General features: G+C 40.3%; 1 protein-coding gene across 2 annotated transcripts; it reads right to left on the reverse strand.

Annotated features, from left to right (window-relative positions):
- Positions 1–28,911: 28,911 nt before the first annotated feature.
- LOC139396942 (eukaryotic translation initiation factor 3 subunit C-like) lies at positions 28,912–60,732 on the reverse strand. 2 transcript variants are annotated; one of them, XM_071143873.1, is made up of 26 exons: positions 60,594–60,732; positions 60,439–60,504; positions 56,290–56,479; positions 54,533–54,658; positions 51,837–51,897; positions 50,935–51,053; positions 50,566–50,696; positions 50,056–50,218; positions 49,563–49,654; positions 49,078–49,219; positions 46,904–47,032; positions 46,484–46,577; positions 46,019–46,206; positions 43,229–43,453; positions 41,387–41,578; positions 40,702–40,873; positions 38,205–38,364; positions 37,845–37,910; positions 36,927–37,014; positions 36,630–36,795; positions 33,803–33,847; positions 31,258–31,302; positions 31,015–31,062; positions 30,375–30,413; positions 29,791–29,829; positions 28,912–29,454 (listed from the first exon to the last, which is right to left on the reverse strand). In XM_071143873.1, the coding sequence occupies exons 1-26, from the start codon at positions 60,692–60,694 to the stop codon at positions 29,267–29,269; spliced, it is 3,075 nt and encodes a 1,024-aa protein (XP_070999974.1). In that variant the 5' UTR covers positions 60,695–60,732; the 3' UTR covers positions 28,912–29,266. The 2 variants fall into 2 exon arrangements, with proteins under 2 accessions (XP_070999974.1, XP_070999975.1); XM_071143874.1 differs by lacking the exon at positions 31,258–31,302.
- Between the last annotated feature and the right edge of the window lie 676 nt (positions 60,733–61,408).

The raw sequence follows: 61,408 nt of genomic DNA on the forward strand, positions 1-61,408 counted from the left end.
ATACATACACTAGATGCTGTAGTAGTTACCATTACTTGACAGTGTGTGTATACATACACTAGATGCTGTAGTAGTTACCATTACTTGACAATGTTTGTGTGTGTACATACACTAGATGCTGTAGTAGTTACCATTACTTGACAATGTGTTGTGTGTGTGTACATACACTAGATGCTGTAGTAGTTACCATTACTTGACAATGTGTGTGTGTGTGTGTACATACACTAGATGCTGTAGTAGTTACCATTACTTGACATGTGTGTGTGTGTGTGTGTGTGTGTGTACATACACTAGATGCTGTAGTAGTTACCATTACTTGACAATGTGTTGTGTGTGTACATACACTAGATGCTGTAGTAGTTACCATTACTTGACAATGTGTGTGTGTGTGTACATACACTAGATGCTGTAGTAGTTACCATTACTTGACAATGTGTGTGTGTGTGTACATACACTAGATGCTGTAGTAGTTACCATTACTTGACAAAGTGTGTGTGTGTATACATACACTAGATGCTGTAGTAGTTACCATTACTTGACAATGTGTGTGTGTGTACATACACTAGATGCTGTAGTAGTTACCATTACTTGACAATGTGTGTGTGTGTGTGTGTACATACACTAGATGCTGTAGTAGTTACCATTACTTGACAATGTGTGTGTGTACATACACTAGATGCTGTAGTAGTTACCATTACTTGACAGTGTGTGTGTGTACATACACTAGATGCTGTAGTAGTTACCATTACTTGACAAGTGTGTGTGTGTGTGTGTACATACACTAGATGCTGTAGTAGTTACCATTACTTGACAGTGTGTGTGTGTGTGCACATACACTAGATGCTGTAGTAGTTACCATTACTTGACAAAGTGTGTGTGTGTATACATACACTAGATGCTGTAGTAGTTACCATTACTTGACAATGTGTGTGTGTGTACATACACTAGATGCTGTAGTAGTTACCATTACTTGACAATGTGTGTGTGTGTGTGTGTACATACACTAGATGCTGTAGTAGTTACCATTACTTGACAATGTGTGTGTGTACATACACTAGATGCTGTAGTAGTTGCCATTACTTGACAGTGTGTGTGTGTACATACACTAGATGCTGTAGTAGTTACCATTACTTGACAATGTGTGTGTGTGTGTGTGTACATACACTAGATGCTGTAGTAGTTACCATTACTTGACAAGTGTGTGTGTGTGTGTGTGTGTACATACACTAGATGCTGTAGTAGTTGCCATTACTTGACAGTGTGTGTGTGTACATACACTAGATGCTGTAGTAGTTACCATTACTTGACAGTGTGTGTGTGTACATACACTAGATGCTGTAGTAGTTACCATTACTTGACAAGTGTGTGTGTGTATACATACACTAGATGCTGTAGTAGTTACCATTACTTGACAATGTGTGTGTGTACATACATTAGATGCTGTAGTAGTTACCATTACTTGACATGTGTGTGTGTGTGTGTGTACATACACTAGATGCTGTAGTAGTTACCATTACTTGACAATGTGTTTGTGTGTGTGTACATACACTAGATGCTGTAGTAGTTACCATTACTTGACAATGTGTTTGTGTGTGTGTACATACACTAGATGCTGTAGTAGTTACCATTACTTGACAGTGTGTTTGTGTGTGTATACATACACTAGATGCTGTAGTAGTTACATTACTTGACAGTGTGTGTGTGTACATACACTAGATGCTGTAGTAGTTACCATTACTTGACAGTGTGTGTGTATACATACACTAGATGCTGTAGTAGTTACCATTACTTGACAGTGTGTGTGTATACATACACTAGATGCTGTAGTAGTTACCATTACTTGACAGTGTGTGTGTATACATACACTAGATGCTGTAGTAGTTACCATTACTTGACAGTGTGTGTGTGTATACATACACTAGATGCTGTAGTAGTTACCATTACTTGACAATGTGTTTGTGTGTGTACATACACTAGATGCTGTAGTAGTTACCATTACTTGACATGTGTGTGTGTGTGTGTACATACACTAGATGCTGTAGTAGTTACCATTACTTGACAATGTGTGTGTGTGTGTGTACATACACTAGATGCTGTAGTAGTTACCATTACTTGACATGTGTGTGTGTGTGTACATACACTAGATGCTGTAGTAGTTACCATTACTTGACAATGTGTTTGTGTGTACATACACTAGATGCTGTAGTAGTTACCATTACTTGACAGTGTGTGTGTGTACATACACTAGATGCTGTAGTAGTTACCATTACTTAACAATGTGTGTGTGTGTGTACATACACTAGATGCTGTAGTAGTTACCATTACTTGACAATGTGTGTGTGTGTGTACATACACTAGATGCTGTAGTAGTTACCATTACTTGACAATGTGTGTGTGTGTGTACATACACTAGATGCTGTAGTAGTTACCATTACTTGACAATGTGTGTGTGTGTGTGTACATACACTAGATGCTGTAGTAGTTACCATTACTTGACAGTGTGTTTGTGTGTGTATACATACACTAGATGCTGTAGTAGTTACCATTACTTGACAGTGTGTGTGTACATACACTAGATGCTGTAGTAGTTACCATTACTTGACAGTGTGTGTGTATACATACACTAGATGCTGTAGTAGTTACCATTACTTGACAGTGTGTGTGTATACATACACTAGATGCTGTAGTAGTTACCATTACTTGACAGTGTGTGTGTGTATACATACACTAGATGCTGTAGTAGTTACCATTACTTGACAATGTGTATACATACACTAGATGCTGTAGTAGTTACCATTACTTGACAGTGTGTGTGTATACATACACTAGATGCTGTAGTAGTTACCATTACTTGACAGTGTGTGTATACATACACTAGATGCTGTAGTAGTTACCATTACTTGACAATGTTTGTGTGTGTACATACACTAGATGCTGTAGTAGTTACCATTACTTGACAATGTGTGTGTGTGTGTACATACACTAGATGCTGTAGTAGTTACCATTACTTGACAATGTGTGTGTGTGTGTGTACATACACTAGATGCTGTAGTAGTTACCATTACTTGACAAAGTGTGTGTGTGTATACATACACTAGATGCTGTAGTAGTTATCATTACTTGACAATGTGTGTGTGTGTACATACACTAGATGCTGTAGTAGTTACCATTACTTGACAATGTGTGTGTGTGTGTGTACATACACTAGATGCTGTAGTAGTTACCATTACTTGACAATGTGTGTGTGTACATACATTAGATGCTGTAGTAGTTACCATTACTTGACAGTGTGTGTGTGTACATACACTAGATGCTGTAGTAGTTACCATTACTTGACAATGTGTTTGTGTGTGTACATACACTAGATGCTGTAGTAGTTACCATTACTTGACAATGTGTGTGTGTACATACACTAGATGCTGTAGTAGTTACCATTACTTGACAAAGTGTGTGTGTGTATACATACACTAGATGCTGTAGTAGTTACCATTACTTGACAATGTGTGTGTGTGTGTACATACACTAGATGCTGTAGTAGTTACCATTACTTGACAAAGTGTGTGTGTGTATACATACACTAGATGCTGTAGTAGTTATCATTACTTGACAATGTGTGTGTGTGTACATACACTAGATGCTGTAGTAGTTACCATTACTTGACAATGTGTGTGTGTGTGTGTGTACATACACTAGATGCTGTAGTAGTTACCATTACTTGACAATGTGTGTGTGTACATACATTAGATGCTGTAGTAGTTACCATTACTTGACAGTGTGTGTGTGTACATACACTAGATGCTGTAGTAGTTACCATTACTTGACAGTGTGTTTGTGTGTACATACACTAGATGCTGTAGTAGTTACCATTACTTGGCAAAGTGTGTGTGTGTATACATACACTAGATGCTGTAGTAGTTACCATTACTTGACAATGTGTGTGTGTACATACATTAGATGCTGTAGTAGTTACCATTACTTGACAGTGTGTGTGTGTACATACACTAGATGCTGTAGTAGTTACCATTACTTGACAATGTGTTTGTGTGTGTGTACATACACTAGATGCTGTAGCAGTTACCATTACTTGACAATGTGTTTGTGTGTGTGTACATACACTAGATGCTGTAGTAGTTACCATTACTTGACAGTGTGTTTGTGTGTGTACATACACTAGATGCTGTAGTAGTTACAATTACTTGAACGTGTGTGTGTACATACACTAGATGCTGTAGTAGTTACCATTACTTGACAGTGTGTGTGTATACATACACTAGATGCTGTAGTAGTTACCATTACTTGACAGTGTGTGTGTATACATACACTAGATGCTGTAGTAGTTACCATTACTTGACAGTGTGTGTGTGTATACATACACTAGATGCTGTAGTAGTTACCATTACTTGACAATGTGTATACATACACTAGATGCTGTAGTAGTTACCATTACTTGACAGTGTGTGTGTATACATACACTAGATGCTGTAGTAGTTACCATTACTTGACAGTGTGTGTATACATACACTAGATGCTGTAGTAGTTACCATTACTTGACAATGTTTGTGTGTGTACATACACTAGATGCTGTAGTAGTTACCATTACTTGACAGTGTGTGTACATACACTAGATGCTGTAGTAGTTACCATTACTTGACAATGTGTGTGTGTGTGTGTACATACACTAGATGCTGTAGTAGTTACCATTACTTGACAGTGTGTGTACATACACTAGATGCTGTAGTAGTTACCATTACTTGACAATGTGTTTGTGTGTACATACACTAGATGCTGTAGTAGTTACCATTACTTGACAATGTGTGTGTGTGTGTACATACACTAGATGCTGTAGTAGTTACCATTACTTGACAATGTGTGTGTGTGTGTGTACATACACTAGATGCTGTAGTAGTTACCATTACTTGACAATGTGTGTGTGTGTGTGTATACATACACTAGATGCTGTAGTAGTTACCATTACTTGACAATGTGTGTGTGTGTGTACATACACTAGATGCTGTAGTAGTTACCATTACTTGACAGTGTGTGTGTGTACATACACTAGATGCTGTAGTAGTTACCATTACTTGACAATGTGTTTGTGTGTGTACATACACTAGATGCTGTAGTAGTTACCATTACTTGACAATGTGTGTGTGTACATACACTAGATGCTGTAGTAGTTACCATTACTTGACAAAGTGTGTGTGTGTGTATACATACACTAGATGCTGTAGTAGTTACCATTACTTGACAATGTGTGTGTGTGTGTACATACACTAGATGCTGTAGTAGTTACCATTACTTGACAAAGTGTGTGTGTGTATACATACACTAGATGCTGTAGTAGTTATCATTACTTGACAATGTGTGTGTGTGTACATACACTAGATGCTGTAGTAGTTACCATTACTTGACAATGTGTGTGTGTGTGTGTGTACATACACTAGATGCTGTAGTAGTTACCATTACTTGACAATGTGTGTGTGTACATACATTAGATGCTGTAGTAGTTACCATTACTTGACAGTGTGTGTGTGTACATACACTAGATGCTGTAGTAGTTACCATTACTTGACAATGTGTGTGTGTGTGTGTGTACATACACTAGATGCTGTAGTAGTTACCATTACTTGACAATGTGTGTGTGTACATACATTAGATGCTGTAGTAGTTACCATTACTTGACAGTGTGTGTGTGTACATACACTAGATGCTGTAGTAGTTACCATTACTTGACAGTGTGTTTGTGTGTACATACACTAGATGCTGTAGTAGTTACCATTACTTGACAAAGTGTGTGTGTGTATACATACACTAGATGCTGTAGTAGTTACCATTACTTGACAATGTGTGTGTGTACATACATTAGATGCTGTAGTAGTTACCATTACTTGACAGTGTGTGTGTGTACATACACTAGATGCTGTAGTAGTTACCATTACTTGACAATGTGTTTGTGTGTGTGTACATACACTAGATGCTGTAGCAGTTACCATTACTTGGCAATGTGTTTGTGTGTGTGTACATACACTAGATGCTGTAGTAGTTACCATTACTTGACAGTGTGTGTGTATACATACACTAGATGCTGTAGTAGTTACCATTACTTGACAGTGTGTGTGTATACATACACTAGATGCTGTAGTAGTTACCATTACTTGACAGTGTGTGTGTATACATACACTAGATGCTGTAGTAGTTACCATTACTTGACAGTGTGTGTGTGTATACATACACTAGATGCTGTAGTAGTTACCATTACTTGACAATGTTTGTGTGTGTACATACACTAGATGCTCTAGTAGTTACCATTACTTGACAGTGTGTGTACATACACTAGATGCTGTAGTAGTTACCATTACTTGACAATGTGTGTGTGTGTGTGTGTACATACACTAGATGCTGTAGTAGTTACCATTACTTGACATGTGTGTGTGTGTACATACACTAGATGCTGTAGTAGTTACCATTACTTGACAATGTGTTTGTGTGTACATACACTAGATGCTGTAGTAGTTGCCATTACTTGACAGTGTGTGTGTGTACATACACTAGATGCTGTAGTAGTTACCATTACTTGACAGTGTGTGTGTGTACATACACTAGATGCTGTAGTAGTTACCATTACTTGACAATGTGTGTGTGTGTGTACATACACTAGATGCTGTAGTAGTTACCATTACTTGACAATGTGTGTGTGTGTGTGTACATACACTAGATGCTGTAGTAGTTACCATTACTTGACAATGTGTGTGTGTGTGTGTACATACACTAGATGCTGTAGTAGTTACCATTACTTGGCAGTGTGTGTGTGTGTATACATACACTAGATGCTGTAGTAGTTATCATTACTTGACAATGTGTGTGTGTGTACATACACTAGATGCTGTAGTAGTTACCATTACTTGACAATGTGTGTGTGTGTGTGTACATACACTAGATGCTGTAGTAGTTACCATTACTTGACAATGTGTGTGTGTACATACATTAGATGCTGTAGTAGTTACCATTACTTGACAGTGTGTGTGTGTACATACACTAGATGCTGTAGTAGTTACCATTACTTGACAATGTGTTTGTGTGTGTACATACACTAGATGCTGTAGTAGTTACCATTACTTGACAATGTGTGTGTGTACATACACTAGATGCTGTAGTAGTTACCATTACTTGACAAAGTGTGTGTGTGTATACATACACTAGATGCTGTAGTAGTTACCATTACTTGACAATGTGTGCGTGTGTGTACATACACTAGATGCTGTAGTAGTTACCATTACTTGACAAAGTGTGTGTGTGTATACATACACTAGATGCTGTAGTAGTTATCATTACTTGACAATGTGTGTGTGTGTGTGTACATACACTAGATGCTGTAGTAGTTACCATTACTTGACAAAGTGTGTGTGTGTGTATACATACACTAGATGCTGTAGTAGTTATCATTACTTGACAATGTGTGTGTGTGTACATACACTAGATGCTGTAGTAGTTACCATTACTTGACAATGTGTGTGTGTGTGTGTACATACACTAGATGCTGTAGTAGTTACCATTACTTGACAAAGTGTGTGTGTGTGTATACATACACTAGATGCTGTAGTAGTTATCATTACTTGACAATGTGTGTGTGTGTACATACACTAGATGCTGTAGTAGTTACCATTACTTGACAATGTGTGTGTGTGTGTGTGTACATACACTAGATGCTGTAGTAGTTACCATTACTTGACAATGTGTGTGTGTACATACACTAGATGCTGTAGTAGTTACCATTACTTGACAATGTGTGTGTGTACATACATTAGATGCTGTAGTAGTTACCATTACTTGACAGTGTGTGTGTGTACATACACTAGATGCTGTAGTAGTTACCATTACTTGACATAGTGTGTGTGTGTATACATACACTAGATGCTGTAGTAGTTACCATTACTTGACAATGTGTGTGTGTACATACACTAGATGCTGTAGTAGTTACCATTACTTGACAATGTGTTTGTGTGTGTGTACATACACTAGATGCTGTAGTAGTTACCATTACTTGACAATGTGTTTGTGTGTGTGTACATACACTAGATGCTGTAGTAGTTACCATTACTTGACAGTGTGTTTGTGTGTGTATACATACACTAGATGCTGTAGTAGTTACAATTACTTGACAGTGTGTGTGTACATACACTAGATGCTGTAGTAGTTACCATTACTTGACAGTGTGTGTGTATACATACACTAGATGCTGTAGTAGTTACCATTACTTGACAGTGTGTGTGTATACATACACTAGATGCTGTAGTAGTTACCATTACTTGACAGTGTGTGTGTGTATACATACACTAGATGCTGTAGTAGTTACCATTACTTGACAATGTGTATACATACACTAGATGCTGTAGTAGTTACCATTACTTGACAGTGTGTGTGTATACATACACTAGATGCTGTAGTAGTTACCATTACTTGACAATGTTTGTGTGTGTACATACACTAGATGCTGTAGTAGTTACCATTACTTGACAGTGTGTGTACATACACTAGATGCTGTAGTAGTTACCATTACTTGACAATGTGTGTGTGTGTGTGTGTACATACACTAGATGCTGTAGTAGTTACCATTACTTGACAATGTGTTTGTGTGTGTGTACATACACTAGATGCTGTAGCAGTTACCATTACTTGACAATGTGTTTGTGTGTGTGTACATACACTAGATGCTGTAGTAGTTACCATTACTTGACAGTGTGTTTGTGTGTGTATACATACACTAGATGCTGTAGTAGTTACCATTACTTGACAGTGTGTGTGTACATACACTAGATGCTGTAGTAGTTACCATTACTTGACAGTGTGTGTGTATACATACACTAGATGCTGTAGTAGTTACCATTACTTGACAGTGTGTGTGTATACATACACTAGATGCTGTAGTAGTTACCATTACTTGACAGTGTGTGTGTGTATACATACACTAGATGCTGTAGTAGTTACCATTACTTGACAATGTGTATACATACACTAGATGCTGTAGTAGTTACCATTACTTGACAGTGTGTGTGTATACATACACTAGATGCTGTAGTAGTTACCATTACTTGACATTGTTTGTGTGTGTACATACACTAGATGCTGTAGTAGTTACCATTACTTGACAGTGTGTGTACATACACTAGATGCTGTAGTAGTTACCATTACTTGACAATGTGTGTGTGTGTGTGTACATACACTAGATGCTGTAGTAGTTACCATTACTTGACAATGTGTGTGTGTACATACATTAGATGCTGTAGTAGTTACCATTACTTGACAGTGTGTGTGTGTACATACACTAGATGCTGTAGTAGTTACCATTACTTGACAGTGTGTTTGTGTGTACATACACTAGATGCTGTAGTAGTTACCATTACTTGACAAAGTGTGTGTGTGTATACATACACTAGATGCTGTAGTAGTTACCATTACTTGACAATGTGTGTGTGTACATACATTAGATGCTGTAGTAGTTACCATTACTTGACAATGTGTGTGTGTACATACACTAGATGCTGAAGTAGTTACCATTACTTGACAGTGTGTGTGTGTACATACACTAGATGCTGTAGTAGTTACCATTACTTGACAATGTGTGTGTGTGTGTACATACACTAGATGCTGTAGTAGTTACCATTACTTGACAATGTGTGTGTGTGTGTGTACATACACTAGATGCTGTAGTAGTTACCATTACTTGACAATGTGTGTGTGTGTGTGTACATACACTAGATGCTGTAGTAGTTACCATTACTTGGCAAAGTGTGTGTGTGTATACATACACTAGATGCTGTAGTAGTTATCATTACTTGACAATGTGTGTGTGTGTACATACACTAGATGCTGTAGTAGTTACCATTACTTGACAATGTGTGTGTGTGTGTGTACATACACTAGATGCTGTAGTAGTTACCATTACTTGACAATGTGTGTGTGTACATACATTAGATGCTGTAGTAGTTACCATTACTTGACAGTGTGTGTGTGTACATACACTAGATGCTGTAGTAGTTACCATTACTTGACAATGTGTTTGTGTGTGTACATACACTAGATGCTGTAGTAGTTACCATTACTTGACAATGTGTGTGTGTACATACACTAGATGCTGTAGTAGTTACCATTACTTGACAAAGTGTGTGTGTGTATACATACACTAGATGCTGTAGTAGTTACCATTACTTGACAATGTGTGCGTGTGTGTACATACACTAGATGCTGTAGTAGTTACCATTACTTGACAAAGTGTGTGTGTGTATACATACACTAGATGCTGTAGTAGTTATCATTACTTGACAATGTGTGTGTGTGTGTGTACATACACTAGATGCTGTAGTAGTTACCATTACTTGACAAAGTGTGTGTGTGTGTATACATACACTAGATGCTGTAGTAGTTATCATTACTTGACAATGTGTGTGTGTGTACATACACTAGATGCTGTAGTAGTTACCATTACTTGACAATGTGTGTGTGTGTGTGTACATACACTAGATGCTGTAGTAGTTACCATTACTTGACAAAGTGTGTGTGTGTGTATACATACACTAGATGCTGTAGTAGTTATCATTACTTGACAATGTGTGTGTGTGTACATACACTAGATGCTGTAGTAGTTACCATTACTTGACAATGTGTGTGTGTGTGTGTGTACATACACTAGATGCTGTAGTAGTTACCATTACTTGACAATGTGTGTGTGTACATACACTAGATGCTGTAGTAGTTACCATTACTTGACAATGTGTGTGTGTACATACATTAGATGCTGTAGTAGTTACCATTACTTGACAGTGTGTGTGTGTACATACACTAGATGCTGTAGTAGTTACCATTACTTGACAAAGTGTGTGTGTGTATACATACACTAGATGCTGAAGTAGTTACCATTACTTGACAATGTGTGTGTGTACATACACTAGATGCTGTAGTAGTTACCATTACTTGACAATGTGTTTGTGTGTGTGTACATACACTAGATGCTGTAGCAGTTACCATTACTTGACAATGTGTTTGTGTGTGTGTACATACACTAGATGCTGTAGTAGTTACCATTACTTGACAGTGTGTTTGTGTGTGTATACATACACTAGATGCTGTAGTAGTTACAATTACTTGACAGTGTGTGTGTACATACACTAGATGCTGTAGTAGTTACCATTACTTGACAGTGTGTGTGTATACATACACTAGATGCTGTAGTAGTTACCATTACTTGACAGTGTGTGTGTATACATACACTAGATGCTGTAGTAGTTACCATTACTTGACAGTGTGTGTGTGTATACATACACTAGATGCTGTAGTAGTTACCATTACTTGACAATGTGTATACATACACTAGATGCTGTAGTAGTTACCATTACTTGACAGTGTGTGTGTATACATACACTAGATGCTGTAGTAGTTACCATTACTTGACAATGTTTGTGTGTGTACATACACTAGATGCTGTAGTAGTTACCATTACTTGACAGTGTGTGTACATACACTAGATGCTGTAGTAGTTACCATTACTTGACAATGTGTGTGTGTGTGTGTGTACATACACTAGATGCTGTAGTAGTTACCATTACTTGACAATGTGTTTGTGTGTGTGTACATACACTAGATGCTGTAGCAGTTACCATTACTTGACAATGTGTTTGTGTGTGTGTACATACACTAGATGCTGTAGTAGTTACCATTACTTGACAGTGTGTTTGTGTGTGTATACATACACTAGATGCTGTAGTAGTTACCATTACTTGACAGTGTGTGTGTACATACACTAGATGCTGTAGTAGTTACCATTACTTGACAGTGTGTGTGTATACATACACTAGATGCTGTAGTAGTTACCATTACTTGACAGTGTGTGTGTATACATACACTAGATGCTGTAGTAGTTACCATTACTTGACAGTGTGTGTGTGTATACATACACTAGATGCTGTAGTAGTTACCATTACTTGACAATGTGTATACATACACTAGATGCTGTAGTAGTTACCATTACTTGACAGTGTGTGTGTATACATACACTAGATGCTGTAGTAGTTACCATTACTTGACATGTGTTTGTGTGTGTACATACACTAGATGCTGTAGTAGTTACCATTACTTGACAGTGTGTGTACATACACTAGATGCTGTAGTAGTTACCATTACTTGACAATGTGTGTGTGTGTGTGTACATACACTAGATGCTGTAGTAGTTACCATTACTTGACAATGTGTGTGTGTACATACATTAGATGCTGTAGTAGTTACCATTACTTGACAGTGTGTGTGTGTACATACACTAGATGCTGTAGTAGTTACCATTACTTGACAGTGTGTTTGTGTGTACATACACTAGATGCTGTAGTAGTTACCATTACTTGACAAAGTGTGTGTGTGTATACATACACTAGATGCTGTAGTAGTTACCATTACTTGACAATGTGTGTGTGTACATACATTAGATGCTGTAGTAGTTACCATTACTTGACAGTGTGTGTGTGTACATACACTAGATGCTGTAGTAGTTACCATTACTTGACAGTGTGTGTGTATACATACACTAGATGCTGTAGCAGTTACCATTACTTGGCAATGTGTTTGTGTGTGTGTACATACACTAGATGCTGTAGTAGTTACCATTACTTGACAGTGTGTTTGTGTGTGTATACATACACTAGATGCTGTAGTAGTTACCATTACTTGACAGTGTGTGTGTACATACACTAGATGCTGTAGTAGTTACCATTACTTGACAGTGTGTGTGTATACATACACTAGATGCTGTAGTAGTTACCATTACTTGACAATGTGTGTGTGTATACATACACTAGATGCTGTAGTAGTTACCATTACTTGACAGTGTGTGTGTATACATACACTAGATGCTGTAGCAGTTACCATTACTTGGCAATGTGTTTGTGTGTGTGTACATACACTAGATGCTGTAGTAGTTACCATTACTTGACAGTGTGTTTGTGTGTGTATACATACACTAGATGCTGTAGTAGTTACAATTACTTGACAGTGTGTGTGTACATACACTAGATGCTGTAGTAGTTACCATTACTTGACAGTGTGTGTGTATACATACACTAGATGCTGTAGTAGTTACCATTACTTGACAATGTGTGTGTGTGTATACATACACTAGATGCTGTAGTAGTTACCATTACTTGACAGTGTGTGTGTATACATACACTAGATGCTGTAGTAGTTACCATTACTTGACAGTGTGTGTGTGTATACATACACTAGATGCTGTAGTAGTTACCATTACTTGACAGTGTGTGTACATACACTAGATGCTGTAGTAGTTACCATTACTTGACAATGTGTGTGTGTGTGTGTACATACACTAGATGCTGTAGTAGTTACCATTACTTGACAATGTGTATACATACACTAGATGCTGTAGTAGTTACCATTACTTGACAGTGTGTGTGTATACATACACTAGATGCTGTAGTAGTTACCATTACTTGACAGTGTGTGTGTGTATACATACACTAGATGCTGTAGTAGTTACCATTACTTGACAGTGTGTGTGTGTACATACACTAGATGCTGTAGTAGTTACCATTACTTGACAATGTGTGTGTGTGTGTACATACACTAGATGCTGTAGTAGTTACCATTACTTGACAATGTGTGTGTGTGTGTACATACACTAGATGCTGTAGTAGTTACCATTACTTGACAATGTGTTTGTGTGTGTGTACATACACTAGATGCTGTAGTAGTTACCATTACTTGACAGTGTGTTTGTGTGTGTATACATACACTAGATGCTGTAGTAGTTACAATTACTTGACAGTGTGTGTGTACATACACTAGATTCTGTAGTAGTTACCATTACTTGACAGTGTGTGTGTATACATACACTAGATGCTGTAGTAGTTACCATTACATGACAATGTGTATACATACACTAGATGCTGTAGTAGTTACCATTACTTGACAGTGTGTGTGTATACATACACTAGATGCTGTAGTAGTTACCATTACTTGACAGTGTGTGTGTGTATACATACACTAGATGCTGTAGTAGTTACCATTACTTGACAATGTTTGTGTGTGTACATACACTAGATGCTGTAGTAGTTACCATTACTTGACAGTGTGTGTACATACACTAGATGCTGTAGTAGTTACCATTACTTGACAATGTGTGTGTGTGTGTGTACATACACTAGATGCTGTAGTAGTTACCATTACTTGACAAGTGTGTGTGTGTGTGTACATACACTAGATGCTGTAGTAGTTACCATTACTTGACAATGTGTTTGTGTGTACATACACTAGATGCTGTAGTAGTTACCATTACTTGACAGTGTGTGTGTGTACATACACTAGATGCTGTAGTAGTTACCATTACTTGACAGTGTGTGTGTGTACATACACTAGATGCTGTAGTAGTTACCATTACTTGACAATGTGTGTGTGTGTGTACATACACTAGATGCTGTAGTAGTTACCATTACTTGACAATGTGTGTGTGTGTGTGTACATACACTAGATGCTGTAGTAGTTACCATTACTTGACAATGTGTGTGTGTGTGTGTACATACACTAGATGCTGTAGTAGTTACCATTACTTGCAAAGTGTGTGTGTGTGTATACATACACTAGATGCTGTAGTAGTTATCATTACTTGACAATGTGTGTGTGTGTACATACACTAGATGCTGTAGTAGTTACCATTACTTGACAATGTGTGTGTGTGTGTGTGTACATACACTAGATGCTGTAGTAGTTACCATTACTTGACAATGTGTGTGTGTACATACATTAGATGCTGTAGTAGTTACCATTACTTGACAGTGTGTGTGTGTACATACACTAGATGCTGTAGTAGTTACCATTACTTGACAATGTGTTTGTGTGTGTACATACACTAGATGCTATAGTAGTTACCATTACTTGACAATGTGTGTGTGTACATACACTAGATGCTGTAGTAGTTACCATTACTTGACAAAGTGTGTGTGTGTATACATACACTAGATGCTGTAGTAGTTACCATTACTTGACAATGTGTGCGTGTGTGTACATACACTAGATGCTGTAGTAGTTACCATTACTTGACAAAGTGTGTGTGTGTATACATACACTAGATGCTGTAGTAGTTATCATTACTTGACAATGTGTGTGTGTGTGTGTACATACACTAGATGCTGTAGTAGTTACCATTACTTGACAAAGTGTGTGTGTGTGTATACATACACTAGATGCTGTAGTAGTTATCATTACTTGACAATGTGTGTGTGTGTACATACACTAGATGCTGTAGTAGTTACCATTACTTGACAATGTGTGTGTGTGTGTGTACATACACTAGATGCTGTAGTAGTTACCATTACTTGACAAAGTGTGTGTGTGTGTATACATACACTAGATGCTGTAGTAGTTATCATTACTTGACAATGTGTGTGTGTGTACATACACTAGATGCTGTAGTAGTTACCATTACTTGACAATGTGTGTGTGTGTGTGTGTACATACACTAGATGCTGTAGTAGTTACCATTACTTGACAATGTGTGTGTGTACATACACTAGATGCTGTAGTAGTTACCATTACTTGACAATGTGTGTGTGTACATACATTAGATGCTGTAGTAGTTACCATTACTTGACAGTGTGTGTGTGTACATACACTAGATGCTGTAGTAGTTACCATTACTTGACAGTGTGTGTGTGTACATACACTAGATGCTGTAGTAGTTACCATTACTTGACAAAGTGTGTGTGTGTATACATACACTAGATGCTGAAGTAGTTACCATTACTTGACAATGTGTGTGTGTACATACACTAGATGCTGTAGTAGTTACCATTACTTGACAATGTGTTTGTGTGTGTGTACATACACTAGATGCTGTAGCAGTTACCATTACTTGACAATGTGTTTGTGTGTGTGTACATACACTAGATGCTGTAGTAGTTACAATTACTTGACAGTGTGTGTGTACATACACTAGATGCTGTAGTAGTTACCATTACTTGACAGTGTGTGTGTATACATACACTAGATGCTGTAGTAGTTACCATTACTTGACAGTGTGTGTGTATACATACACTAGATGCTGTAGTAGTTACCATTACTTGACAGTGTGTGTGTGTATACATACACTAGATGCTGTAGTAGTTACCATTACTTGACAGTGTGTGTGTATACATACACTAGATGCTGTAGTAGTTACCATTACTTGACAATGTTTGTGTGTGTACATACACTAGATGCTGTAGTAGTTACCATTACTTGACAGTGTGTGTACATACACTAGATGCTGTAGTAGTTACCATTACTTGACAATGTGTGTGTGTGTGTGTGTACATACACTAGATGCTGTAGTAGTTACCATTACTTGACAGTGTGTGTACATACACTAGATGCTGTAGTAGTTACCATTACTTGACAATGTGTTTGTGTGTACATACACTAGATGCTGTAGTAGTTGCCATTACTTGACAGTGTGTGTGTGTACATACACTAGATGCTGTAGTAGTTACCATTACTTGACAGTGTGTGTGTGTACATACACTAGATGCTGTAGTAGTTACCATTACTTGACAATGTGTGTGTGTGTGTACATACACTAGATGCTGTAGTAGTTACCATTACTTGACAATGTGTGTGTGTGTGTGTACATACACTAGATGCTGTAGTAGTTACCATTACTTGACAATGTGTGTGTGTGTGTGTACATACACTAGATGCTGTAGTAGTTACCATTACTTGGCAAAGTGTGTGTGTGTGTATACATACACTAGATGCTGTAGTAGTTATCATTACTTGACAATGTGTGTGTGTGTACATACACTAGATGCTGTAGTAGTTACCATTACTTGACAATGTGTGTGTGTGTGTGTGTACATACACTAGATGCTGTAGTAGTTACCATTACTTGACAATGTGTGTGTGTACATACATTAGATGCTGTAGTAGTTACCATTACTTGACAGTGTGTGTGTGTACATACACTAGATGCTGTAGTAGTTACCATTACTTGACAATGTGTTTGTGTGTGTACATACACTAGATGCTATAGTAGTTACCATTACTTGACAATGTGTGTGTGTACATACACTAGATGCTGTAGTAGTTACCATTACTTGACAAAGTGTGTGTGTGTATACATACACTAGATGCTGTAGTAGTTACCATTACTTGACAATGTGTGCGTGTGTGTACATACACTAGATGCTGTAGTAGTTACCATTACTTGACAAAGTGTGTGTGTGTATACATACACTAGATGCTGTAGTAGTTATCATTACTTGACAATGTGTGTGTGTACATACACTAGATGCTGTAGTAGTTACCATTACTTGACAAAGTGTGTGTGTGTGTATACATACACTAGATGCTGTAGTAGTTATCATTACTTGACAATGTGTGTGTGTGTACATACACTAGATGCTGTAGTAGTTACCATTACTTGACAATGTGTGTGTGTGTGTGTACATACACTAGATGCTGTAGTAGTTACCATTACTTGACAAAGTGTGTGTGTGTGTATACATACACTAGATGCTGTAGTAGTTATCATTACTTGACAATGTGTGTGTGTGTACATACACTAGATGCTGTAGTAGTTACCATTACTTGACAATGTGTGTGTGTGTGTACATACACTAGATGCTGTAGTAGTTACCATTACTTGACAATGTGTGTGTGTACATACACTAGATGCTGTAGTAGTTACCATTACTTGACAATGTGTGTGTGTACATACATTAGATGCTGTAGTAGTTACCATTACTTGACAGTGTGTGTGTGTACATACACTAGATGCTGTAGTAGTTACCATTACTTGACAGTGTGTTTGTGTGTACATACACTAGATGCTGTAGTAGTTACCATTACTTGACAAAGTGTGTGTGTGTATACATACACTAGATGCTGAAGTAGTTACCATTACTTGACAATGTGTGTGTGTACATACACTAGATGCTGTAGTAGTTACCATTACTTGACAGTGTGTTTGTGTGTGTATACATACACTAGATGCTGTAGTAGTTACAATTACTTGACAGTGTGTGTGTACATACACTAGATGCTGTAGTAGTTACCATTACTTGACAGTGTGTGTGTATACATACACTAGATGCTGTAGTAGTTACCATTACTTGACAGTGTGTGTGTATACATACACTAGATGCTGTAGTAGTTACCATTACTTGACAGTGTGTGTGTGTATACATACACTAGATGCTGTAGTAGTTACCATTACTTGACAATGTGTATACATACACTAGATGCTGTAGTAGTTACCATTACTTGACAGTGTGTGTGTATACATACACTAGATGCTGTAGTAGTTACCATTACTTGACAATATTTGTGTGTGTACATACACTAGATGCTGTAGTAGTTACCATTACTTGACAGTGTGTGTACATACACTAGATGCTGTAGTAGTTACCATTACTTGACAATGTGTGTGTGTGTGTGTGTACATACACTAGATGCTGTAGTAGTTACCATTACTTGACAATGTGTTTGTGTGTGTGTACATACACTAGATGCTGTAGTAGTTACCATTACTTGACAATGTGTTTGTGTGTGTGTACATACACTAGATGCTGTAGTAGTTACCATTACTTGACAGTGTGTTTGTGTGTGTATACATACACTAGATGCTGTAGTAGTTACAATTACTTGACAGTGTGTGTGTACATACACTAGATGCTGTAGTAGTTACCATTACTTGACAGTGTGTGTGTATACATACACTAGATGCTGTAGTAGTTACCATTACTTGACAGTGTGTGTGTATACATACACTAGATGCTGTAGTAGTTACCATTACTTGACAGTGTGTGTGTGTATACATACACTAGATGCTGTAGTAGTTACCATTACTTGACAATGTGTATACATACACTAGATGCTGTAGTAGTTACCATTACTTGACAGTGTGTGTGTATACATACACTAGATGCTGTAGTAGTTACCATTACTTGACATTGTTTGTGTGTGTACATACACTAGATGCTGTAGTAGTTACCATTACTTGACAGTGTGTGTACATACACTAGATGCTGTAGTAGTTACCATTACTTGACAATGTGTGTGTGTGTGTGTACATACACTAGATGCTGTAGTAGTTACCATTACTTGACAATGTGTGTGTGTACATACATTAGATGCTGTAGTAGTTACCATTACTTGACAGTGTGTGTGTGTACATACACTAGATGCTGTAGTAGTTACCATTACTTGACAGTGTGTTTGTGTGTACATACACTAGATGCTGTAGTAGTTACCATTACTTGACAAAGTGTGTGTGTGTATACATACACTAGATGCTGTAGTAGTTACCATTACTTGACAGTGTGTGTGTGTGTGTGTACATACATTAGATGCTGTAGTAGTTACCATTACTTGACAGTGTGTGTGTGTACATACACTAGATGCTGTAGTAGTTACCATTACTTGACAATGTGTGTGTGTGTGTGTGTACATACACTAGATGCTGTAGTAGTTACCATTACTTGACAATGTGTGTGTGTACATACATTAGATGCTGTAGTAGTTACCATTACTTGACAGTGTGTGTGTGTACATACACTAGATGCTGTAGTAGTTACCATTACTTGACAATGTGTTTGTGTGTGTACATACACTAGATGCTGTAGTAGTTACCATTACTTGACAATGTGTGTGTGTACATACACTAGATGCTGTAGTAGTTACCATTACTTGACAAAGTGTGTGTGTGTATACATACACTAGATGCTGTAGTAGTTACCATTACTTGACAATGTGTGCGTGTGTGTACATACACTAGATGCTGTAGTAGTTACCATTACTTGACAAAGTGTGTGTGTGTATACATACACTAGATGCTGTAGTAGTTATCATTACTTGACAATGTGTGTGTGTGTGTGTACATACACTAGATGCTGTAGTAGTTACCATTACTTGACAAAGTGTGTGTGTGTGTATACATACACTAGATGCTGTAGTAGTTATCATTACTTGACAATGTGTGTGTGTGTACATACACTAGATGCTGTAGTAGTTACCATTACTTGACAATGTGTGTGTGTGTGTGTACATACACTAGATGCTGTAGTAGTTACCATTACTTGACAAAGTGTGTGTGTGTGTATACATACACTAGATGCTGTAGTAGTTATCATTACTTGACAATGTGTGTGTGTGTACATACACTAGATGCTGTAGTAGTTACCATTACTTGACAATGTGTGTGTGTGTGTGTGTACATACACTAGATGCTGTAGTAGTTACCATTACTTGACATGTGTGTGTGTGTGTGTGTGTGTGTGTGTGTGTGTGTGTGTGTACATACACTAGATGCTGTAGTAGTTACCATTACTTGACAATGTGTGTGTGTACATACACTAGATGCTGTAGTAGTTACCATTACTTGACAGTGTGTGTGTGTACATACACTAGATGCTGTAGTAGTTACCATTACTTGACAGTGTGTTTGTGTGTACATACACTAGATGCTGTAGTAGTTACCATTACTTGACAAAGTGTGTGTGTGTATACATACACTAGATGCTGAAGTAGTTACCATTACTTGACAATGTGTGTGTGTACATACACTAGATGCTGTAGTAGTTACCATTACTTGACAATGTGTTTGTGTGTGTGTACATACACTAGATGCTGTAGCAGTTACCATTACTTGACAATGTGTTTGTGTGTGTGTACATACACTAGATGCTGTAGTAGTTACCATTACTTGACAGTGTGTTTGTGTGTGTATACATACACTAGATGCTGTAGTAGTTACAATTACTTGACAGTGTGTGTGTACATACACTAGATGCTGTAGTAGTTACCATTACTTGACAGTGTGTGTGTATACATACACTAGATGCTGTAGTAGTTACCATTACTTGACAGTGTGTGTGTATACATACACTAGATGCTGTAGTAGTTACCATTACTTGACAGTGTGTGTGTGTATACATACACTAGATGCTGTAGTAGTTACCATTACTTGACAATGTGTATACATACACTAGATGCTGTAGTAGTTACCATTACTTGACAGTGTGTGTGTATACATACACTAGATGCTGTAGTAGTTACCATTACTTGACAATGTTTGTGTGTGTACATACACTAGATGCTGTAGTAGTTACCATTACTTGACATGTGTGTGTGTGTACATACACTAGATGCTGTAGTAGTTACCATTACTTGACAATGTGTGTGTGTGTGTGTGTACATACACTAGATGCTGTAGTAGTTACCATTACTTGACAATGTGTTTGTGTGTGTGTACATACACTAGATGCTGTAGCAGTTACCATTACTTGACAATGTGTTTGTGTGTGTGTACATACACTAGATGCTGTAGTAGTTACCATTACTTGACAGTGTGTTTGTGTGTGTATACATACACTAGATGCTGTAGTAGTTACAATTACTTGACAGTGTGTGTGTACATACACTAGATGCTGTAGTAGTTACCATTACTTGACAGTGTGTGTGTATACATACACTAGATGCTGTAGTAGTTACCATTACTTGACAGTGTGTTTGTATACATACACTAGATGCTGTAGTAGTTACCATAACTTGACAGTGTGTGTGTGTATACATACACTAGATGCTGTAGTAGTTACCATTACTTGACAATGTGTATACATACACTAGATGCTGTAGTAGTTACCATTACTTGACAGTGTGTGTGTATACATACACTAGATGCTGTAGTAGTTACCATTACTTGACATTGTTTGTGTGTGTACATACACTAGATGCTGTAGTAGTTACCATTACTTGACATGTGTGTGTGTGTACATACACTAGATGCTGTAGTAGTTACCATTACTTGACAATGTGTGTGTGTGTGTGTACATACACTAGATGCTGTAGTAGTTACCATTACTTGACAATGTGTGTGTGTACATACATTAGATGCTGTAGTAGTTACCATTACTTGACAGTGTGTGTGTGTACATACACTAGATGCTGTAGTAGTTACCATTACTTGACAGTGTGTTTGTGTGTACATACACTAGATGCTGTAGTAGTTACCATTACTTGACAAAGTGTGTGTGTGTATACATACACTAGATGCTGTAGTAGTTACCATTACTTGACAATGTGTGTGTGTACATACATTAGATGCTGTAGTAGTTACCATTACTTGACAGTGTGTGTGTGTACATACACTAGATGCTGTAGTAGTTACCATTACTTGACAATGTGTTTGTGTGTGTGTACATACACTAGATGCTGTAGTAGTTACCATTACTTGACAATGTGTTTGTGTGTGTGTACATACACTAGATGCTGTAGTAGTTACCATTACTTGACAGTGTGTTTGTGTGTGTATACATACACTAGATGCTGTAGTAGTTACAATTACTTGACAGTGTGTGTGTACATACACTAGATGCTGTAGTAGTTACCATTACTTGACAGTGTGTGTGTATACATACACTAGATGCTGTAGTAGTTACCATTACTTGACAATGTGTATACATACACTAGATGCTGTAGTAGTTACCATTACTTGACAGTGTGTGTGTATACATACACTAGATGCTGTAGTAGTTACCATTACTTGACAGTGTGTGTGTGTATACATACACTAGATGCTGTAGTAGTTACCATTACTTGACAATGTTTGTGTGTGTACATACACTAGATGCTGTAGTAGTTACCATTACTTGACAGTGTGTGTACATACACTAGATGCTGTAGTAGTTACCATTACTTGACAATGTGTGTGTGTGTGTGTACATACACTAGATGCTGTAGTAGTTACCATTACTTGACAGTGTGTGTACATACACTAGATGCTGTAGTAGTTACCATTACTTGACAATGTGTTTGTGTGTATACATACACTAGATGCTGTAGTAGTTGCCATTACTTGACAGTGTGTGTGTGTACATACACTAGATGCTGTAGTAGTTACCATTACTTGACAGTGTGTGTGTGTACATACACTAGATGCTGTAGTAGTTACCATTACTTGACAATGTGTGTGTGTGTGTACATACACTAGATGCTGTAGTAGTTACCATTACTTGACAATGTGTGTGTGTGTGTACATACACTAGATGCTGTAGTAGTTACCATTACTTGACAATGTGTGTGTGTGTGTGTACATACACTAGATGCTGTAGTAGTTACCATTACTTGACAAAGTGTGTGTGTGTGTATACATACACTAGATGCTGTAGTAGTTATCATTACTTGACAATGTGTGTGTGTGTACATACACTAGATGCTGTAGTAGTTACCATTACTTGACAATGTGTGTGTGTGTGTGTGTACATACACTAGATGCTGTAGTAGTTACCATTACTTGACAATGTGTGTGTGTACATACATTAGATGCTGTAGTAGTTACCATTACTTGACAGTGTGTGTGTACATACACTAGATGCTGTAGTAGCTACCATTACTTGACAGTGTGTTTGTGTGTACATACACTAGATGCTGTAGTAGTTACCATTACTTGACAAAGTGTGTGTGTGTATACATACACTAGATGCTGTAGTAGTTACCATTACTTGACAATGTGTGTGTGTACATACACTAGATGCTGTAGTAGTTACCATTACTTGACAATGTGTTTGTGTGTGTGTACATACACTAGATGCTGTAGCAGTTACCATTACTTGACAATGTGTTTGTGTGTGTGTACATACACTAGATGCTGTAGTAGTTACCATTACTTGACAGTGTGTTTGTGTGTGTATACATACACTAGATGCTGTAGTAGTTACAATTACTTGACAGTGTGTGTGTACATACACTAGATGCTGTAGTAGTTACCATTACTTGACAGTGTGTGTGTATACATACACTAGATGCTGTAGTAGTTACCATTACTTGACAGTGTGTGTGTATACATACACTAGATGCTGTAGTAGTTACCATTACTTGACAGTGTGTGTGTGTATACATACACTAGATGCTGTAGTAGTTACCATTACTTGACAATGTGTATACATACACTAGATGCTGTAGTAGTTACCATTACTTGACAGTGTGTGTGTATACATACACTAGATGCTGTAGTAGTTACCATTACTTGACAATGTTTGTGTGTGTACATACACTAGATGCTGTAGTAGTTACCATTACTTGACAGTGTGTGTACATACACTAGATGCTGTAGTAGTTACCATTACTTGACAATGTGTGTGTGTGTGTGTGTACATACACTAGATGCTGTAGTAGTTACCATTACTTGACAATGTGTTTGTGTGTGTGTACATACACTAGATGCTGTAGCAGTTACCATTACTTGACAATGTGTTTGTGTGTGTGTACATACACTAGATGCTGTAGTAGTTACCATTACTTGACAGTGTGTTTGTGTGTGTATACATACACTAGATGCTGTAGTAGTTACAATTACTTGACAGTGTGTGTGTACATACACTAGATGCTGTAGTAGTTACCATTACTTGACAGTGTGTGTGTATACATACACTAGATGCTGTAGTAGTTACCATTACTTGACAGTGTGTGTGTATACATACACTAGATGCTGTAGTAGTTACCATTACTTGACAGTGTGTGTGTGTATACATACACTAGATGCTGTAGTAGTTACCATTACTTGACAATGTGTATACATACACTAGATGCTGTAGTAGTTACCATTACTTGACAGTGTGTGTGTATACATACACTAGATGCTGTAGTAGTTACCATTACTTGACATTGTTTGTGTGTGTACATACACTAGATGCTGTAGTAGTTACCATTACTTGACAGTGTGTGTACATACACTAGATGCTGTAGTAGTTACCATTACTTGACAATGTGTGTGTGTGTGTGTACATACACTAGATGCTGTAGTAGTTACCATTACTTGACAATGTGTGTGTGTACATACATTAGATGCTGTAGTAGTTACCATTACTTGACAGTGTGTGTGTGTACATACACTAGATGCTGTAGTAGTTACCATTACTTGACAGTGTGTTTGTGTGTACATACACTAGATGCTGTAGTAGTTACCATTACTTGACAAAGTGTGTGTGTGTATACATACACTAGATGCTGTAGTAGTTACCATTACTTGACAATGTGTGTGTGTACATACATTAGATGCTGTAGTAGTTACCATTACTTGACAGTGTGTGTGTGTACATACACTAGATGCTGTAGTAGTTACCATTACTTGACAATGTGTTTGTGTGTGTGTACATACACTAGATGCTGTAGCAGTTACCATTACTTGGCAATGTGTTTGTGTGTGTGTACATACACTAGATGCTGTAGTAGTTACCATTACTTGACAGTGTGTTTGTGTGTGTATACATACACTAGATGCTGTAGTAGTTACAATTACTTGACAGTGTGTGTGTACATACACTAGATGCTGTAGTAGTTACCATTACTTGACAGTGTGTGTGTATACATACACTAGATGCTGTAGTAGTTACCATTACTTGACAATGTGTATACATACACTAGATGCTGTAGTAGTTACCATTACTTGACAGTGTGTGTGTATACATACACTAGATGCTGTAGTAGTTACCATTACTTGACAGTGTGTGTGTGTATACATACACTAGATGCTGTAGTAGTTACCATTACTTGACAATGTTTGTGTGTGTACATACACTAGATGCTGTAGTAGTTACCATTACTTGACAGTGTGTGTACATACACTAGATGCTGTAGTAGTTACCATTACTTGACAATGTGTGTGTGTGTGTGTACATACACTAGATGCTGTAGTAGTTACCATTACTTGACAGTGTGTGTACATACACTAGATGCTGTAGTAGTTACCATTACTTGACAATGTGTTTGTGTGTACATACACTAGATGCTGTCGTAGTTGCCATTACTTGACAGTGTGTGTGTGTACATACACTAGATGCTGTAGTAGTTACCATTACTTGACAGTGTGTGTGTGTACATACACTAGATGCTGTAGTAGTTACCATTACTTGACAATGTGTGTGTGTGTGTACATACACTAGATGCTGTAGTAGTTACCATTACTTGACAATGTGTGTGTGTGTGTACATACACTAGATGCTGTAGTAGTTACCATTACTTGACAATGTGTGTGTGTGTGTGTACATACACTAGATGCTGTAGTAGTTACCATTACTTGACAAAGTGTGTGTGTGTGTATACATACACTAGATGCTGTAGTAGTTATCATTACTTGACAATGTGTGTGTGTGTGTGTACATACACTAGATGCTGTAGTAGTTACCATTACTTGACAATGTGTGTGTGTGTGTGTGTACATACACTAGATGCTGTAGTAGTTACCATTACTTGACAATGTGTGTGTACATACATTAGATGCTGTAGTAGTTACCATTACTTGACAGTGTGTGTGTACATACACTAGATGCTGTAGTAGTTACCATTACTTGACAAAGTGTGTGTGTGTATACATACACTAGATGCTGTAGTAGTTACCATTACTTGACAATGTGTGTGTGTACATACACTAGATGCTGTAGTAGTTACCATTACTTGACAATGTGTTTGTGTGTGTGTACATACACTAGATGCTGTAGCAGTTACCATTACTTGGCAATGTGTTTGTGTGTGTGTACATACACTAGATGCTGTAGTAGTTACCATTACTTGACAGTGTGTTTGTGTGTGTATACATACACTAGATGCTGTAGTAGTTACAATTACTTGACAGTGTGTGTGTACATACACTAGATGCTGTAGTAGTTACCATTACTTGACAGTGTGTGTGTATACATACACTAGATGCTGTAGTAGTTACCATTACTTGACAATGTGTATACATACACTAGATGCTGTAGTAGTTACCATTACTTGACAGTGTGTGTGTATACATACACTAGATGCTGTAGTAGTTACCATTACTTGACAGTGTGTGTGTGTATACATACACTAGATGCTGTAGTAGTTACCATTACTTGACAATGTTTGTGTGTGTACATACACTAGATGCTGTAGTAGTTACCATTACTTGACAGTGTGTGTACATACACTAGATGCTGTAGTAGTTACCATTACTTGACAATGTGTGTGTGTGTGTGTACATACACTAGATGCTGTAGTAGTTACCATTACTTGACAGTGTGTGTACATACACTAGATGCTGTAGTAGTTACCATTACTTGACAATGTGTTTGTGTGTACATACACTAGATGCTGTCGTAGTTGCCATTACTTGACAGTGTGTGTGTGTACATACACTAGATGCTGTAGTAGTTACCATTACTTGACAGTGTGTGTGTGTACATACACTAGATGCTGTAGTAGTTACCATTACTTGACAATGTGTGTGTGTGTGTACATACACTAGATGCTGTAGTAGTTACCATTACTTGACAATGTGTGTGTGTGTGTACATACACTAGATGCTGTAGTAGTTACCATTACTTGACAATGTGTGTGTGTGTGTGTACATACACTAGATGCTGTAGTAGTTACCATTACTTGACAAAGTGTGTGTGTGTGTATACATACACTAGATGCTGTAGTAGTTATCATTACTTGACAATGTGTGTGTGTGTGTGTACATACACTAGATGCTGTAGTAGTTACCATTACTTGACAATGTGTGTGTGTGTGTGTGTACATACACTAGATGCTGTAGTAGTTACCATTACTTGACAATGTGTGTGTACATACATTAGATGCTGTAGTAGTTACCATTACTTGACAGTGTGTGTGTACATACACTAGATGCTGTAGTAGTTACCATTACTTGACAAAGTGTGTGTGTGTATACATACACTAGATGCTGTAGTAGTTACCATTACTTGACAATGTGTGTGTGTACATACACTAGATGCTGTAGTAGTTACCATTACTTGACAATGTGTTTGTGTGTGTGTACATACACTAGATGCTGTAGCAGTTACCATTACTTGACAATGTGTTTGTGTGTGTGTACATACACTAGATGCTGTAGTAGTTACCATTACTTGACAGTGTGTTTGTGTGTGTATACATACACTAGATGCTGTAGTAGTTACAATTACTTGACAGTGTGTGTGTACATACACTAGATGCTGTAGTAGTTACCATTACTTGAGTGTGTGTGTATACATACACTAGATGCTGTAGTAGTTACCATTACTTGACAGTGTGTGTGTGTATACATACACTAGATGCTGTAGTAGTTACCATTACTTGACAATGTGTATACATACACTAGATGCTGTAGTAGTTACCATTACTTGACAGTGTGTGTGTATACATACACTAGATGCTGTAGTAGTTACCATTACTTGACAATGTTTGTGTGTGTACATACACTAGATGCTGTAGTAGTTACCATTACTTGACAGTGTGTGTACATACACTAGATGCTGTAGTAGTTACCATTACTTGACAATGTGTGTGTGTGTGTGTACATACACTAGATGCTGTAGTAGTTACCATTACTTGACAGTGTGTGTACATACACTAGATGCTGTAGTAGTTACCATTACTTGACAATGTGTTTGTGTGTACATACACTAGATGCTGTAGTAGTTGCCATTACTTGACAGTGTGTGTGTGTACATACACTAGATGCTGTAGTAGTTACCATTACTTGACAGTGTGTGTGTGTACATACACTAGATGCTGTAGTAGTTACCATTACTTGACAATGTGTGTGTGTGTGTGTGTACATACACTAGATGCTGTAGTAGTAACCATTACTTGACAATGTGTGTGTGTGTGTACATACACTAGATGCTGTAGTTACCATTACTTGACAATGTGTGTGTGTGTGTGTGTATACACTAGATGCTGTAGTAGTTACCATTACTTGACAATGTGTGTGTGTACATACACTAGATGCTGTAGTAGTTACCATTACTTGACAATGTGTGTGTGTGTGTGTACATACACTAGATGCTGTAGTAGTTACCATTACTTGACAATGTTTTTGATGTTACAATGGTCATAAAGAATCAGTCAAAGCGTGTATTCATTCAATAATGTTTATTTTGCAGGTTACAACTGAAAAAACGTCACTTGACACATCTGCCCCGACTACACTGCCAAAAGAAAACCTGTCACACGGCAAATGCAGTAATCTTGTTAATACACAACTATTCAAAACTCAGTCGAAAAACCATTCACTCGACAAAGAGTAGTCAATAATGATATTACACTACAAAGTATTCAAAGATACGGAAGCTGACAGTTTTCAAGCTGGGAAAGTTGATTAATGTGGTACAAAGGGAGAATAGTGTAGTAGAGGTGCAATGTCAAGTGAAATAACCCAAGATGATGTTTGGAATGAAGACTGGCTGGCTCTGTTAAACCAGGTTCCTCTGGCTCAGTAGTCTCTCCTATCCTGGTTCTGGTAGCCCCCTTTGTAGCCCCCCCTGTAGCCTCCCTGGTAGCCCCCGCCTCCCTGGTAGCCCCCGCCTCCCTGGTAGCCCCCGCCTCCCTGGTAGCCCCCGCCTCCCTGGTAGCCCCCCCTGTTCTGGCCCTGGTAGCCACCACCACCTCCTCTGTTTCCGTCTGTGGACCAGAGATGGAGACAAAAAATAACGATTCAGAGATTAAATTAGGAAAATGTGAACAGAACAGTGACACTAAAATGGCCAGACAAAATGAGCTGACAAGACATATCACAATATATGTGGGCTAATGCTAACAAGTTGTGCGAAGAACAGAAGTGAAAGACTGCAAGAGAGAATGGTGTGTGTGTGTTTTGGGGGGGATTAGAGTAGCCAAAAGGCTCAGGCATGGAGGGAGGATGACAAGGGACTACAGGTCACAGACTGTGGCTTTAACAAATAGCTCAAGTAAAATCTGGACATTTCTAGGATAAAGGTGGCATAAATTCATAAGCACCTCGGTTGTAACCGCCCCTCTGTTGGTAACTGCCTCCATCTGAAACCAACCAGAAATGGTAAACATGTGTGAGGCATGTCCAGTATAACCAACAAATGACTTTTTTTGCATTGGTGCTTATGCATTGGTTAGTTGTTTTTATTTCCATGCAGGGTTAAGGTACTTTTTCTTCCTTCTCATAAAAATAAGTTCTTACTGGGTTCAAATACATGTTAACTCTGTTTCAGAGATTTAGCTCATGCAATCCACAAATAAAATACATTTTTTCCAAAAGAAAAATAAAGTTAATAGGTCTGAAATACCAGTTTCTTTAGACCTACCTAAACATAGCCAATGCATTGTTTATTTTTAAGATGGTATATAATTAAATGGAATTAGTACACTTAAAAATGGTTGATTTTGACATTTTTATTCTATAGGCATGAAATCCCATAGGTTCTAGACTACTGGTAATAGTGCCAAGGCTCGGGCATAGCGGAATGAGAGAAAAAGGGGAGAGCCGCTTACTGAATGAAGGTGGCTTTTAGAATAAACAGAAGAAAGTGATAAGAAAATAAAGGTGGTATAAAATGGTCGATAAGCACCTCGGTTGTAACCGCCCCTCTGTTGGTAACCGCCTCCATCTGAAACCAACCAGAAACTGTAAGCACGAGCGAATCCACAATTCAATGTGGCCAATATCATTCACAACTTACTTGTGCACTTTTAGAACTACAGATATTTTCCTTTATAATGTCTATACGTGTGTGTTCTTTAGGTGTTTGTCACTAGACCTTGCATGCAGGTTTAGGTAAAATATATATATAATAATCTCATGGCGAGAAGCCGTTATTTGGTTCAATTACATGTTTCATAGTTTTAGCGAGAGCAATCCAAAGCTGAAATGTATTAAACACAAAAAAAAAAACAATTACACAGTACAGTAATGAATACATTGTGTTAGAAATTCTAACTTATGACATCCTAATGTTTCTGAAGAGCTGCCTAAAGACAACCAACGCATATTATTGTGATGGTGTACATGGAAATATTGCACGTTAAAATGTAGACGTTAAAAAGATAGTTGTTGCCGCCACCTGGTGTGAAATCCTGATGTCTGATCATTCATAGAGGGGACTGCAGCTCACTGATAGTGAATTTAAAAATAGCAGGATTTCCCCCCCTCCCCTTTTTTAAAAGACTTCCATTAGAAAATAAAGGAGGTATAAATTGGGACATAAGCACCTCTGTTGTAACCTCCCTGCTTCGGTTGGTAGCTGCCTCTCTGACCATCTGAAAACACACAACAGTTTAGACACAGCTGTGACACATGTTGGGCATACACACACAAAGGGGATAAAAAACAACATTTGACTACATTCATATACTATTTGTTTCTCACTCACATATACACTGAAATAAGACAAATACACAGTCGCTCTCATAATATTCCGACAATCATGCATTTCAATCAGTTATTTCAAACACCTCGGTTGTAACCGCCTTGCTTCTGTTGGTAACTGCCTCTCTGGTCTGAAACCGTACAGTGAAAACAGTTTAGAAAACACACAGCTGTGGCATGCAATGAGCGTGGGCGTAGACAAACAATAAAAAATAATCATACAAAATATACAGTGCCTTAAGAAAGTATTCAGACCCTTTGACTTCTCCCAGAGTGTTACATTACAGCCTTATTTTAAATTATTTATTTTATTTGAATCTACACACAATATCATAATGACATTGCAGAAACTGAAATATCATATTTAGATAAGTATTCAGACCCTTTACTCAGTGCTTTTTGAAGCACCTTTGGCAGTGATTGCAGCCTCAAGTCTTGGGTATGACGCGACAAGCTTGGCACACCTGTATTTGGGGAGTTTCTCCCGTTCTTCTCTGCAGATCCTCAAGCTCTTTCAGGCACAGCTATTTTCAGGTCTCTCCAGAGATGGTCGATCGGGTTCAAGTCCAGGCTCAGTCCACTCAAGGACATAGACTTGTCCCGAAGCCACTCCTGCTGTCACGCCCTGGTCAAAGTATTTTGTGTTTATCTTCATGTATTGGGTCAGGTCAGGGTGTGGCATGGGGTTTTTGTATTGTGGTGTGTTTTGTCTTGGGGTTTTGGTGTGTATATATTGGGATTGTAGCTAGTGGGGTGATCTAGCAAAGTCTATGGCTGTCTGGAGTGGTTCTCAATCAGAGGCAGGTGTTTATCGTTGTCTCTGATTGGGAACCATATTTAGGCAGCCATATTCTTTGAGTTTGTCGTGGGTGATTGTCCTTAGTGTCTTTGTTCCTGTCGCTGTGTTAGTTGACACACGTATAGGCTGTTTCGGTTTTCGTTACGTTTATTGTTTTGTAGTGTTTTGTATTGATTCGTGTTTACGTTTGTTTGATTAAACATGGATCGCAATCTACACGCTGCATTTTGGTCCGACTCTCCTTCACCACAAGAGAACCGTAACACCTGCATTGTCTTGGCAGTGTGCTTCACCACAGTCTGAGGCACTGAGCAAGTTCCCATCAAGGATCTCCCAGTCCCTGCCGCTGAAAAGCATCCCCACAGCATGATGCTGCCACCACCATGCTTCACCGTAGGGATGGGGCCAGGTATCCTCTAGACGCTTGGCATTCAGGCCAAAGAGTTCAATCTTGGTTTCATCAGAAACAGAGAATCTTGTTTCTCATGGTCTGAGAGTCTTTAGGTGCATTTTGGCAAACTCCAAGCGGGCTGTCATGTGCCTTTTACTGAGGAGTGGCTTCTGTCTGGCCACTGTACCATAAAATGCCCAATTGGTGGAGTGCTGCAGAGATGTTTGTCCTTCTGGAAGGTTCTCCCATCTCCACAGAGGAACTCTGGAGCTCTGTCAGTGACCACCGGGTTCTTGGCCACCTCCCTGACCAAGGCCCTTCTCCCCTGATTGCTCAGTTTGGCTGGGAAGCCGGGCAGCCAGCTCTAGGAAGAGTCTGGGTGGTTCCAAACGTCTTCCTTTAAGAATGATGGAGGCCACTGTGTTCTTCAATGCTGCAGAAATGTTTTAGTACCCTTCTCCAGATCTGTGCCTTGACACAATCCTGTCTTGGAGTTCTGTGGGACCTTAGACAGGTGTGTGCCTTTCCAAATTTGTATTGTTGTTTATTGAACCTATATTTAACTAGGAAAGTCCATTAAGAACAAATTCTTATTTCCAATGACGGCCTACCCCGGCCAAACCTGGACAACACGGGGCCAATTGTGGGCCTCCCTATGGGACCCCCAATCACGGCCGGATGTGATACAGCCTGGATCATGTCCAATCTATTGAATTTACCACCAGGTGGACTCCAATCAAGATGTAAAAACATCAAAGATGATCATTGGAAACAGGATACTGAATTTGGCGGCTCATAGCAAAGGTTCTGAATACTTAGGTAAATATTGTATTTCTGTTTATTTTTTGAACATATGCAAACATTTCAAAAAAAAAAAAAAAACTGTTTTTCGCTTGGTCATTATGGGGTTCTAGTGTGTAGATTGACAAGGGGAGAAAAATATTGAATGCATTTTAGAATAAGGCTGTAATATAACAAAGGGAAGGGGTCTGAATACTTTCTGAATGCACTGTAGGTATATTTTATTGTTCACACGAAACATGCCTCCAGGCGCACATGCACACCAATGTCTTTCACACTATCGTGCCAGCCATACTTGTATTGTGCTAGCTTAATATTTTATTTTCACATTCTCTCCAGCACCGTTCCAGGATTTATAGTGGATGTGTAACCAGGCCATCGCAATACAGCTTGGCCGGGCCCAGTACTGTGAAATAGGCGACACACTCAAACATCTTAACATATTCAATAAATCATGCATCATAATTAACTTTCAATATTGGGGTGGGGATAATTTAAACATTCAGGACAGCGGCTTCCTGCGATGCATCTACTGTAAGAAACATGCAGGTTGGCTAAGGATAATATTGTGGTCAGTGGTACGGAAACACTCCCTAAGGGTCTACGGCAGACGCCCTGTTTGTTCAAGATTGGCACTTACCTCTGTTGTAACCACCCTGCTTCTGCTGGTAGCCACCTTTCTGATCTGTAACAGACACACACATACAGGACCCAACAAATCACTTACAGCCAGTGTTACTTGAGGTACCTTAGGTGTAATAATCACCAGTCTGCCAGTATCTGTGACCGTGTAATCACCAGTCTGCTAGTATCTGTGAGCGTGTAATAATCACCAGTCTGCCGGTATCTGTGACCGTGTAATAATCACCAGTATCTGTGACCGTGTAACCATCACCAGTCTGCCAGTATCTGTGACCGTGTAACCATCACCAGTCTGCCAGTATCTGTGACCGTGTAATAATCACCAGTCTGCCAGTATCTGTGACCGTGTAATAATCACCAGTCTGCCAGTATCTGTGACCGTGTAATCATCACCAGTCTGCCAGTATCTGTGACCGTGTAATAATCACCAGTATCTGTGACCGTGTAATAGTCACCAGTCTGCTAGTATCTGTGGCCGTGTAATAATCACCAGTCTGCCAGTATATGTGACCGTGTAATCATCACCAGTCTGCCAGTATCTGTGACCGTGTAATCATCACCAGTCTGCCAGTATCTGTGACCGTGTAACAATCACCAGTCTGCCAGTATCTGTGACCGTGTAACAATCACCAGTCTGCCAGTATCTGTGAGCGTGTAATCATCACCAGTCTGCCAGTATCTGTGAGCGTGTAATCACCAGTCTGCTAGTATCTGTGAGCGTGTAATCACCAGTCTGCTAGTATCTGTGACCGTGTAATAATCACCAGTATCTGTGACCGTGTAACCATCACCAGTCTGCCAGTATCTGTGAGCGTGTAATCATCACCAGTCTGCCAGTATCTGTGAGCGTGTAATCACCAGTCTGCTAGTATCTGTGGCCGTGTAATAATCACCAGTCTGCTAGTATCTGTGACCGTGTAATCACCAGTATCTGTGACCGTGTAATAGTCACCAGTCTGCAAGTATCTGTGACCGTGTAATAATCAACAGTCTGCCAGTATCTGTGACCGTGTAATCATCACCAGTATCTGTGAGCGTGTAATAATCACCAGTATCGGTGACCGTGTAATAGTCACCAGTCTGCTAGTATCTGTGGCCGTGTAATAATCACCAGTCTGCCAGTATATGTGACCGTGTAATCATCACCAGTCTGCCAGTATCTGTGACCGTGTAACAATCACCAGTCTGCCAGTATCTGTGACCGTGTAATCATCACCAGTCTGCCAGTATCTGTGACCGTGTAACAATCACCAGTCTGCCAGTATCTGTGACCGTGTAATAATCACCAGTCTGCCAGTATCTGTGAGCGTGTAATCACCAGTCTGCTAGTATCTGTGAGCGTGTAATCACCAGTCTGCTAGTATCTGTGACCGTGTAATAATCACCAGTCTGCCAGTATCTGTGAGCGTGTAATCACCAGTCTGCTAGTATCTGTGAGCGTGTAATCACCAGTCTGCTAGTATCTGTGACCGTGTAATAATCACCAGTATCTGTGACCGTGTAACCATCACCAGTCTGCCAGTATCTGTGAGCGTGTAATCATCACCAGTCTGCCAGTATCTGTGAGCGTGTAATCACCAGTCTGCTAGTATCTGTGACCGTGTAATAATCACCAGTCTGCTAGTATCTGTGACCGTGTAATCACCAGTATCTGTGACCGTGTAATAGTCACCAGTCTGCAAGTATCTGTGACCGTGTAATAATCAACAGTCTGCCAGTATCTGTGACCGTGTAATCATCACCAGTATCTGTGACCGTGTAATAATCACCAGTCTGCCAGTATCTGTGACCGTGTAATAATCACCAGTCTGCCAGTATCTGTGACCGTGTAATAATCACCAGTCTGCCAGTATCTGTGACCGTGTAATAATCACCAGTCTGCCAGTATCTGTGACCGTGTAATAATCACCAGTCTGCCAGTATCTGTGACCGTGTAATCATCACCAGTCTGCCAGTATCTGTGACCGTGTAATCACCAGTATCTGTGACCGTGTAATAATCACCAGTATCTGTGACCGTGTAATAATCACCAGTCTGCTAGTATCTGTGACCGTGTAATAGTCACCAGTCTGCCAGTATCTGTGACCGTGTAATAATCACCAGTCTGCCAGTATCTGTGACCGTGTAATAATCACCAGTCTGCCAGTATCTGTGACCGCGTAATAATCACCAGTCTGCCAGTATCTGTGACCGTGTAATAATCACCAGTATCTGTGACCGTGTAATAATCACCAGTCTGCCAGTATCTGTGACCGTGTAATAATCACCAGTATCTGTGACAGTGTAATCATCACCAGTCTGCCAGTATCTGTGACCGTGTAATAATCACCAGTCTGCTAGTATCTGTGACCGTGTAACCATCACCAGTCTGCTAGTATCTGTGAGCGTGTAACCATCACCAGTCTGCTAGTACCTGTGACACAACTACGAAATAGTGGATGTGTGCTTGACTAACACATACAATTTTGGAACATGTATTTGGCAAACAGTTCGTTCTCCATTTGTCCTACCCTTTTCCCCCCTTAACAGTGGTATCAACAGACGAAGTGGAGTGCTACCATCCAAGCTTGAGAGGAAACTACTACGACTACGGGTGCGGGTTGGAGCGCTAGAGATGCCCAAGTCCTCTGATTGGCCAAGACCTCTGATTGGCTTCAACTTCAGATAGTTCAGTCAAAAACAACATGATAAAATATGCAAAAATAGGCTTCTAGTGGAGGTAGTTTTTCATACCGGTGTACGTTGGCCTCAAAATGTGTGGATGATCGGCAAAATGCGTGCAGTTTGGCAGGTCTGCATGTATTCTATGGGGCAGCCCCACTAACCTCTGTTGAAGTAGCCACCATACACGCCCTGCTTGAGGTCAAAGATGCGCTCATTGTTCTCGACCAGGCCGCCCAGCTTCTCAGCCAGCTGCAGGGCCATGTTTTGCAGGGAGGTGGGCTCTGTGCGATGCATCACCACAGTCTGGGTGGGCTGGTCCAGGGACGCCTGTGTGAGGGGAGACATGATACACACAGGAGAAAGCCATTCAGACACAGACATCATCTAGCTTCATTAAATCTGTGGGGTTGTACGATCTACACACAGCCCTTTGAGACCATTGATGCCGCGGGTTTTACCATGAGCTCCTCATTGATGATCATCTTGCTGATGATGCTGTGCACTGTGGGCAGCTCCAGCTCAAACATTTCATTCAGTGTCTCCATACTGAGACACAAAGAGGGGGGGGGGGGGGGGGGAGAAGAAATGTCTGAATTTTATTTATCCATTCTTTAACCAGGTAAGACAATTATATGATGAGGCACAGTATATGTAGCCTGGTCCAATTTTGTGCTGTAAAACCAATGGTAGCCTTGGAATCCCAGGCTACTCACATTAGTGTGAAAGCCTGGGGAAGTAACCTAAGCATGACTACTCCGAAGGAGATGGTTGACATCACCGTTTAACAATTGTCCTATTGTGGTTATGTACCCATTAAACATTGTGATGCACAATGCTAAATCGACCCTGTTGCTGCCCCCCCTTAAATTAAAATAGTTTTATACAAAAACGCTTCTAAAAACGACAGTTGGGCTATAGCACGAAATCGAATCCAACTAGACAAATCATGAGGAAAGAATGTTGAAAGTCTGGGGAGAAGCTAAGTGAAGGCAATAGAAAGACCTTCTCTGATACTCCTTTCTGGTAGAGGGGCAGAACGGGTGTGTGTGGGGCGCACATGGAGCCGTGACTGTCCGATGAGGAACGGGCTGTTTTACCGTAGTGAGCTAGATTACAGCCCTAAATCACTGTCTGTGAAATGTGAAATTGGCCTGACTTAATAGTCAAGTGAAAGAGATGGGATTTTGGAAGGCTGGCTACGTTGGAAACACTAAGTCTATAGTAATCTCCATGGTCATCGCTGTCGGCTACACAACACAAACAGTTGGGGACCAGGCTACAGTAATTAAGAATCTCCACTAAATGTGCTTTTTAGTCCAAGACTAGGTGTAATCTGTAACTGGGAAACCACCTCTGACCGTTTGAAAAGTTATTACCTGATGGAGTCATAAACGCTGCTGTAGGTGAACAGGTACGTCCTCAGAGACTCCTCCTGGATCTTCCTGCAACCACAAACCACCAGGAAACGTTACAGGAATGTTACCTCTGAAGGACGGGCTGCCGAAACGGTCGTTCAGTCATGAAATAAGCAGTCACTGTGAGTAATAGTGTAAAACTTATTTTGTCTAAAGAAAGCTACTAAAAAGGTAGTGTTTAATTAGCTATTTGACGATCTTGATTGAATTAATTTTATTAAAACCATTCCAGGCCACGATTGGTTGATACTGACCTCTGATCAAACAAGGGAGAGTTGAACAAGAGGGGTGTTGATGCAGACCTTATTTCAGAAAACTCACCGGACGAGCATCTCTCGTACACACTGCGTCTCAGGGAACAGATCCCACACCTTGCTGTTCATCTTCTCGTTGATGATGAACGAGTGGCAGGTGCGCCAGTCGCCCATCTTCATGGACTTGCTGGCCGCCACCACGTGCTCGCGCATGCTCTCTGGGGGTCCTGGAGGATGCACGGAAAGGGACGGATTTGTTTAGTGTCTGTATGTCCATTTTTGTGCCTGTACAGCTAATACAGACAAGTACCAATACAATCTTAGACCTTTAAGTTAATGCAGCCGTTTTTATCTCAATATCAAATCATTTCTGGTTAACGATTAAATACTTCACTGAGATTCTGTTTCTATTACAATGGTCAAAAAAGATGGAGAACAAAAGCTTAGAAAAATAGTAATTTCTCAAGCAAGAATTGTCAGAGAGAGCGGTCTGAGTGGGGAGGGGAAAACCGAAAACTAGTTATTGGCAGAGAGGTTTAGAACGCATTTTTATTGGTTTATTAACTCATTTAATTCCTGGGCATGTCAACACAGTAAAACATAGAACCAGGACTACATGGAACTCTATTCCACATCAAGTAACTGACGCAAGCAGTAAAATTACATTTTAAAACACCTTATGGAACAGCGGGGACTGTGAAGTAACAAACATTGGCACAGACACATGTATATACACACACACACACACACACACACGGACTTAGTACTGTAGATATGTGGTAGTGGTGGAGTAGGGGCCTTAGGGCACACAGCATGTTGTGAAATCTGTGAATGTATTGTAATGCTTTTAAAATTGTATAAGCTGACATCATTTTATTCTATATGCTTTAATAGTTAGAATTTTATAATTGAACTTAGCGGAATAAAATACAACATGTATTTTTCCCAGTCCGGAGCGAGTGTGCATATGAAGTGCCCATGTTGAGCGTAAAAGTGATCATTTGAGGTTCTATACGTCAGATTGAGTTATTTGGTTAAATTAGTTATGAATTGTGCAAAAAAAGGTTATGCTCTGTTCCGTGCTACACACGCTGTTCTCTCATCAAGTGATCATATGTTCACCCATCAGACTATTCTCAGTTTAATCTGGTTTTTACTAATATGTCAAATGTATGATTTAGAATGGCCCATTATTAAATGGTCAGGAACAGGGGCAAGAGACAAAACACGTCATCTAAATATTGTCTGTGAGTATAACAGAACTGATATTGCAGGCGAAACCCTGAGGAAAATCAAACCAGGAAGTGGCTTCTATTTTGAAAACTCCATGTTCCATAGCCTGCCTTTGCTCCATTTAAAGGGATATCAACCAGATTCATTTTCCTATCACTTCAAGGTGTCAGTCTTTAGACAGGCTTTTATTTTGAAAAATGAGGGAGAAAGATAACATTGCGTCATTGTATGGCCGGGTGCCAGCAGCGTTTTGCTTGGTGCAACAGAGTTTGGGTAGCCAATGCCTTTCCCTCTCCGACTGAAAAAGACAGTTGCGGTTGATATATTATTGATTATATATTTTAAAAACAACCTGAGGATTTTGATTATAAAAAATCGTTTGACATGTTTCTGTTCACATTACGGATACTATTTGGAATTTGTCTGCGTTGTCGTGATCGCTCTTTCCTGTGGATTTCTGAACATAACGCGCCAAACAAACGGAGGTATTTTGGATATAAAATAATCTTTATGGAACAAAAGGAACATTTGTGTAACTGGGAGTCTCGTGAGTGAAAACATCCGAAGACCAAAGGTAAACTATTAATTTAATTGCTTTTCTGATTTTCGTGACCAAGCTACTTGATGCTAGGTGTACATAATGTTTTGTCGAGCGATTGATAAACTTACAAACTATTGGATTGCTTTCGCTGTAAAGCATATTTTCAAAATCTGACACGACAGGTGGATTAACAAAGGGCTAAACTGTGTTTTGCTATACTGCACTTGTGATTTCATGAATATAAATATTTTTAGTAATATTATTTGAATGTGGCGCTATGCAATTCAGCGGTTGTTGATGACAATTATCCCGTTAATGGGATGGCAGCCATAAGAAGTTAAAGGGACAATAGAGCACAGAGTACCAGGTCGTTACCCACGCATGTCCAGAGTGCATAAAAGGAGATTACATGGCCACTCAACGGTCATGTGAAATTTACCTGCGGTCATGACTGCCTGTGGCGGTAATACGGTCATCACAACATCTCTAAATAGTCATTGTGTTGACATCTCAGGATTACTGGATATTTGAGGCCAATCAGAATAAAACAGCCCTTTTTGCCCATCTTAAGTCCTGTGTCTCTTTGAGGCATGAGTTACTTGTCCCCACCCACCCTTTGGTCCTAAACTCGGCGGTGTTCATTACGGCACGCAACGGAAAACGTTCTAAAACCAAAATGAGTGTCTTTTTGGAAAGGTCCAGGCAGTCCCTGTCCATTTCAGTCTGTTTTCTTCCATTTGGTGCCTAATGAACACAACCTTGCTTCGTCACCACAGTCTACTGTACGTACCGAGAAGGGGCTGCCTCTCGCCCACCCTCAGCTGGTGGTGGAACTGCTTGCTGATCATCCTGCGGCGGGCATCAAACTCATGGGCTGCCATGTAGGGGATCTCCAGCAGCATGGCAGACACCAGGTACACGCACTCCAGCAGCTCCAGGTTGATGTGCATGTGGAAGGGCACCTGGAACAAGATGGACAACAACGTCACGTCGTAAACCAACCCCAGTCAGTGTAGTGTATCAGTGCAATACTGTAAAATATTCAAAACAGGCTCCAGTATATCATCCTGAAAATCTTTATTTAATCTTTCCAGACAAAGGCTTTACAGCTGGGAACCTACGCGGTCGGGTTTTACCTAGCCCCATGTTTAACCTAGCCTACCTGTCTGTTTAGCCGAGAGTGATACGAGACGACTGGTAGACCAATCGTTTCCTGCTCGGCTGGGTTTATCCTTGCCTAGCATACCTGCGTTGTCTTTTGCTTGATTTGGTTTAGCGTAGCCTACCTGTCAACTGTTCTGCTGGGTTTAGCCTAGCCTACCGCTCGTCTCTTCTGTTCTGCATTTGACTAGCCTAGGCTAACTGTAGTGTATTTACAATCCTCTACTGTTCTGCTTGCTGGCTTCAACCTATCCTAGCCTTAGTCTACCAGTGGTTTCTTCCACTGAGTTAAGCTTAGCCTAGCCGTAGCTTACCTGTCGCCTCTTCTCGATCTTCTCCTGTTCTGCATTCCTCTCCTGCATGTTCCTCATGAGCAGGCCCTGGCCCAGCAGTTCCTTGGCACGGCCACTCGACTGGATGTCCAGCAGGGCATTGTGGGCGTCCTTGATCATGCCCTGGCGGAAGGCACAGATCCCCAGCTGCACCATGGTCCTGTTGTACAGGATCTGGAGGGGGAGACATGGTCACACACAGAGGTCTATCAGTCTGTGTGGGTGGGTGTACACAGTTTATGTGCAGGGCCCCACAGTGCAATAATTTAGTTGATTTGAGACCAACTTGGTTGTGCAAGTTCAATGTTTTCTTGGTCACATCGGTACGAGCTGCAAATTCTAGTTGATCACTTTACAAGGCTTTCTGTTTTTGGGGAGGATAAAAGCTTGATTTGGTCAAGCAGGCTTATCCTGATCCCTGCAATTAAAGTGTCTGCCCTGCCCCTGTTTCGCTGGCAGGAGCGACTCACTCCCTCCCCTGAGCACTTCGCGTAGAGAAAGAAAATGTGTTCCGATTGCGCAGCAATTCAAAATTCAATAGCGAGAAAGAACGGTTTTGAAAGCAACTACTGTTGTAATAAATAATCTAATATAAAGCATTACTAGCAGGCCAATGCTCTGGTTAAACCGGATGTCCTCAGATAACTCTGGGCCCAGTGTCCTCAGTCAAGTTTAGAGCCTACGTGCAATAACATGATTATCCGAAGGACACGCAGCTGCCATCACGCAAATATACTCCCCTGTAAACTACAAAGAATCCTGCAACACTAACGAGCTTAGAGTGCCAAACTATCTCACTGACATTGACCCTTGCATGCACTCCTGCAGAGACAGGAAACACCTGAGCCTAAAGCAGACATTGCCAGTCCCTATATTCACGCTTCCTTGACACACAAACATCTCATGAGCACTGTACACTCACACTCCACCCCCCCTACTGCTGTGCACCAATGGGGCCCCTGCTCTGGCTAGAGCAGGCCCGCCTCCAACTCTTCAGGACCAGTCAGAAGACCAACACGACGAGACTCCACCTACATTATTCTGTGTATACATTCTGCTGTAAACTCTGGCTGGGCAGCCTAATTTAGCTGACTCCTCACAGAGTAATATGGCTTAGGTCCGTGCACGCTGTAGGACAAGATATCTCTGACTTTAAATAAACTGCCATTTTGCTACACCTGATTCCACTCTGTCCAGCGTCGTTGTTTTGCACTCCCTCTCCTGTATGAGACACCAACAATACCTACATGTGTTTGTTTATTTTCTCAACTATAAGTAGTGTTTTAGCACCGTTTTTAGAACAAATAAACTGGTATTGATCTTAGATTCGGATCGGGCAAAGCGCGTATCGGCCTTTTCTGATGATTGCATAGGCCTATATAGATATCATTGGGTAGTACATGGCAAAGTTTAGGACATTAAATGTACTGTTAGTTGTAATTAATCTAACAAGCAGTTTATTATATTTAGTGATCTAGATAATGAGTTGAATTTCCACTTCCTTAGATGGTGAATAAGCCCCAAATAGAGTAAAGCGTATGTGATATTAGCAGAGGTGCAACTTTGGTTTTAGAGGTGGGGGGGAGACATTATTTTATAAAAACATTTATCCTGTCGGATAAACACTCCAGTCGACCCGACCGCTCAGACACAGCCGCAAGGTCCTAAAGTGCATCCTTGCCTCGTTTTGTAGCACATTCCAATGATAAAACATACATATTTTTGATATACTAACATCCGAAAATATGCAAGTAAATGAATTGTGTGAACAGCTTGACATCCTGGGTGCCGGTGTTGTGTGCCCCCACACTCACGTGTTCATACCTGTACGGGTGGGTCGGCGTGCTGAATATTATCCTGCAGGTGGCTCATGAGCATCAGGTCACGGGCCTGGTACCAACGCGAGTGTAGCGCGTGGTGGTAAATGTGGCACAGGATGGCGCACGTGCGGATGCGGTCCGTGCGGTCCTTGGCGTAGATGAACTTGCACAGGCGGTCCATGATGAAGGCGCTGTCCTCACCCTCGCTCTCCTCCGCATCCTGCTCAGACTAGGGAGGAGAAATGTAGAGAGGGATAGAGTGATAACTCAATGGGAGGTGAGTACAAGGTTGGGTTAGGACATTAGCTCATGGATAAGAATTATTTTGTATACAACTAACACTTCGTAGTCATGAAAAGCATTCCATTGACTATTTAGGGGGCCCTCAGAGGTCAGCCGATTAATTATGGCCGATTTCAATTTCACACCAAAATTGGTAATCTGCCTTTTTGGACGCCAATTACATTGCAATCCACAAGGAGACTGTGGCAGGCTGACCACCTGTTACGCGAGTGCAGCATCAAAAATAATTTGTGGCTGCAAGGAGCCAAGGTAAGCTGCCAGCTAGCATTAAACTTTAAAAAAACTATCTTCACATAATCACTAGTTAACTACACATGGTTGATGATATTACTAGGTTAACGAGTCGGACGCGTACAATATACTGCCTTTTCAGGAACAGGCCCAGATCCCCGTGATTTGAGTGAAGAAAAAGGGGCCGGAGCGCAGGCTGCCTTCTGAGAATTCGTAGGTGACCGAATAAACCCCCACTTCCTTCCATTCTGCTAGCAAATGTGCAATCTTTGGACAATAAACATTTACGAGTTATGGCGAAGATTAAACTACCAACGGGACATTAAAAACGAACATCTTATGCTTCACGGAGTCGTGGCTGGACGACGACAATATCAACATACTGGCTGGTTATACACTGTACCGGCAGGATAGAACAGCGGCGTCTGGTAAGTCGTGGCTGAACGAGGACAATATCAACATACTGGCTGGTTATACACTGTACCGGCAGGATAGAACAGCGGCGTCTGGTAAGTCGTGGCTGAACGAGGACAATATCAACATACTGGCTGGTTATACACTGTACCGGCAGGATAGAACAGCGGCGTCTGGTAAGTCGTGGCTGAACGAGGACAATATCAACATACTGGCTGGTTAAACACTGTACCGGCAGGATAGAACAGCGGCGTCTGGTAAGTCGTGGCTGAACGAGGACAATATCAACATACTGGCTGGTTATACACTGTACCGGCAGGATAGAACAGCGGCATCTGGTAAGACAAAGGGCGGCGGACTATGTCTTTTTGTAAATAACAGCTGGTGCACGATAATTAAGGAATTCTCAAGCTATTGCTCGCCTGAGGTAGAGAATCTCACGATAAAATGTAGACCACACTACCTCCCTAGAGAGTTTTGTATTTTTCCATATCTGTTTACATACCACCGCAGTCAGAGGCTGGCACTAAGACAGCATTGAATTAGCTGCATTCAGCCACAAGCAAACAAGAAAACGCTCACCCAGAGGCGGCGTAGCCTAGTAGCCGGGGACTTTAATGCAGGGAAACTTAAATTAGTTTGACCAAATTTCTAATCAGGGTAGTGCGTACAGCCCAGTACATCACTGGGGCCAAGCTCCCTGCAATCCAGCATGTGACTAATAACATTTTATTTACATTGCAACCTTCAATGTAACAGCAATATTTAGACTTAGGGTTGCCACCCGTTCGATAAAATACAGAACGGTGCCATATTTCAATGAAATAATAAATGTTTTGTTTTCGAAATGATAGGTCGATATTATGGTCAAATCTGAAAACTAAGACTCGTATTTGTGTGTTTTTTATATTATAATTAAGTCTATGATTTGATAGAGCAGTCTGAGCGGTGGTAGACTGCAGCAGGCTTGTAAGCATTCATTCAAACATCACTTTACTGCATTTGCGAACAGCTTTTAGCAATGCTTGAAGCACAGCGCTGTTTATGACTTCAGGCCTATCAACTCCCAAGATTAGGCTGGCAATACTAAAGTGCCTATAAGAACATCCAATAGACAAAGGTATATGAAATACAAATGGTATAGAGAAATAGTCGACACGTCATAACTCCGATAATGACTACAACCTAAAACTTCTTACCTGGGAATATTGAAGACTCATGTTAAAAGGAACCACCAACATGTTCTCATGTTCTGAGCATGGAACTGAAACGTTAGCTTTTTTACATGGCACATATTGCACTTTTACTTTCTTCTCCAACACTTTGTTTTTGCATTTTTTAAACCAAATTGAAACCAAATTGATTATTTATTTGAGATTAAATTGATTTTATTTCTGTATTATATTAAATTCAAGTGTTGTAATTCAGTATTGTTGTAATTGTCATTACAAATGTATATACAAATATATATTTAAAAACAAAAAATAATAAAAGAAATAGGACGATTAATCGGTATCAGCTTTTTTTTTTTGGTCCTCCAATAATTGGTAACGTAATTGAAGAATAATATTCGGTCGACCTCTAACCCCAAAAGATACGTTCTGAACAAATTCCTAGTGAGTATCTGCCATATTGCTGACATCTCCTATCCTGAAATTTCAAACGAGAAAGATATTAAGTAATTTTAAACAATTGAGATGCAGCCTTGGGGTCCATAGAAATAGAATTACTAAAACAGACATTACCATTAGAGTTCTAGGATGTGTGGACCGGCTGCCAAATTTAATGTACCCATGACAAGGATGTCATTCTATGTCTATGTTGGGGTCTCTGTCCATTTCCTTACCTTGGTCTCTCCCTGGAGGCCCAGAGCGCGGCGGTGAGCCTTGTAGTCAAACTTATAGTAGGTGTGCATGATGCGGCGTAGGTAAACACGGCACACCTCCTCCGTGCTGCCCTTGGTCTCCAGGTAGCCCAGCAGGCGGTCGATGATGCCGCATACACGCCCCTCATCCTTCAGGTTGTCCACATACTCTGGGGGAGATCGAGTGAGTGATTGAATGATCATTATTGCAAGGGAGTGTGAAATATCAGCTCAAACTGCAGTGGTAAGGAAACACACTAATTATGGGTATGGGAGTTTATAGGTAAAAAAAAAAAAAAAAAAAAAGTGATCCTAATAATTTGTGGTGTACAGGTTTCCATAGAAACTTTATTGCCGTCTACTCTATCAATTTAGTTTGTCTTTGACAAACGCACAAGTGACCTCTATAATGTGAAAAGGGGAATGTGGATCCAAAATGGGCCTCACCTTGAGAGTGGGGGTCAGTGTTCTGCATGATCTTGGTGAATTCCTCATCCATCCTCTCCACCAAGGTCAGAATGCAGCCGCGCACCCTGAATGGCTGAGGAAGATAGAAAAACTGACTATAGTTGGACAATCTACTTCAAAACTGTAGCCTATCACGTGGAGTGTATTGTCATTCTTGCCATGACTGCCTATCCTTGCCAAAAGTAAATAAAAGCTTGTTATACTTGAAAGGTTTATCTAACGTACATACTGCTTGTTCTTGATTGTGTACGTATTTATTTATGTTTAAATTATATTAGAGCTTAATTTTCCTGTGAGGGAACTTCTTGTTTGGATTAGTTCAAATAAATGTAACCAACCAATCAATAATTCTCTAAGAAATGTAATCAACCAATCATTCACTAAGAGTTTGAGAATTACCTGAGAGTCGGTTACGGCCAGGTTCTCGCTGTCCTCTGCGATGTTCTCGCCGATAAAGATGTTGTTGTTGTTAAAGAGGATGTCCAGCAGCTCGTCAATGCAGTCCAGACACGTCTTCCACATGTCAGCCTGGGAGAGGGGTTGTGCGGGAACAGGTAAAGGGGATGAGGAGAATATTAGCGGGAATTGGGTCAGGGACAAATACAGGAGAATCCGGGCTGTACACGGGAGTTTATGGCTGTCAGCACCATTTTGCCAGGACAAATTCCTTGTAAACGTAAATGTACTTGGTGAATACAGTGGCTTGCAAAAGTATTCACCCCCCCTTGGCATTTTTTCTATTTTGTTGCATTATAATCTGGAATTAAAATGGATTTTTGAGGGGTTTATATCAATTGCTTTACGTAACATGTCTACCACTTTGAAGATGCAAAATATTTTTGTGAGAAACAAACAAGACAAAACTTTAGCGTGCATAACTATTCACCAAAAAGCCATGACAACTGTTCACCCCCCAAAGTCAATACTTTGTAGAGCCACCTTTTGCAGCAATTACAGCTGCAAGTCTCTTAGGGTGTCTATAAACTTGGCACAGGGAAACTGCTCCAGCTCCTTCAAGTTGGATGGGTTCCGCTGACGTAAAGCAATCTTTAAGTCATACCACAGATTCTCAATTGGATTGAGGTCTGGGCTTTGACTAGGCCATTCCAAGACATTTAAATCTTTCCCCCTTAAACCACTCGAGTGTTGCTTTAGCAGTATGCTTAAGGTCATTGTCCTGCTGGAAGGTAAACCTCTGTCCCAGTCTCAAATCTATGGAAGACAAACAGGTTTCCCCCTCAATAATTTATTGTATTTAAACGCCATCCATCATTCCTTCAATTCTGACCAGTTTCCCAGTCGATGGAAAAACTTCCCCACAGCATGACGCTGTGTTCTCGGGGTGATAAGGGGTTGGGTTTGCGCCAGACATAGCGTTTTCCTTGATGGCCAAAAAGCTCAATATTAGTCTCTCCTGAGCAGAGCACCTGCACCCACATGTTTGGGGAGTCTTCCACATGCCTTTTGACGAACACCAAACATGTTTGCTTATTTTTTTTCTGGCCACTCTTCCGTAAAGCCCAGCTCTGTGGAGTGTACGACTTAGTGGTCCTATGGACAGATACTCTAATCTCCGCTGTGGAGCTTTGCAGCTAACTTCAGGGTCATCTTTGGTCTCTTTGTTGCCTCTGATTTATGCCATCCTTGCTTGGTCCGTGACTTGTGGTGGGCTGCCCTCTCTTGGCAGGTTTGTTGTGGTAGCATATTCTTTCCATTTTTTAATAATGGATTTAAATGGTGCTCCGTGAGATATTCAAAGTTTCTGATATTTAAAAAAACCCAACTGTGATCTGTACTTCTCCACAACTTCGTCCCTGACCTGTTTGGAGAGCTCCTTGATATTCATAGTGCCACTTGCTTGGTGGTGCCCCTTAGTGGTGTTGCAGACTCAGGGGCCTTTCAGAACAGGTGTATATATACAGAGATCATGTGACACTTAGATTGCACACAGGTGGACTTTAACTAATTGTGACTGAAGGTAATTGGTTGCACCAGATCTTTAGGTGCTTCATAGCAAAGGGGGTGAATACATATGCAACCATCACTTTTCCGTTTTTATCATTTTTTAAAGCAAGTTCTTTTTTTTGTTTCACCTCACCAATTTGGACAATTTTGTATGTCCATTACATGAAATCGAAGTAAAAATCTATTTCAATCACAGGTTGTATTGCAAGAAAATGCCAAGGGAGGTGAATACTTTTGCAAGCCTCGAGAAGACATTTCGAGAAGACATTTCTAAAAATGGGCAAAGTACAACTTGAACTTGTCCAATAAGTTCAAGTTGTACCCGTTTAACCCCCAACTACTATTGGGGATAGAATAGCCATTATTGCAGGATTCTCAGATATTTATTTTTTCCCCCCCTCTCTCCAAATGAGCAATCCTTTCATAGAGGTGGCGGAATTAAGGTCGCTCAGGCTCAACCCCATAAGAAAACGGAAAGTCTTTGTCCCGTTAGCATAGCCACACATCCATGGAGGCAGACTAAAAACAGGAAGGTTTTAGCATTTGGCAACTAGTCATTTAACAATTAAGCATTTCACAAATGATCATTTAACAGAAGTGCATCTGGCCTTCATGAAGGCGGCCAGGTTGGGGTTGTAGTCGTACAGTGAGGCGATGATGTTGAACTTGATCTTGACCAGGATGCCCTCACCCAGGTTGTTCTCGTTGGAGATGTTGGCCAGAGCGTGGAGAAGTTCAATCTGGGCAGCTCTGAACAGAGCAGAAGTAGACGTGGTGGTAGACAGAAACAGGGGGTGTAAGAACAGTGTTAGGTTAGTTTTGGGTCTTTTCAGGCGTTGGTGTCATATCGGCTTGGGCTTTAACTTATTTTTTTTTGTCTGGTCGCAAAAGAAACCCCAAAACCCTACGGGGTGTCCCCTTGTAGACAAAGTGCTATATCAGTGAAAGGCTAAAATGTTGTCTAGCCTTAGGAAGAACCGATACCATCTTGTTGCCATCAGCCTGGATTTCAGATCAACAAAGGGCCAACGAGAAGTGACTAGGGGCTAATTTTGGGACAGAGCATATGTAAATGAGGTCAAATGAGTAGTACCTGTCTGTTCCCTTCTTTCCACGGGCCTGCAGAATCTCATTGAGTTTCTTTACCACAACTGTTGTGTTGATCTCTGTTCCCTTGGCAAACATCTTAAGATTCCCCTGTCGGGAGAAGCAATTAGCACACATCCTCTGGCAGGTTTGGGTCTGTATAAAAGAGTCTCAGAGGAGTACTAATCTAGGATCAGGTTCATTACAATCTATAGACTTGATCCTAGATTAGCAGCACTTCTACTCAGAAGCGTTATGGCTCTGGGCCCAAGTCTATGGGACCATTGGGTCGTGTTCATTTGGGCATGCAACAGAAAATGCACTACAACATTTTGCAATGGAAAATGAAAATTAGCATTTCTTGTTGGTAAAGTCCAAGTGGTTGCTCTCCGTTTCAATCAGTTCTCTTACATTTGGACATATTTGGATATACAAACCATATATACAGATAAGTGTAGTGAGGATGCTCTGTATTGTCATGCCACGACTTGATCACCCACCTTGACAAGGGGCACGCCTCCCTTCACCTTCTCCCATTCGCCTTCACCCTCCTCTTGGGCCTCTTCCTCGGCCTCTTCCTCCAGCCGCTCCTTCCGCCTGTGTCTCTTCTTCCTATCCTCCTTTTTCTTCTCGCTGGTGTGTCGCTCTGCCTCACTACCAGGCCTGGCGAGACAGAATGGGGTGTTGTAAATACATTAGACAGTGTCTAAAACTTGTCAGAGACAAGTCTCTAGAGCAGCGGTAGGCAACTAGATTCTGTTGTCAGCTGATTTCTTCCCAGAACAGAAATCACGGGCCTGAATATGGCCCGCATACCATCTGTTGCTGACCCCTACTCTAGAGCATAGTTTTACATAGAGAGCTACTGAATGAAAGAAAGAGGCAGGATGTTTAGAATTAGAGCAATGTTCAGCTACACAGGCAGTGATGGGACAGAATGATTGTGGATTGAGTCTAACGCGTGAGGTACAAAGGATGTTGTAGTAAAAAGAACAGGGAAAGGGACTGACTTCTTCAGGAAGATTTGGGCCATGGAGGCATTCTTGCTCTCTTCGTCTTCACTACCATTGCCGCTTTCCACGGTGTCCGAGTCCCAGTCTTCGTCATCCTCATCACTGCTGCTGCTGGAAGCCTCCTTGTCCTGTTGAAGACAATGTACGCAGTCATTACACACATAAGTTAGATTAAAGTGATGGTGGACAATAAAGATGGACTGTCAGCGGGAGAGGGCTTGGTAGGGAGAATGATAGTGCTTTATGATTAGGCAGCCCCTCAGCCAAAACAGAGAAATGTCACACTCATTTTTTAAAAAGAATTTTCAAGCGAGTGTGCTTGCCAATAACTGCGCACTGCAATAGAGCGACTGCTCATCCTCTTACCGCCGCTGCCTTCAGGAACTTGCTGGCGTCCGGCAGAGGCGCTGCCACCTCGGCAGCCGGTTTCTTCTTCAGGAAGCTCTTGGCAACCCCCGGCACTTCGTCGCTATCTGACGACGACCCTACAGACACCAAGGTGATTAGAGAGACAACGGCAGTTAAAACAGAATCCATGTATCAATGGTGCACTGCGATTGGAAAGTCAAATCATACCACTCTAAAAATGGGCCCAATGCCTCTCTCCATTAAGGAAATGATTAACTACTAAAGTAGTCCGCATGCTTCTCAGCCAAAACAGTTCGGAAGAGTTTGTGCATATACTATGACAACATTTTGTGACGTTTGTTTTGGATATCGGTAAGGGTTTAAGTTATTTGTGCACACATTTTTCCTTGAGGCAAGCTGAAGTCGGTAGCCAGTAGGGAGTCTTCAGTAAAGGCTTTGTCATTCAATGAGAGACTACTCATTTTAATGCACATTGTTTTCTTTGAGAAATACTGCAACAAACATCTCAGTTGGATGTAAAATTGAGCGACTAAGATCTCCTCAGAAAAACAACTAAATTAAATGAGATGAGTTATCTTTGAGGAAATGTATACTGGCTACAACTTCTCTAAAATGGACAAAGTACTATGTCTCTCAAGATAATGTCTTAAGGGAGTCTGTAAGCACACTTATTCAGTTCGCCTAGCCGAACAGAAGCATGTCGACGCCTTAGGGCCTTGCAATAGATTTGTGTCCTGTCCAGGGGGTGTACTAGTACATCAAGCTGCCTCATTATACCAAAACAGGAGGTAGTCCCATGTCGGTCAGTTCTGGCTTTAATAAAAGCAGACTCGAGTCTTCCATTACTGGTATTTACTGTAGGCTCGAGGTGTAATGAAAAGGTGAGGTAAGAAACTCACCTGAGTCGACATCATACTTCTCCTCCTCCTCCTCCTCCTCATCCGCTGACGCCATTGGGTTCTGAATGAGAGGGAGAAAAGTCAGATTGCCATTATGTCAACGGGCCATTAGTAGGAACTAAGCGTCTCACCCTGAATCTGAGTATCTTGAGAAAGGTTGATTATGAAGTTGAAATCACAAGGGGGGTGTTGGATTGAATTTATGCGTGCAGGAGTAACTTCAGACTGCGGAGTGTAAGCCAGCATAATTGTCATGAAAAGCCATTAACCTACAGTGCATTAAAGGAAAGTATTCAGGACTTTTCCCACATTATGTTACATTATGGCCTTATTCTAAAATGAATTAAATAGTTTCCTCATCTACTCACAATACCCCATAATGACAAAGCGATAACAGTTTAGGAATGTTTTCAAATGTATTCATTTTTGTTTTTAATACCTAATTTACATAAGTATTCAGACCCTTTGCTACGATGCTTGTTTCCATTAAGCATCCAACAACTTGGAGTCCATAAGAACAACAATCTCCACCAATCAGGCCTTTATGGTAGAGTAGCCAGACAGAAGTCAATCCTCAGTAAAAAGGCACATGACAGCCCACTTAGAGTTTGCTATAAGGCACCTAAAGATTCTCAGACCATGAGAAACAAGAGATTATCTGGTTTGATGAAACCAAGATTGAACTCTTTGGCCTGAATGCCAAGTGCCACGCCTGGAGAAAACCAGGCACCATCCCTAAGGTGAAGCATTGCGGTGGAAGCATCATGCTGTGATGTTTTTCAACAGTAGGGACTGGGAGACAAGGCTTTACACCCACTGCTATATTGTGAAAAAAAGAGAGTCACTTGTCTAACAGAATACAGAGGGTGTTCTTCAATGGAAGCCTCTCCAACATAATCCAGGTAAAATCAGGAATTATCCAGGGCAGCTGTCTAGGCCCATTACTTAAAAAAAATATTTACTAATGACATGCCACTGGCGTTCAGTAAAGCCAGAGTGTCTATGTACGCAGATGACTCAACACTATACATGTCAGCTACTACAGCGACTGAAATGACTGCAACACTTAAAGAGCTGCAGTTCTTTTCAGAGTGGGCGGCAAGGAATAAATTAGTCCTAAATATTTCTAAAACTAAAAGCATTGTATTTGGGACAAATCATTCACTAAACCCTAAAACATCAACTAAATATTGTAATAAATAATGTGGACATTGAGCAAGTTGCGGTGACTAAACTGCTGGAAGTAACCCTGGATTGTAAACGTTCATGGTCAAAACATATTGACACAACAGTATCTAGGATTGGGAGAAGTATGTCCATAATAAGGCGCTGCTCTACCTTCTAGACAGCACTATCAACAAGGCAGGTCCTACAGGCCCTAGTTTCTACCTTCTTAACATCAGAAGCCTCCTCCCTAAGTTTGCTTTATTCACTGCTTTAGCACACCGCCAACCCTGATGTCCTAGCCGTGTCCGAATCCTGGCTGAGGAAGGCCACCAAAAATTCTGAAATTTCCATCCCCAATTACAACATTTTCAGTCAAGACAGAACTGCTAAAGGGGGCAGAATTGCAATCTACTGCAGAGATAGCCTGCAGAGTTCTGTCATACTTTCCAGGTCTATGCCCACAGTTTGAGCATCTACTTTTAAAAATCCATCTCTCCAGAAATAAGTCCCTCACTATTGCTGCTTGTTATAGAGCTCTCAGCTGTCCCTTGGACACCATATGTGAATTCATTGCCCCCCATCTATCAGAGTACGTACTGCTAGGTGACCTCAATTGGGATATGCTTAACAGCCCGGCCGTCCAACAATCTAAGCTAGATGCCCTCAATCTACAACCGATCCACTTAATCACTAAACCACATTTGATTAATTTGAACCACCAACCATGGTTTTTGTTTGAACTCTAATCAGCTGTAAGCAACAACGATGAAAAAAATTCTGAAAAACTGAATTCCGAAACACAATCCAGTTTATAAATGTACTAGAATGTTGTTGCATTCATGACAAGACATTATCGCTTTTCATTAATTTGAAACATTTAAAAAACAACTGACATTATGGGGTATTGTGTACAGGCCAGTGACAAAACCTCAATTTAATCTTTATGGAACAAAAGGAACATTTGCTGTTTAACTGGGAGTTTCGTGAAGGAAAACATCCGAAGATCAACGGTAAACGGTTAATTTGATTGCTTTTCTGATTTTCGTGACCAAGCTTCCTGCTGCTAGCTGTACATAATGCTATCGATAAACTTACAAACTCTTGTCTTGCTTTGGCTGTAAAGCATCATTTCAACATCTGAGATGACAGGGTGATACAAAAGGCTAAGCTGTGTTTCACTATATTTTACCTGTGATTTCATGAATATGAACATTTTCTAGTAATATTTTTTGACTGTTGCGCTATGCTAATTAGTGTAGTTGATGACAATTCTCCTGGATCCGGGATGGGTAGTTCCAAGAGGATTTATTAATACAATTTTACTTCAGGCTGTAGAACATTATGGAAGAAATCAAGGTGTGAAGGCACTGAATGTTCAAAAAAAGGTGCCATAATGAATATCTAGATTCTTCAATGGAGCTTCATATGTGCGTTCCTTATTGGTAAGTGTTATATGCACGTTTTTTTTATTTTTAAAAACAGCTTTTTAAGAATCTACCGTCCTGTGTTGTTGTAGTGAAAAGCCTCACCTCCTTATAGCTGGTGATTTCCGTCTCGTAATCCCTGTTGTACTTGCGGATCTTCTGCCGCAGGGTGCTGAGGGCTTTGGCGTTGTTCTTGTTCATCTTCTTCTTGCCTTCTTTGTCCTCCCAAAGCTGTAGGGAAACATGAAACATCATGTCTTTAGGGATAATGTTAAGAATGTGTCTTCATAAATCACAGCGTTCCAGTCATTACTTCATGTTTTTTCTATCGATAACGTCTGTGCATATTTTTCATCATTTTCATAGTTTGGAAAACCTCACATCAATAGATCAAGACCTTGGGACTACAAGGTTCTCTCTGAATTTTTTGTAAAATGTGTTAGTAACACAATTGATCTTTAGATGTTTTTTCAAACAAATACAACATTTGAACTTGGCAACATAAGGGCCTATGTGCAAACCAATTACAAGCCAGAACAAATACAGATCGCATTTAGTTTGTTCCTATGAGCACTACACAATGGATTCAAATAATCAAATCTCGAGGAGTTGGTTGTTTGAATAAGCTGTGCAGTGCTAGAGCAAAAACCATAATGCGCATTCATGGTGGGGCCCCATGAACAAGTTTGGGAAACTGTGATCTAGGCTAGCCAGCAACAACAAAAAAGTAAATGGTGTTGTCATGATGTTAACACATTTACTAATGTATTTGACGATGTGTTCTGACTATCTAATGAAACAAAAATAGAACTGTTTGGCCATAATGACCATCATTATGTTTAGAGGAAAAAGGGGGAGGCTTGCAAGCCGAAGAACACCATCCCAACCGTGAAGCACGGGGGTGGCAGCATCATGTTGTGGGGGTGCTTTGCTGCAGGATGGACTGGTGCACTTCACAAAAATAGATGACATCATGAAAATGGAAATGTGGATATATTGAAGCAACCGCTCAAGACATTGGTCAGGAAGTTAAAGCTTGGTCACAAATGGGTCTTCCAAATGGACAATGACCCCAAGCATACTTCCAAAGTTGTGGTGAAATGGCTTAAAGACAACAAAGTCAAGGTATTGGAGTGGCCATCACAAAGCCCTGACCTCAATCCTATAGAACATTTGCGAGCAGAACTGAAACAGCGTGTGTGAGGAAGGAGGCCTATAAACCTGACTCAGTTACACCAGCTCTGTCAGGAGGAATGGGCCAAAATTCACCCAACTTGTTGTGGGAAGCTTGTGGAAGGCTACCCAAAATGTTTGACCCAAGTTAAACAATTTAAAGGCAATGCTACCAAATACTAATTGAGTGTATGTAAACTTCTGACACACTGGGAATGTGATGAAATAAATAAAAGCTGGAATAAATCACTACTATTATTCTGACATTACACATTCTTAAAATAAAGTGGTGATCCTAACTGAACTAAGACAGGGAATTTTTACCAGTATTAAATGTCAGTTTAAATGTATTTGGTTAAGGTGTATGTAAACTTCCAACTTCAACTGTTTTTGCTTGACAATCACTGGCTGACAATTTTGTGACCTCCACAGCCCTAGTTGCACCCCCCTAAAAAGCTGATTGACAAAATGTCTCAGGATTTTGATACTCTGCACTTTACGTACCTTTAAGGCGAGACCCTTAATGGGTTATGAAAGAAAAATCCACTACAAAACAATTCTGAGATCTGAAAACGGATGTTCATATCTCAGAAATATGCTTTGCGCTAGAACCTTACAGTCCCAAGATATCACAGGCTGACATTCGAGCAGTTTGACATGCAGAGAAAGTGTGAACTGTGGAGGTTTACCTGATTCAAATAGTCCTCCAGGTCAGCCAGAAGACGGATGTAGAAAGGGGGCACCCCTTCCTTGTCCACTATAGTCTTGCTTTTGAGGAACGCTCGACATAGCTGCTCAAACTCCTCCAGACACTTGGACATGTCTCGGATCTTCATGGCGTTGCGGATCGTCTTGATCAGGTTTGTCAGCTCCTCAAACCTGGGATATAAGAATTGGTTAGATGGCATAGTCAAGGGCAGGCATACTAACAACACATACTGTCTGAGGCAGTCCAGTCAAGGGACACTAGTCAGGTCCCAGATACAGTACCAGTCAAAAGTTAGGACACACCTATTCATTCAAGGGTTTTTACAGACAGACAGCAAAACAAATGATAGTGGGACTAAGCCCAAACCAGGTGAGATAGTTGCACAATGCTGTGGTAGCCATGCTAATTAAGTGTGCCTTGAATTCTAAATAAATCAAAGTTCTTGAAATCTTCCGCATTGACTGACATTCATGTCTTAAAGTAATGACGGACTGTCGTTTCTCTTTGCTTATTTGAGCTGTTCTTTCCATAGCCCTATTTGGTAAAAGTCCAGATTATCTTCTGTATACCACCCCTACCATGTCACAACACAACTGATTGGCACAAACACATTAAGGAAAGAAATTACACAAATGAACTTAAGGAACACCAGTTACTTGAAATGCATTCCAGGTGACTACCCCTAAGCTGGTTGAGAGAATGCAAAGCTGTCATCAAGGCAAAGGGTGGCTACTTTGAAGTTTCTCAAATATAAAACATATTTGGGTTTGTTGAACACTTTTTCGTTACATGATTCCATGCGAGTTCTCATTCTACAACGTAGAAAACGGTAAAAATAAAGAGAAACCCTGAAATGAGTAGGTGTCCAACCTTTTGACTGGTACTGTATGTTTATGCTATTCAGCCAACTCCTATGGGTGGTAGCCTGGTCCCAGATCAGTTATGCCAGGGTTGCATATTTTGGGTAATATTCAGAGGTAGAAACTTTCCGTGGGAATTACCGGGAATATGCTAATTAATATTAATACCATTTAAATGTTGATGTTTTTTGCATTGGATATATTTACCATATCACATGGAGACAGAAACATTTTACCTTATCATAAGTAGACAATTGCAAATGATTAAATCCTTAAAATAATTTAGTTACGAATTGAACTTTAATTAAATTAGTTGACTGATTTTACTGAACAACAAAAGAGAATATTGAATGATCCCCAATGATCCATCGCATGTCTCAAAAACATTTAACATACATCTGTGAAATGATAGTCTAGAAACTAAAGCTTTGGTTGTCTTCCTCTCAGGTTTCCATGTCTTCTCCCTGGACCACCTCAATGTCCACCTCTTGAACATCAGACTGAGGCCTCATCTTCACTGTCACTTTCCAACCTTGAGGATAACTCGTTGTCAGGCTCAAAAAGCCTTAAATTTGCCCAGACAGCCACCAATTTTTTAACCCTTGGACCAGTTGCGCTCTGAGGTGGCTGATGTTGGTGGAATTTGGAGGATGGAGGCAACAGGGGAAAGAGCCTCAGATCCACATAGTCCCTTCCACCAGGTGGCCGATGAGACTGCCAAATTGCATCTCCATCCCAAGACCTTGCTTGGAAGTGTACTTCGCCAGACTGCCAAGAACCTTGCCCTCTTCCAGGCCAGGGTAGTGAGTCACAGTAGGGATTGCACCATAGGCCTTGTTGATCTCAGCACCAGACAGGATGCTCTTGCCAGCGTACTTGGGGTCCAACATGTACACTGTGGCGTGTTTGGGCTTCAGGCAGAAGTCTTCTCCCTTTTTGATGTATTTCAGAACTGCAGTTTCCTCTGCTTGGCGCAACAGTGAAGTGGGCAGTATGGATTTCTTCTCTTACATCTGCAAGCAGAGTCTGAACATCAGACAGGATGGCATTTTCTCCCTCAATCCGTGCAATGGCTACTGCTATAGGTTTCAGGAGTTTCAGGCTGCTTACCACTCTCTCCCAAAATACATCATCCAGGAGGATCCTCTTGATGGGGCTGTCTATATCGGCAGACTGTGATATGGCCATTTCTTGGAGACTCCTGCCCCTCCAGGAGACTGTCACACATGATGAAAAAACCACCCTAATGGGTGTTGCTGGGTAGCTTCAATGTGGTGTTCTTATTCTTCTCACTTTGCTTGGTAGATTGCTTGTATAACTTTATGACCTTTCACATACCTAACCATTTCCTTGGCTCTCTTGTAGAGTGTATACATTGTTTTCAGTTCCATGATGTCCTTGAGGAGCAGATTCAATGCATGAGCAGCACAGCCAATGGGTGTGCTATGAGGGTAGGACTCCTCCACTTTAGACAAAGCAGCCTTCATGTTCGCAGCATTGTCTGTCACCAGTGCAAATACCCTCTGTGGTCCAAGGTCATTGAGGACTGTCTTCAGCTCATCTGCAATGTAGAGACCGGTGTGTTGTCCCTTGTGTCTGTGCTCTTGTAGAATTATGGTTGAGGGGTGGAGATGTAGTTAATTATTCCTTGCCCACGAACATTCGACCATCCATAATTGATGATTGCAATGCAGTCTGCTTTCTCTATGATTTGCTTGACCTTCACTCAAACTCTGTTGAACTCCACATCTAGCAAATGAGTAGATAAAGCATGTCTGGTTGGAGGAGTGTATGCTGGACGAAGAATATTTTCCAATACACATTGCCTGTGAGCAGAGGTGAACCAGTTGCATACACAGCTCGAGCAAGACATTCATCAGCATTTCTCTGACTACGTTCCTCCATTGAGTAAAAAAACCCATCTGATTCCAGTAGGACCATGAGCTGTTGCTATCGATAAGGTGTCGTCTTCATCATTTTCACCTCAAATAGTAGAGACCTTTCAGAAGTTGCTTGTTGTGAGCGCTGAGAGAACTTTATGCACTTGGCCAGATGATTCTGCATCTTTGTTGCATTCTTCACATATGATTTGGCACAGTATTTGCAAATGTACAAAGCTTTTCCTTCTACATTAGCTTCAGTGAAATGTCTCCACACATCAGATAGTGTGCCCGTGGCATTTTCTTGTAAAGAGTAGAAAAAATAAATTTGCAAAAAAATAATAATACAATTTTATGTACAGATAAATAGTTAAGCAGTTAGATGAAACAACTACTTTTGTAAGATCTTTTTTTAATTTGATAAACATGTTAGATTAAACAACTTATTTGTAAGATACATGTTTTAAAATTAAACATGTATGGAAACAGGTGAATTAACACTCCACAATTAGCAGGCTCAAGCAAGCTAAAACCCACATGGTAGCAAAAACTAAGTAGCAGAAATTGTTACGTTTGAATGACTTAAACACTGCTGTGGGCTACTATTTACTAGTCAACAACAAATCATGTGTCATAAAATATTTTCACCCCACCCAGTATTGTAATCAAAACTTACCAGAAAGCATGTAGTCCTTAGCTCAAACAGTGTAATAGTGTGGGCTCAACAGCATCTCATTAGTGTGCAAGATCTTGAGAATCAGCTGTACATATGGCAGATTACACTGCACATCCCCATATTGTTAGTATCTCCACTTACACATCTGCACATTTATCACTCCAGTGGTAATGCTAAATTGTAATTATTTCACCTCTATGGCCTATTTATTGCCTTACCACCCTAATCTTACTACATCTGCACACACTGTACATAGATTCTTCCTACTGTGTTATTGACTATGTTTGTTTATGCCATGTGTAACTCTGTTGTTGTTTGTGTCGCACTGCTTTGCTTCATCTTGGATGGGTCGCAGTTGTAAATGAGAACTTGTTCTCAACTGGCCTACCTGGTTACATTTTTAAAAAAATGGAAGTGCACTGTGCATGCAGAGGGTTGCAGTTCCCTTGAATTGCCTTGTGTATCCCACAAAAAAAGGTTCACTGTTATAAGCTAACTGATGAATTTAAGCACTTAACTTCCCATGGAAAATTTCCAAGAAGGTTTCTGACACTTTGCAACCCTAGTTATGCCTATGCTGTATTACCAACTCCTATGATGGTTGATAGCCAAAGGGCATAATAACTACCATAGAAGCTGACTGTACAGCACAACTAGATCAGGGACAAGGCTTAGATGGTTCTTTGGATCATGAAGTAGAGTAAATGCCTGACCTCTTGTCCTTGGCACTGCGCACCACTCTCTTGGTGTCCTCCTCATCGTCACTAAGTAGCAATGACCTGCAGGGACCAAATGTGGAAAAGTGAGAGAGCTGTAGAAACAACAGTTAGTGTGACTGAGGTTTTGACGAGAGAAAAGTAGTACTGACTGCTTGGTGAAAGTAGCTCCAGGTGCTTTAGGGGTGATCTCGTCAGCCGACGAGGAGGATTCGGACTCGCTGTCGGACCCGGTGGCAAAGAAACGTGACATTGCTGAAGGCTGCCGTCAATCTGTGGAAGTGGAATAATGGTATTTTACAATGAGGTTCAAACATCTAGTGTGAAGGAGCAACATGAAATTACAGATAACATTTTTGTTCTAGAACCCACTTCCCTGACCACATACTGTATTTATCTGTAGAAATTCCACATCAGATGTAGGCCTACATGCAACTGGAAAGCTAACACGCACCAGTTGAAAAACAAGTGAAAATCCCCCACATTATTGAAACGATGCAGCTGGCTAGCTGGATGTTAAAGTTTGTCTCATGGCACAAGACTAATAGCTAAATATCTAGCTAACACTTGCCCTGTGAACAACAGCTAGTTAATGTAAGCTAGCTCACTAGGAAGCAAGCTATGTCTGATTGATGTACAAGTAACCAAAAATATGGAATATCCTCCCTGGCAAAATCGTATCATGGTCAGAGCAGCTAGTCAGCTATCTGACAAAGTTGTATAAATGGCTGACAAGCTAGCATGCTAACACTAATGTTAGCTTCCGGTAAGCAGAAAAGCATATGGTAGGGCACTACCGGAGCCATATATTTAGAGGTAGGCCAACTTTTAGAATTTGGTTCTAATTCTAAACATTCAGTTACATAGTATTTGTTTAAATATTCCCCATGTAATGTAATGAGGTTACATGGCTCATTTAGAATGTTAGTCATTTAAATGCACCATAATGCTCAGTCTAGACACTGTT

The sequence above is a fragment of the Oncorhynchus clarkii genome, unplaced genomic scaffold, assembly GCF_045791955.1.
Source record: "Oncorhynchus clarkii lewisi isolate Uvic-CL-2024 unplaced genomic scaffold, UVic_Ocla_1.0 unplaced_contig_5756_pilon_pilon, whole genome shotgun sequence".
NCBI classification, from domain to species: Eukaryota; Metazoa; Chordata; class Actinopteri; order Salmoniformes; family Salmonidae; genus Oncorhynchus; species Oncorhynchus clarkii.

Bases quoted from the DNA above. Each gene is read 5' to 3' on its own strand.
- LOC139396942 (XM_071143873.1), bottom strand. From the start codon at position 60,694: ATGTCACGTTTCTTTGCCACCGGGTCCGACAGCGAGTCCGAATCCTCC. The intron at 37,911-38,204 runs GTGAGTTTTCTG...TTGTGGTTGCAG, and splicing joins GTACGAGAGATGCTCGTCCG to GAAGATCCAGGAGGAGTCTC. The intron at 29,830-30,374 runs GTGCTTATCGAC...GGTTGGTTTCAG, and splicing joins GAGGGGCGGTTACAACCGAG to ATGGAGGCAGTTACCAACAG.